The sequence below is a fragment of the Euphorbia lathyris genome, chromosome 3 (genome assembly GCF_963576675.1).
Source record: "Euphorbia lathyris chromosome 3, ddEupLath1.1, whole genome shotgun sequence".
In the NCBI taxonomy this organism is placed as follows: Eukaryota; Viridiplantae; Streptophyta; class Magnoliopsida; order Malpighiales; family Euphorbiaceae; genus Euphorbia; species Euphorbia lathyris.
The window spans coordinates 9791758-9863846 of NC_088912.1; the positions used below are offsets into that span (position 1 = coordinate 9791758).

At 34.8% G+C, this 72089-nt stretch overlaps 2 protein-coding genes across 11 annotated transcripts; both read right to left on the reverse strand.

The window, feature by feature from the left end:
- Positions 1 to 2530: 2530 nt before the first annotated feature.
- Positions 2531 to 13599, reverse strand: LOC136222291 (uncharacterized). Of its 8 annotated transcripts, none has more exons than XM_066009883.1 (16): positions 13462 to 13597; positions 12533 to 12695; positions 11562 to 11877; positions 10792 to 11032; positions 9832 to 10154; positions 9055 to 9191; positions 8442 to 8976; positions 8256 to 8350; positions 7332 to 7394; positions 7100 to 7254; positions 5971 to 6561; positions 5804 to 5875; positions 4788 to 4858; positions 4647 to 4704; positions 3477 to 3744; positions 2531 to 3357 (listed from the first exon to the last, which is right to left on the reverse strand). In XM_066009883.1, exons 3-16 carry the CDS (start codon positions 11834 to 11836, stop codon positions 2777 to 2779), a joined length of 3465 nt encoding a protein of 1154 aa, XP_065865955.1. In that variant the 5' UTR covers positions 11837 to 11877; positions 12533 to 12695; positions 13462 to 13597; the 3' UTR covers positions 2531 to 2776. The 8 variants fall into 8 exon arrangements, with proteins under 8 accessions (XP_065865955.1, XP_065865953.1, XP_065865954.1 ...); XM_066009881.1 differs by adding an exon at positions 13298 to 13366 and having other exon boundaries at positions 8442 to 9191; positions 13462 to 13582; XM_066009882.1 differs by having other exon boundaries at positions 5971 to 6525; positions 8442 to 9191.
- A 20376-nt stretch (positions 13600 to 33975) lies between these two features.
- Positions 33976 to 53972, reverse strand: LOC136221905 (ABSCISIC ACID-INSENSITIVE 5-like protein 1). Of its 3 annotated transcripts, XM_066009386.1 has the most exons (7): positions 53755 to 53972; positions 53530 to 53627; positions 49867 to 50946; positions 49638 to 49709; positions 49490 to 49519; positions 34464 to 34532; positions 33976 to 34201 (listed from the first exon to the last, which is right to left on the reverse strand). In XM_066009386.1, exons 3-6 carry the CDS (start codon positions 50935 to 50937, stop codon positions 34467 to 34469), a joined length of 1239 nt encoding a protein of 412 aa, XP_065865458.1. In that variant the 5' UTR covers positions 50938 to 50946; positions 53530 to 53627; positions 53755 to 53972; the 3' UTR covers positions 33976 to 34201; positions 34464 to 34466. The 3 variants fall into 3 exon arrangements, with proteins under 3 accessions (XP_065865458.1, XP_065865456.1, XP_065865457.1); XM_066009384.1 differs by lacking the exons at positions 33976 to 34201; positions 34464 to 34532 and adding an exon at positions 47757 to 48012; XM_066009385.1 differs by lacking the exons at positions 33976 to 34201; positions 34464 to 34532 and adding an exon at positions 47757 to 48012 and having other exon boundaries at positions 49867 to 50961.
- Between the last annotated feature and the right edge of the window lie 18117 nt (positions 53973 to 72089).

Consider the following 72089-nt stretch of genomic DNA (forward strand, 5'->3'; position numbering starts at 1 on the left):
ATAACTGTCTGATAAAATATTCAAAAATATGAATTTTTGGTATTAAAAGTGCTATAGATGAGAAAAGCCATACATAAATGATGAATTGTACAAGAGAAACCAAATATGGTTTTTTGTAATTTCTTCTAATAGTTATATGCATGTTCATCCAAAAGACTGATCAGACCTAAGTGATCTGTAATTACACGAGCCTTTTTATGACATTTTGATATCAAATGACAAAAATCATCTTGAATGGATGGATTTTTTTCTATAAAATTCTACATGCATCTTGTACTAATTCAATGATAATGGCATATTACACTTGTCATGCATAAAAATATGAGGGCATAGCAAGCATGCAAGGTTTAATGAAAGATTTGTGTCTATGACTTTATCTTTCATAATTTATTAGATTTATCATAATAACATGTAATGATATTCATAGCACTTTATAAGGGTGAGGGATCTCAATTTTCTTTAATTAAAAATGGAATAAGAAAGGGGAAGAAACTTATCTTTTTATCATAAAATTCCAGATTTAATGTAGAAAACTCTTTCCGACTAATATATGGAGAACTCTATCTTCGGAATAGATTCGTTCCATTGATTGAGCCAAGGTTTGAGGTCGGGATTCCTATTCCGTTGACTCCATTGTTTTGTTCTTTGTGAAACTCTATACAATCAAGATTTGGTGATCTTTTGTTTGTTAGATATCCACCTTCACCGCACCAATTGATAACTTGTGGAAAATCCTTGATCGGATTCCTTCCCTGTGGGGGGCGTCGTTGGGTTCGACGGGGGGAAGCTCCGATGCCAAAGTCAGTAACGAGGATCAAAGGGGTAAACTGAATTGACCAAGAGTAAGTAGAAAGTGTGTACCTCAATAGCTTGTGATGTAAGCTATTTATAGTCGTAGAGTTGTAACTCCTTGGTTACTGGAAAGTCTCCATTAATGCTCCATTAATAGTGGTTATGAATCTCATTGAAGTATCTCATTAATGAACTATTAATGAGATTTATTGGGAGTTAACCCTGCCGTTTGGAGGGCGGATCGAGATGTGATGGCGGGTCTCCATAGGTTTGACTATGGGTAGCGTATGGCGGAATCTACGGGATTCGCCACGTGGATGTCTTGCTCGATACGCCATTGCTTCTCCATTGATCGTGGTACGCTGTCGTTTTGGTGAATATCTCCTTTGGTCCTCCTTTCAAGGAATATTCTAGTTTTGGTCCTTCATACTTTATAGTGGTTGTTATCACTATTCTAATTTTTTTTTTGTTATTCTTTTGTTTTTCCGTTCCCTTTCAGTTTCTGGTTTAGAGTTTTATCTTTTAAAGACTAGTTTGCATTGTAAGGAGTAGATTTTAATTAATGAAATTGATATTTTCGAAATAGCAAAGTTTTTGAAAATTTTGAAGGTTTCTAATAAAGAATTCATATGTCGAATCAAATATTAGCTACAAAACTGTTTTTATTCGTTGCTTCATTTAAGAACCTAAGATAAATCTCATAAAAAAAAAATGAGACAAATTGCATTCATAGTTGTTTATTATTATTATTGTTGTTGTTATTACATAAAAATCCTTAAACTTAAATATTCTTATCATGTCTTTAAAAATTTCAATATATATTTTTATTTTTTACTTGAACTTCAAAGTTACACTATGTTTAAGGATTTTTTATGTTAGAAAATAAAGTTTAAAAACTATAATATTAATAGCTTTACAATTCGCAATCATAACAAGAACATGTACATAGAGTTTAACGAAGCTTTCTACCATGACATTCTACGATAATTGAAATCTAGGAGATGTTACCATTTGTAAGTTTTAACTTTTTATATATATATATATATATATATACACACACTTCTAGCAATAGCGGAAATAAAGAGCTCAAGAGTGCCAGAACACCTCAACCTTTGGAAACCATCAGTGATTTATCATTACCTCTAGCAAGAGCGGAAATAAAGAGCTCAAGAGTGCCAAAACACCTTAACATTTGGAAACCCCAAACCTATAGAAGTATATTCGTTCCGTTTTCTATTTTATTATACAGATCTGTTTATGATTCTGGATACCCCAAACCTATGTCCTAATCAACCGGACTTACATAGAAATCAAGCCTTCCTAAACTCAACTTTGTGTATGTCGGACTAGGAATTTATAAAAATCAACTATCCGTGTGCAAATTTGTACCCGACCTTCGAAGTCTATTCGTTCTGTTTTCTATCTTCTAAACCTGTTTATGATCCCGGATACCCCAAACCTATGTCCTATTCAACCGGACTTATATAGCAGTCAAGCCTATCTAAACCCATCTATGTGTATCGGGCTTGGAATTTATAAAAATCGACAACCTACATGTCAGACTTAGAATTTATAAAAAAAGGACAATAGAACCGAATCAATCTATTAATATTAGTTACTACATAAATATAACTTAAAAATAAAAATATAAACAAAGAAAGCCAGCATATTTGAACCCGATCGGAATTTGATTTTCAAACCCGAACTCAGCCAGTAAAATTGTTGAAAAACAGACAAGTTTCTACAACTAAATGGTATTTTGCTCAACCTTCCCATAACCATTGAAGAATACATCAATAGAACACAGAACTGCTACAAAAATCGGTGAATTAAGCAGCTATTTTATAATCTAATAAAAAACCCCAATTACCAACAAATTATATACACAAAAATAATCAGAGTTTTTAATCTAAACTAGCTAGTTCTGACCCGACCAATCCGATCCGAAAACTAGTTTTTGAACACTTGCTTTCCCTGGAAAACTCTACATAAGCATCAACTCTGTAAGATCATCCATTGGTACTGCAAGACCTATAGAATCATGGTCTTGGAATCCGTCATCATCATCAATGTTCAACCACATGCCAAGATCTTGTGGCCCGCCAAGGTCGTTTGGTACTTCGAGTCCGATTGAATCTAATTCAGTCAGTGGGAGACTGGTGAGATCCATGGGTTCATCTGCTTCTTTAGAAGCCTCAGGTCGAGTAATTGGCTCGACTTCTCTATCTGTTTTATTGTTAGGATTAGATGCTGCAGGAATGTATCCCCTGGGATGTCCGTTCGGTTCTGTCAATAACTGAGTACTCTTTGGCTTAGGTTTTAGTTTCATTTTCATTTTCCTCTCGCGGTCACCCAACGGTGGGTGACTCGTTCTGGAAACAGAATTGCCTCTTATGCTATCCTTGTTTTGATGATCTCTGTCGCTTCGCTGACCTTTTACTGCACCGTTGAGAGTTGATGTGACCCTTGAGGAAGCACAGCCGATAGCATCATCGATAATCACTTTCCTCCTTTTATTAACTCCATCGAAGTAATCGCCATGTGAGTAAGAGCTAGAGACAGCAACTGCAGCAAGCAAGAATTCAAATTATCTTATTTCGTGGTTTAGTGCATGTTATCGATCAATATTCCAAATAAGTCATTGGCACGAAAAGAGAAAGCGAAGGTGAAAAGTTTAACAGTACCAGATCCTCTCGCTTCAGTATGATGGTTTGAAACTTCATTGCATGTGTTACTTGCAGTTCCCGAACCAACACAATCGCCAGATTTGGTGTCGTTATTGCATGGAGTTGTAGAGAACATGACCTCCTGTAATGCAGGCTCACTAAAGCAACTCTTGCCGGTATCTTCAAACTTTTCACATCTGTCAAGAGTTCGCTTAATAAAAGAAAGTGCTGTATGCCGAGGAGGTTTGCGTACGGCACTTCTCGAAGAATTATTTCCACGACAAGCCTGCATAAGTTCACAAAGTATAAAAATTCAATGCCTATATTTGGTAAATAGATTAGGTTAGTTAATCCTATGCAAATCATCTATTTTTGTTCCGGAGTTCTCTCTGAATGAGCTCCTAACAATTCTGAGATTGTGGGGTTCTCTCTTAACGAGCTCCTAACAATTCTGAGATCGTGAGGTTCTCTCTTAACGAGCTCCTAACCATTTTAACAAGATAGGTGAGGGAAGGAAGACATTTAAGCATTCTTTCCTAGAGGATTTTAGGGTACAAGGTCCCGTAACTAGATCCTAAACCCGTGTTAATAACAACTTGGTATCAGAGCCCAGTGTTATGGATCTCCATGCTCTACAACCGCAACTCATTCATGACACAATGATGATATGTAACTAAAAAAGGATCTTTTTCACATCCCTCCTAAAGTAAGTATTTGTAACGACAAGGGGGTACCGGAAAAGAAGGCCCAAGCAAGGAGCGACCCTAAGCTGAGTAGCAATAAACTGAATCCGACGTCGAAAATAGAAAGGGAATAACTGGGGTATATCAGGTGAGTTTATAAGACATATAAACACGTTTTAAAGCCGTGAAGCTTTATGTGATTTGGACCCAAACGGACAATATGTAAATAGTATTGGACCAGACTGCTACAATATTGCAAGCTCTTCTCTCAAACGATTAAGACATACTAATCTATGTCTCTCTCTCTCCCCAAATTACATGTTCAATGCACACAAACACGTACACAAACAGAATTTACATAGGATGCAAATGCCTACCAAGCGCCGGAAAAAACAAAATTATGTCTTTCTTACTACCTATAACAAATATTGTAATTTTTTCCTAATATGTTCAGAAACAAAATCACATGAGAATTGGGTTGAGCAGAAGAGAATAAAACACGTACCAATCTTTTCCTATAGGCGATCTCGACAAGTTGGTCCATTGCATTCTGCTCAACCTTTCTGCAAGTTCAATCACATTATTTCAGTACAAATAACACTTCATAAATTTCATCGACATATTTCCACCACAACGAAAAACTAACCCTCTTTCCACTTCTTTCCCTTTCTGAACAGCTTTGTCTATTTCTGCCAACTTCCTTTTTCTCCAACCAACCTGCAGTTAATCAAAGGTGAGAAAAGATGTGATACCAAAAATTTAAAGGATTTGAACAAAAAAAACTTCAGAATAAATCCTGAGAGAGAGTATATATATATATATATATATATACATGTAAAAAAGGGGCGGCCCGGTCGCATTACGCGTCCCCGCTGAGCGAGGGTCCGGGGAGGGGTCCCACCACAAGGGTGTATTGGGGGCAAGCCTTCCCTTGCCAATTTAATTGGCAAGAGGCCGCTCCTAAGACTCGAACCCGTGACCTCTGGTCACACGGCAACAACGTTTTACCGTTGCGCCAAGGCTCATATACATGTAAAGAAAAAAAAAGGGCGGCCCGGTCGCATTACGCGTCCCCGCTGAGCGAGGGTCCGGGGAGGGGTCCCACCACAAGGGTGTATTGGGGGCAAGCCTTCCCTTGCCAATTTAATTGGCAAGAGGCCGCTCCTAAGACTCGAACCCGTGACCTCAGGTCACACGGCAACAACGTTTTTACCGTTGCGCCAAGGCTCGCCCTCTAAGGCTCATATACATGTAAATAATAAAAATATATGATATATCTATAATTTTTTAAAATATGGTACATTATTATATATATTTACGGCAAGAAGATTACATAAAAGTCACATTATACAGAGAAAAAAAAATCATTTTGAAAGCTTGTAGAAGATGATGATCTAGAAAATATTAGGGATTTTACTGAAAATTTAATTAGCATTGATCCATTTTAGCTCCTAGGAAACGAGTTTCCAGATTTGAAGGAACGAGATTCCAATTTTTTTAAAATTACAGGAAACGGTGATCCGAAACATTTCATACCAATTTCCAAATAGTTTCAGTTTTTCGAAAACATTTCAGAAATGTTAAATGCTTTAAAATCATAGTTTGCGTGCAACATATCTTGAAATTTCATAGATGAAGAAAAAAGTCTTCATGGTACACAACCTGCTTGTGAAGCTTTTCCTTGAGTTGCATTATATCGCCATTGATCATGTCCTCTCCTTCTTGCAGATCAGGCTGCAAAGGGGAAAAAAAGAAAAAGGTTCCAAATTTAGGAACACTAGCATATACATGACCTAGTGAAATTTATAACTTTCAAAATAGAAGCATACCAATGACTCTGGAAAAAGACCGATACTCTGCAACTCCAGAAGAATTTTATCATCAAGAGACATCACTTGATATTTTTCATCCGAGCAAGGTACATATAATTCCCTTGACTGAGGCTGACCAAGATCATGCGAACATGTTTCCATAGCATGCCCAATATCTGGATGTGAAAACTCATCATCCCCCGGCCACCGTTCGTTGCTATGTAAAGAACTGGACATGCTTGGGTTCCTAACTGTACTAGATGCAACACTCTTGTCACAAGAAATTCTGTCCAAGAAAGTATTCTTTTGGATCTGGAAATTCACTTCGGACTCGACTTCTGATTCCATTCGGTCCCTATCCTTGGCTTCAATGTCAATCAGATTACATGACCCGCAATGAGAATCATCACTGGCATAGTGAAGCAGCATATTCTTCCCTTCACCATGGATGTACGATTCTTCATTTTCATCTTCCTCAATTAAGGCACAAAGGACCCTCTGGTATATTGTAATACCCTTTTCCAAACTTCCCATATCAACCTTCCCGCACAAGGATGTTTTCTCGAGGGGTTCCTGATTACAAGGTGTTTCTTTATCCATGAGAACACCCTAAGAGAACAATATTCAGAATTAAACAATCTCCCATTAAAATATTAAACTTCAACGAAACAACCTTTATTTCATTTAAGTTCACATGAAAATGAAAATAGACAGAATTTTGGTAGTTAAAAGTCTGTGGACCTGAAAATACTTGTGAATGATATGTTTCCCTGACAATATGGAAAGGTTTAATACATCAGGGAGGGCCTGTACCAGATTACCAAATTGCCCCCCTGAACTTTGGAGATGTCTCATTAGCCCCTTGAACTTTGGACAGCTTTGGCATGTTAATAGATCACTTTAAACAAGTTCAGGGGGCTAATAGATCATTATAACCACTTCAGGGGGCCAATAGGTAACTTTAAGCAATTTAGGAGGTCAATAGGTCATGTAAGCAAGTTTAGGGGGCTAATAAGGCATCTCCAAAGTTCAGGGGGACACTCGGATAATCTAGAGAAGTACATCGGGCCTCTCATGTATTAAGTCATCTATGGAAATGAATAAAGTTTTGGGAAGAAAAAAGAGTGAATGAATGTTAGATATTTACCAGAAAATTAGATTCACCACCAAGCATCTGAGACAAACTCTCATCCAACTCCTCTGCAAAACTTAGCTGTTGCTTCAAGTATGACATGTCCTCTGAGCTGGTAGAACCAAAAACGGATTCCATTTTCTTCCAAAATGGACCAGAACAGGCATTGTCTACAAAAGCAAGTATTTATTCATTTTATATATAGCTGGCGAAGAAAGTTAATAATGTCAAGAATCAAGATGGTTACCAGAAGCATCCCGGGCAGAATTAGCAGCCACAAGCAGTTCCTCACGATCATCATCAGATTCTCCTGTAAAAGATATGCTTAGTTAAGTCAAGGAACATTGGTACAAATTTGCTACTATATTTCAGATGATTTACACAAGTTAAATGTCTGTAGAATTTCAAATAACAAAACCTGCACAAAATAATAATAATAATAATAAAAGTAAGAAGGCAACTCGCTATGGCACTTTCAGCTATTTATATGTACTTTACTGCTTCTCCCTAACATTTTTACAGACCTCCATCTCTTAAGCGTCTCATAAGATCAATAAAAATAGCTGTGCATGTCAAGATAAAGTTTGTCCAACCGCTGAAATTTGTTAGTACTATGTAATCCTTGCAGCATGGCATTCAGATATTTACTGCTCATCCCAGATAACTAAACTTTCTGAAAGGATGTATACAACATGAAGTTTATTATGGGTCCACGAATCGGATCTCATCACAGATCTATTCACAGGATAATCCTCTTGAATTCACTTGTTTTTCCTGTTTTTCGAAGGACCTATCTTTGAGACTCAATTGTGATTTGTGAGAGATCATGCTAACTACGTAATTCTGATTTTTACTCAAAGTTAACGATTGGTTTCTTATTGAAAAGTTGTTGCCTCTTATAGGAGAAAGGTAGACATTACAATAGGAAAGGATTCTTACTTAGGAAAACTATTATGATATCTTGTCCTAAATAATAGAAAATTAACTGTTACCATCTAAGTAAATAAATATATTATTTCCTAAAAGATAATGTGCGTAAATAAGATACTCTACCTAAATAATAACAAAACATTATTTTCCTAATTAATAGGAAAGTTATCGCCTAAATAATAGTCACTGAAAGATATGGTGTCATAACAAAGTTGAATGCTGTTTCATTGATTAATAGTACCTGGGGAATCCAAAGATCCAGTATTCGGTAATGGTGCAATACGAGCTGAAGACTTCCGATCTTTCAATTTTGTGGAAGGCGGACGACCAATTTTGCTGTTAAAAAAATCACGATTAGAAATTCTAACAAAAGAACACCACAGTCCAACTGTTCAGTTGTAAAAGAAGAAAATGAAACAAGAAACACCTTTTATTCTTATCAGAAGCAGCCTTGACATGCTGAATTGGCTTTGTTGTTGGTAGATTCTCTAGCTTCTCTCTCACAGTGTGAATCCCTGGCCTTGCAATCCACATACCCCTTCCACTCCTTCCTTGTCTCCGCACACCATCTCCAATATCATTAGCAGGTAATTTATTCTTTGTAGCAGGCAAAGGAAAAGACCCAACTTTCTGAGTTGCTGCCCGAGCGGCCTCACCGCTATCTGCTTTTTTAGCTTTTGGTTTATTCTCTCCAGCACCTGATTCTTCACTTTCAGAAAACTCAAATGGAGAACGAACACTTTCACGTTCTCTCTTAAACTTGGGAATGCCATTACCCATACTGTTGGCTACTAGAGTTTTGGTGGTTATTAGGGAAGTTTTTGGATTAAAATCATTGGCTTTAAATCCTTGACTTGAAATATGAGCATCTGCAGGACTTGAAACAGGAGCGACTATATTTGCTCTCCTTGTGCGTGAATTTTTTGGCCTCTGACCTACCCACTGAGCCATGGAAGATGAACCTGCAGATATTTGACTCTTGTGATTGTTTACCACACCAGGTACTGCAACTTTATTTGAACTTCTAGGCTTTTCCGCACCTTGAAGTGATGTAGATGAAGACTGAACTTTGAGTGATGAGTCTAGCATCTTAATGGAGCCAGTTCGTGGGGCTCGAGAAACTTTTGCTTTAATCACTGTATTAGGACCGCTGGCTAAATTATCCTCATTACTTGGCCTAATATAAAACAACAATGTCAAATCAATAAACTGGTTGTAAACATCCAAAAAAGCATACAATACACCAGTTTCATCTTCATCATATATTCCTAGAGTAGAATAAGTTAAGCAAGTATATGTGGTTTTCATGCCAATGCTTCAGCAGGAAATGTTGAAGTTGTCAACATGCTAAACTATGGCCATTAAAGTACTTGGCTAATGCATATAAAATGCATTTGAACAACCTAGCAAAATATCAAAGTTCTGTTTCTTTTTAATCCAATCAATTTTCTGTAAACATGCACAAAATGTTGAGCATTCCATGCCATAAGAAACCACTTCAAACAAGAGTCCAGTCACCAGAATATATGAAGTAAAATGATTATTGCACAAATTCCATAGTATTTGATTTAATAAATAGAAAAAAAAAGATATAACATAACATAAAATGAACAGCAATGCACTAGTATGTCAAATGAACATCAAATCCTTGGAAGGATGTGGCAAAAAATCCAAAATGTAAAGAAAGGAACACTCTTCAAAATAAACATTCTCTATGATGTCACTCATAAACAGCTTTCAGCTATATTAGAGTGTAGAACCATAACATTAAACAAAACCAGAAATCACCAATCAAGTCCATGAATACACCACATTACCTGAAACTCTGAGCATCACAAGATCGCAACTTAGGGTCAGAACTGATCTTTGGAGGCATGGCTCTTTTTATATCTCGGTCACCATTTATAACTCTTCCACTCACCACTCCTACAGAACGCTTCTTTTTATTTTTTGTATCCCATCCTTCACCGCCAGCGGGTAGTCTACGGATCTTTTCTTCAAACCGAACAGTATCTCCACTGGCATCCTGGAGCGCATCTACACCCTTTTCAATGACCATCTGCTGCCTTGGAGCATTATTGGACCGACCATCAGGCTGGTTCATCTGCTGCCTTGGAGCATTATTGGACCGACCATCAGGCTGGTTGCATCAAATGAGAAAAAATGAACAAATTAAAAAATTGAGGATAGGTGCATTCTCAATAAGGTTAACCCTAGCCACATAACAAGTAAGTCCAGACATCTGTAGGTGTTGAGCAGGATATGTAAATCCAGATCAGTGTGCATGCTTCCCCTTAAGAAATGGAAGGAGAAACAGATAACAGGAGTGGAACTAGGTAGACAACACCTCAAAACACTAATACTCCCGTGACTCCCTCACAATAAAATTGCAAGAGGTTAATACATAAAGCATCTTGAATTTAAAATTAATTATTAAATCCATTAACAAGTTTCCAGTCAAAAACAAACAAAACTATAAACTTCAATAGTTTTGTGCTTGTAGGGATCACACAAATAAGCATTAACAGAAAGTAAGAGCTCAGACGAAATAAATCGGAAATGCTTGGCTTCTGAATGTACAAAGTGAACAAAAAGGTATTATAAGAAATTTTGTTCCTTATGAATAATACCTATGAGAGGAGATATAGAAACTAGCAAAATGAAAGATTGATTTCCTTCCAAGTAACTTGAGCACAAGAACTATTTTAAAAACAGAAGGTAAAATAGAAAAATCACTAACGCAGCTCAGTTAATAATATCAATACTTAAGTACAAACCCGCGTATCAGCCACTGATGAACGAACACGCTTATTCAGCCCAACACTCTTGGCCCTGTCCTCCAATCTTTGACCCATATTGTCCTGAGTATTTCTGCGGACCTGATTCCCCATCTTTGTCATGGTTCCTCCATTTGACCTCTCATTTGATAGATGCTCACTCCTCTGCCGCTTCTTTAAGTTTAATGCTTCGTATTTCTCCAGCTTTGATAAAGAATCTTGCATGACTTTTGCCCTGTCCCTGATACAAACAGATGACATCTTCATCAGCAAGCAACCAGGCAGTTTTGACAGATCCAGCAGCCAATAGAGAAATTAAATCTTAAGTTTCAAATACTAAAGCAAACTATGGATAATATACTGGAGCAGAAACAGGGAATAATCTCATAGTTTCTGTAAGTCCTATGAAGGCTTCCTAAAAGACAAATGCAGAAATCTGGAATGATGTGTATATATAGATTAGCACAAGAAACTTTACTCGAAGTTTCATTATTATATGAAGCAAAGGCAATCATCTCAAAGTTATGATAATTAACAGTAAGTTAGATTTCCATTGTGAATAAAAGCCATTAACAGTTTCCAATCTGGACCATCCCAATTGTTATGCACAGAATTAACTTTCTTTTTGGTCCACTGCCCATGGAATTAAAACTTTTAGATCACTTGATGAATGGTATATGCACAACTTCAATCATAAAAACAAGCATGTGAAAATTAAAACAAGCAGTGGCATGTACAACCATAACATATTGACAAGGAGTGCAACATACCTGGCTCTTTTACAGCTATCCTCTACACTTTCTTTCAAGTGTTTTAGCTCCTCAGTTGCCATAGGTTGTGGAGGCTTCGGATGGGCCACTCCGAAAGAATAGCCCTCTGATGCACTTCCAACTGTAACACCTAAAACCCTCCTTAACTCTCCAGAACGAGTATATTTCTGATTTCCTAATGCAATTTGCTCCAAAGGTAAGCATTGTGTCAAGGATGGGACATCTGATGACATTGTGGAAGTTCCATGGCTTAAATTATTCCCTGAACTTAGCATTATGATCTCCTCTTACAAGAATAAGAAAGAACCTGCTCAGACTAAGCCCAAGAACAAACAACCCAGAGTTACCAATGCTCAGAAAAGAGGAAGTTCTTTTTTGACTACCAACCGGAGTCAGTTTCTGAACAAATCATTCATTAAAGGAAGTATCTTCCATTCAGTTATCTTAATTAGCAAAAATAACTAACACTCTAGAGAATACTAATATACTATCACGTATCACCCATTTTACATTAATGATAACGATCTCATCGCACTATAAAAATAGGCTTCAGAAGTTTCAGAACCATTACTCTTGATAACTTCATTGCCAAAAGAGAGTGATTAAATTATCAAGCAAAGAAATTCATGCCATCCCAAGCCTCTACAACCTATGGCAACCGAGGAGCTAAAACACTTGAAAGAAAGTGTACAGGATAGCTGTAAAAGAGCCAGGTACTTATCATTATGTATTTATGTTGCACTCTTTGTCAATATGTTATGATTGTACATGCCAATGCTTGTTTTAATTTTCACATGCTTGTTTTTTATGATTGAAGTTGTGCATGTCTACCATTCATCAAGTGATCTAAAAGTCTTAATTCCATGGGCAGTGGACCAAAAAGAAAGTTAATTCTGTGCATAACAATTAGGATGTCCATTCCAGATTGGAAACTGTTAATGACTTTTATTCACAATGGAGATGTAACTTACTGTTAATTATCATAGCTTTGAGACGATTGCATTTGCTCCAAATGTAAGCTTTGCGCCAAGGATGGGACATCTGATGGCATTGTGGAAGTTCCACAGCTTAAATTATTCCCTGAACTTAGCATTATGATCTCCTCTTACAAGAATACAAAAGAACCTGCTCAGACTAAGCCCGAGAACAAACAACCCAACGTTAGCAATGCTCGGAAAAGAGCAAGTTCTTTTTTGACTACCAACCGGAGTCGGTTTTTGAACAAATCATTCATTAAAGGAAGTATCTTCCATTCAGGTATCTTAATTAGCAAAAATAACTAAAACTCCAGAGAATACTAATATACTATCACGTATCACCCACTTTACATTAATGATAATGATCCCACTACAAAAATAGGCTTCCAAAGTTTCAGAACCATTACTCTTGACAACTTCATTGCCAAAATAGAGTGATTAAATTATCAATCAAGGAAAATTCATGCCATCCAAGTTGTTCCAAACACTCTGGAAAGATCAACAACTCAAATTTTATGTCACTACCTTATTAGAGGAATGACACGAGATTATTTTATCAGACACCAACGAAGCCTAATGAACAACCAATTGGCTTAGTTCAATTCAATTGTTTTCTATAACAGGATTAGAGTTACAGTCACTTGGACAATAAAAAAATTCAAAATTCCCAAAATTTCCCACTAAAAACAACCTCAAACTTACTCAAACAAATGTAACTTCGCATTACTCAAATTATCTCGACTTCAAAACATTTCTTACCCGTTCGCTTCAATTTCCCCCAAAAAAATCAAAATGATAACATGAGCTGAACTTGAACTAGAAAAAACCCTAGAAGGGAATCGTAAAATTAGCTACTTCAGCGACAAATAAAGTGAAATTGAAGCGAGAAAAATGCAAAATCGAAGGCCGGGAGATGAAATTACCGGAAATTCAACGCGGTCAATCGCCGATCAAACTTGCCGGCAGAATTCTTCGATGAAGAACGAAACAGAAAATGAGGTTAAAATAAAAATGAAATAAAAATGTAAAATTATGGTCTAAAAAAACGTAAAATGCGGGAGAGAAGGATTCGGTGTTGTGTCAGTTCCATGTATCCGTATATATATAATAGATTTCTAGATTCTCGACGGATATTCTCAAAACGACAACGTTTATGCGTTCCGAACCTAAACGCAAATACGTTTTTTAACCAAATTTGAATTAAATATTTATTATATCAAATACGTTTTTAACAAAGATTTACTTTCTTTTAAATTTTTTTGACCAACGATTAACAATTAAGGATATTAAGCTTAGAAGTTTGACTTTAATTTTTTTTTTTAACTTCTTCCATATTTGTTTTTTTTGACTTATTGGTCTATCTTCTTGTGTAAACTTACGTGGTAAAACTTAACTAATCTATACTATATATAATAGCGGAAGCAGAGAGAAATGAGGAGAAGTGTTTTAGAGGCATTTTTGATGAGTTGTCACCGTAGTAAAAAAATTAAAATTAAAAAAATTTAATTAATTAAAAATATAGATTTATATTTATAATATATTAAATAATTAATAGCCAATTAATTAAAATAATAAAAGAAAGTAAGAGTTATAGGAAGATGAAAAAACACAAAGTAAAGAAAATCCAAAAGTCACAAATAAACTTATATATAAAGCATGATATATAGTACTCCACCATTATATTCATTGGTCATGATAGATAGTATTATATTGTTGAAGGTAATTATTCGATTTTTTTCATATGTTGTAGTTATTTTGTTTCCAATTGTGTTGTTGTTTTATTTTTATTAAACAATAACTGTTATAGTTTCATCTTCCAGATCCATTTCTATCGTTACCCAAGTTCTATACCTCTCGATACCTTATCCATGTTTTCTTTTTTATTTGTCTTTTTTTTCAAACAGATATCTCTAATTGAAAAAATCTGATAGAAATAGAAGATGCATGGACAACTAAAATCGGAAAACACAAAGGTGTCAAAAATTATAAGAAATTCTTATGTTTCTTAATGTAATTATTCGATTTTTTTCATATGTTGTAGTTATTTTTGTTCTCAATTGTGTTGTTTTATTTTTATTAAACAATAGTTGTTATAGTTTCATCTTTTAGAGATGAAATTGCATTTCTGTCGTTACCCAAGTTCCATGTCTCCTAAAAATGTACATTAATTATGAGATATTGAGATAATTGTTTTTGCAACATTGGCTTATATAGTTTTTAACTATTATATTGTGGTTTGTACAAAATTATTAGTATTTCAAGAGTTCTTAATAGATGAAAATGAAATACGGTCATAGGACAAGTTGTTGGAAAATATTAATTAAAAAATATTATTATTTGAATCTATTCAAATTCTCAAATGTTGAGCATAATGATTCTAATTAATAGAATTAATTTCACATATTAATTATAAAACGTTTTTTTCGTACTGAATGGTTACAATTGCGATTTAATTCTATTTAACTAAAATTAATTTATGGACTTAATACTTCATTAAGAAAAAATAAAATTTTTAATTAATGGACAAAAAATATTTCCACTCTCCTCTTTATATGTTTATATCTTGACATTCTCTCTTATTTTCGAAAAAAAACGAGAGGAAGATAGTTCTCTACTAATTATCTTTTTTGTCCCTTCACTTTTGTTTTCTATTGTTTTGTTTGTTTGTTTGTTTTTTTTTTTTTTTTGCTTACGAAATTCAAGAATATATAATTATTAGAAAATATTAATGAAGTCAAATAAGGGTTCTTTTGTTTTACCTACTGTTTACTGTTTGTTGTTACGGTTTTCTATTTGTTGTTGCTGTTTGCTGTTACGGTTTGTTGTTTCCTGTTAGAAAAAGCTGCTTTTCCAAAAAGCAGAGATTCTCTGCTTTTGTAAAATGCTGTTTTTCAGGTGTTAAAGGCAAACATGAAGTCATTAACCAAACACCTAATATTGCTTTTCAGAGGTAAAAGGCAAACAGGAAGTCATTTACCAAACACCTGAAACTATCCCTTTTATAGTAAAAAAGGCAAACAGGAGCATGAAAAGGAGCAGCCAAACACCCCCTAAGTGATATCTGCGAGCGTGGCTGATATTTTATACAGTGAAAGAATAAAGAACAAATTGATTGAATGTATTGATGAGATATTACGAGATAAAAATATGAGAAATCATCATCTTAAGCTGATTGAATTGGATATATTGGGTTATTGTAGCATAATAAATAATTGAATTCGAATACTTGGTGATCATGAAATTCTATCAAGTAAAATGATTATCATCAAAATGAATTTTGTAACTAATTCTTATGAATTTTTTTTATATATCTAACATATTGAATTGATAAAGTTTCTTTATGTGCAATATTAGAAAATTATTGATTGTAAAGTTTATAGGATAATATATTGATGTTGGTTCCATTTTAACATAGATTGTAATTCTTTTGTATCGTAGATATAATATTTAATTTTAATTGTAGTTTAATTCAATTTTTGTTTAACATATAATATTTAACTTTAATTGTAGTTTAATTAAATTTTTTAACGGTAGTTTAATTCAATTTTTGGTTTTTCATTATATTCTAATATATTTCTTAATTAATCTCTCATTTTATTATTATTGTTTCACAGAATTCCAGTTATAAAAAAATATGAAAATGTATTAAAATTACTAAAAAGTACAAATCATTGAATTTTGTAAAAATAAATAAATCATTCACCTTTAATTAAAATTCTAAAAAATTAATCAATTATTTTCAAAATTAATTTAATTTAATTTGAATTATCAATAAAAAATATATATTAATTTTAAATATACATAATATAAAAAAATTTCATAATATGATATAAAATTACTTAAAAGTAAATATTTCAATTTATTTATTTATCTAAATTATATAAAAGTTTTATATCACGTGCATCGCACAAGTTTTCAACTAGTTGCTAATAGTTATTTATCTGAAATGACAAATAAAAATATGATAAAGTCTTTATTTGGGATTAAAGGATAGTAACTAGGAGTAAAAATGTCTTTAAAAAGAGATTGAGTAATAAGCTAATTAAAAAAGCTCCTAAAACCAGCTTTTTCGAAATTAGTTTTTTTTGACGCAATAACCGCTTTCAAACCTTTTTCATCAAGCATCACTATTAGAGGTTTGACTAGTCAAAACATCTAAAATGACTTAAACCTCTAATTTTACCCAAAGCAAAATTATTTACCAAAATATCGCCATTAAATAAAAGATTTGACTGGAATTTTGAAATCAAATATATAATTATTATTAAATATTAATTTGAAACGTTCTTCTTGAAAAAAATTAATTTGTAACGTTTTTCTTGAAAAAAAAATTAATTTGTAACTTTTCTAACTTGTTATAATCTTTATGCATTTCATTAATAAGTTAAAAAAGTATTAGAAAAATATTGGGTAAATTTCAAATAAAACCCATGTGGTTTCACTAATTTTTAGATAAAGGACCGTGGTTTACTTTTTGTCAAAACGAGAATTGAGGTTTCGCACTTTTAATAAAACAATCACTTTTTGGATTAATGCTATTAAAACCATCTTTAACGACCTGAAAATGAAAATTTTCAAGAATTAAAGTTGTTTAATGTCATATTTTCTATGGAACTACATTTTCGATTTTCGAAAATCATCTTTTGTAGAATTTTCTCTCTCTAAACATTAACTTTCTCTCTTTTTACCAAACATCATCTAGATATCTCAAAATAAAAAAGTTGAAGAATTAAAGTTGCTTAGAATATTAGTAATTCTTAAAATATATCATTTTTGAAGTCGTTAAGGGTGATTTTAATAGTATCAATCGAAAAAGTCATTATTTTGCTAAAGTTGAAAACCTCAGTCCTTACTTTGAAAAAAAATAAATCACAGTCCTTTATCTGAAAATTAGTGAAACCACATAGGTTTTATTTAAAATTTACCCAAAAATACATCTCACGTTGACTCATCTTGATATTGCATTTTCTGTAAATAAACTGTGTCAATTTCTTCACTCCCCGACTGATGAACACTAGAAATGTCCTTCAGGGTACATTTGATCATGGATTGTTTCTATCTTGTACTAAAATTCAACACATTCACAGTTATTCTGATAGTGACTGGAGCGGTTTCCCTGATGACCGATGTTCCATAAGATCCTTTTGTGTTTACCTTGGCAATAGCTTAGTCTTATGAAACACATAGGAACAATCGACCTTACCGCGCTCATCCATGACTATAAAGTAGTTGCAAATGCCATTGCGGAACTGCTTTGGCTTCACTCTCTACTTGGTGATCTGGTTACCCAGAACCCCTCCAGTGCAACTTTAGTGTGACAATATTGGTGCCATTTATCTCATTAGAAATCATGTGCTTCATGCTTCGACAAAGCATATTGAGTTCGATTATCATTTTGTTTGGGAACAGGTGAGCTCCCGATTCCTGATTGTCTGTTTCATTCCCATTGATGATCAAATTGCAAATGCAGTTACCAAACCTATGGTTATTGCTTGATTCCAGCTTCTTCGATCTTATCTTACAGTTCATTCCCGCCATCGGTTTGAGGGGGAGGGGTGTTAGAAATAACATCAGCATTTATCTTTGAATATTTTCTTAGTATATTTTGTTAATATCTTATAGATTAGTTTTGTTATTATTTGTATTTATCTCTTAGAGTTTTATTCTTAGCTTGCAACTTAGCTAACTCGGTTATTTATACCTAATTCAATATATTTCCTATCAAGGAAATTACATTACTCAAATATTAGTCTATCATAATCTCAGCACTTCGTCCTGCACTTCAAAGAAGAGTTGACTGAGAGGCCTACTCTCCATACGGATTTCCAGTTTCCTAACATCCCGAACGTGAGCGATGTTCAATGGAATTTCATGACCAGTGAGGTCCATGCGCAGTGCTGTTTGAAATATGCCCGTTCAAGGCCCCGGGGCCGGACAGTTTTCAGGCTGGTTTCTTCCAATGTATGTGGCCTTCTATTAACCAACAACTCTCCTCTTCTGTTCTTGAAGTTCTAAATTCAGGGGTTATGCCTACGGATTGGAATGAAATGTTCCTTACAATCATTCCGAAAGTGCCTCATTCGAAATCTTTAAATCAGTTTCGACCGATTAGTCTTTGCACAGTGCTGTATAAACTGGTTGCAAAGTGTATTGTTAACCGTCTAAAGCCTTGTCTACGTGCAATTATGAGTCCCACCCAGAGCAGTTTCGTGCCAGGCAGACAGATTTCTGACAATATCATCCTTCTCCAGGAAACCATCCATTCTTTCAAAAGAAGGAAAGGTCGTATTGGGCACATGGTTCTGAAATTAGATTTGGAAAAAACTTATGATAGAATCTCCTGGGATTTTTTGAGGCAGACTCTTATTGAGGTTGGACTTTCAGACAATCTTATCACACTCATTATGGCTTGTGTTTCTGGCTCTAGCATGAGAGTGCTATGGAATGGCGAATCGTTGACCAGGTTCTCGCCTTCTAGAGGTCTTCAGCAAGGGGATCCCTTATCCCCGTACCTTTTTGTACTTTGCTTGGAACGACTGAATCATATGATCATGGATGCTATACATAGGGGTGACTGGAAGCCTGTCAAGCTATCCAGAGGAGGGCCTGCTTTTTCCCATATTTTCTTTGCAGATGACATTGTGCTATTAGCAGAGGCCTCTGTGCAGCAGGCCATCACTATCCAGCAAATCCTAGATGAATTTCCCAATTGTTCTAGGCAACGGGTAAGCCTTGCAAAATCGAGAGTGTTCTTCTCAGGAAATGTGTCAGTTCAAACCAGTCAGGCCATTTGCTCTGCGCTAGGGGTTGCCAGAATGGAAAATTTGGGGAAATATTTAGGTATGACAGTTATTCACAAAAGGATTCGAAAAGACCTCTACGGTCCTATTCTGGATAGGGTGCATGCCAAACTTGCAGGATGGAAATCAAAGTGTCTAAAGATGGCAGGAATGATAACCCTGGTTAAATCAGTCATGTCTGTTGTACCAAGTTATGCAATGCAAACAATGTTGATGCCCCGAGGCATATGTGATAGGCTCGACAAGTGCAATAGAGGATTCCTATAGGGGAAAGTAGGAAATGAGAGGAAGATCCATCTGTTAAATTGGGAAATTATCTGTAAAAAGAAACAGGATGGTGGGCTTGGCATTAGACGAATGAGGGATTTCAACCTGGCCATGATCACACGGCTAAGCTGGACAGTGATAACTGATAATGATTCAGTTTGGGTTTGAGCTCTCCGGGAAAAGTACGGAGGTCGACGGCTCGGGCTGGACATTGGAAGAGCATCGTTGCAGGTAAAAAGATCCTTGAGCAGGGAATGGCTAAACTAGTTCTGAATGGTAAAAATACTCGTTTTTGGAAAGACGTTTGGTGCGGTCCTTCCCTGTTAACCGCAAAAAACCCCACAGACTTAAATGAAGAGGAAACTAATAGCTCTGTGAACAGATACTGGGATCGTATGTGAGACTGCTGGGATTGGGAAAAACTAAATGATTTGTTAGACAACGAATCACTGATGAAGGTTACAGCTTACGCCATCTTCCCGGATAGTTCATCCCTAGATAGATGGTTTTGGCCTTGTAGTGCTTCAGGCACGTACTCGGTAAAAACTGGATATGACATTGTAAACCGTCATGGAAGGGTTGATCAACAAATAAGCTGGGATTTAATATGGAAGTTGGAGGTGCCAGAGAAAATTAAAACGTTTCTGTGGCTGGTTTCCTATGGAGGAATTTTATGTAATGCTAACAGGTACAGAAGACACCTAACACAGTCTCCGGAGTGTGCGAGGTGTAGGCAGAATGAAATGGAAATTCATGTCCTTAGAGATTGTTATGCGGCTCGGGAGGTATGGACAAGATTTATCCCGTGGAATCTGTAAGTTCCATTCTTCGGAGGGGAGATATCGGACTGGATCAGCAGAAATCTGAGCTACAACAAACGACTCCGCCATGTCCCTTGGCCAACCGTTTTCGCCTTTGCGGTTTGGGACCTATGGAAGAGTCGAAATGACTTCGTTTTCCAAGGAAGTGAAAGTCGAAGGGGAGATGTTGACCTGATCCTGAGATCATATGAAGAATATAGCAAAGCGCAGAAGACACTAGCATCTACGGGAATTGTTGTCACAAGAAGAATTCAGGTTAGATGGCAGCCTCCGGAAGAAGATTGGGTGAAAATAAACACGGATGGGGCGTGTAAAGGAAACTCGGGCATGGTTTCTGCAGGGGGGCTAATCCACGATGCTGAGGGAAGCTGGCTAGCTGGCTTCGGGATAAAGATCGGCTGGTGCTTAGTGACTCTGGCGGAACTTTGGGGGGCTTATCTGGGCCTGAAATTAGCTTGGGATAATGGTCTCCGAAAGATCCACCTGGAAGTGGATTCAAGCATTGTTCTGAGCTTAATAACGAAAGAGGTTGGGGACCATCATCCGTATCCGTGGATCATAGCATGGTGCAGGGAGTTAAGAAACAGAGATTGGAGTATTGTGATTACACACACCTACCGTGAATGTAATCATGCTGCTGACTGACTGACGAATTTCGCAGGTTCTTGTTCAATGGAGTTTCATAAATTTGATACACCTCATGTAGGCCTCTAGGGAACTCTCAATGAAGATTGTCAGGGTTCGACATATAGCAGAATCATTCGTATCTAAGTTTTTTTATTTTTCTTCTTTCTTTCTCCCCCTTTCTTCTGGGCCTTGAGCCTTCCATGTAAACCAAAAAAAAAGTCTATCATAATCTCATAGTCTACTAGTTAATAGATAGATAGGTAGATATTTTTTATTTTAAAATGAAAAAGTTTTTTCTATTGAATTTTCAGTTTCAAAATTTATTACATTGTAATTGATTAATATTCAATTTCGTCAAATTAAATTATCAAATTTAAACTAATATTATTTTATAACTATCAAGAGACAACTTTATAAAATGTAAGTCGTCCACACTATTTTGAGGAAAAAAAATATAATACTACTTATTTTGATTAACAAATATAAAAAGGGAAGACATGACACTATTTGTCAAAACAATATAATACTATTCGTTCTGATTACAATTTAAATTTTTGTCAAAATTTTCATTTATAATTTTTTAAGAGTTCTTTCCTTTTTTATTTGTCAAAATTATACATATAATGAAATTTGGTTTTAGGATTTGGAATTTTTTTATGATAATTAATTTCTCAAATCTTTCCATTTTTATTTGAGGTGTCACAAATGATGCAATTTGCAAATGAGAATCAAACTAACCATGTGTCCAATGAGAAAGTTTTCAGATTTGTCATGAGAAATGGGTAAGAAAACAATTGGAAATTTAACGTTAAATGTTACTAACAATATCTTGAGCTGAAAAAGTTTTGGCTAATGCAGTTTCTTGAATATAATAATCAACTTATGTTTCATACGTGTGATATCTGACAAATTATTAGAAGCATCCGGTTTTTCATGTCAAATGGAGGACCTTCCATACATATTTTGACACATGTAACATGGATCCACGTATATTATAAGAGGTCCCACTATTTTAATTATTACGTGGGGTCATAATACATGTGTCCAAATATGAATTGGGGGGTCATCCGAGTGGCATAGAAGACCTGATGCTTAATATAAGAACTCGTGCTATCCACAACTATTATCTTCTTTGACTTAGAAATGAACAAAGGATAGCAAAAAGCAATTATAAATCTAATATACATCTAAAAAAAATGAAAAATTAAAATTAAAAGTTTGCTATATTAGTAAATATTGATGTGTATAAAAAACTAAATAAAACATTCTCTTTGCAATTAGAGAAAATGTTCAATAATTAATCATTAGAAAAATTTAAGCCTACAAGTGGATAGTCATATTTATATAACCCAAACAAGACATGAAAAGAGAAACTAAAATTAGTCATTCCAACCCTAGTCGCCCCTCCCCCCTCTCTATCTATCTACCTATCTATCTCACAAGCGTAACTAACTTCGTGGAATAATCACATCTCCCCCGAATCACTTTGGTGTAGGGGTTGTGACTGGTGATACGAGATCATGATTTGGTTCTTTTGTTGCAATCCAAACGGTAATCTGTCGTACAAGACGTAACCTGATAACCGTGTTTTATATTTGAATATATTCTTGGATAATTCCTTCACTTAAAATTTTGCCACAATCATATGAAAAAAATAGAAAAGTACAAATAAAACATGTGGTTTCTGCCATATTCAAACATAAACTATGTGGTTTAAAAGTTTGAAAAGAGGTACCATGTGATATGTTTCATTAGCAAAGGCGGCCTGAATGAGCAACGATGTGAATTTTTGATGACGTGGAAAAAAAAGGCACATGGCATGGAGGGGTATTTTGTTCCGAAATTGTTTTACATATAAAAACACAAACCCCTAAATCACAACTCACAAAAATTGAAATCCCTAATTTAAGCTCTATACCTAAAAATTGAAATCCCTAAAGCCTCAACCTGCAAATGTTATGGCTTCCAGTTGAAATCCTTAAAGCCCTAACCTACAAAAATTAAAATCGGAAACCTGCAAATCACTATGGCTTCGAGTGTTGACTCGAAGCAACAGATGGCAGAACAAAAGCTCGGAGTTGGAGGACTTGCTTATGTGGGTTGATATTGGAGGACTTGCTCGTGTGGGTTGATATCTATTGTTCAAAAAACTTCCATAGATGCAAATATTGGGCAAAGATTTTATGGTTGTGCGAAATACAGAGACCATGGTAAATGCAATTTTTCTATTGATGGATCCTCCAATATGTAATAGAGGGAGGGATGTTCTTCGTGACATGAAATATAAAATGAAAGAGTATGAGGAACATATAAGAGAAGCACATGCAATGCAAGAGTGTTAAAGATGGAGGTCGAACTGAAGAATTTAAGAATTGGTTATGAGAAAATGGAAAAAAAAGTTGCACAATAAGAATGAAGAAATTTAAGTTTTGAAGGAGATGAAGAAATGCTTTGGATTTAATGGTAGAGTAAAATTGGTTAAGTATATTGGGATTGTTGCTTGCATTGGTATTGTATTAGCAATTATGTTAGGAGTCCATGTTAAGAGGCAGAGGTTAGGGAGAAATTGTCAGAAGCTTAGCAATTGTCAGTTAATTTGATATGGTTCCTATTGGAATTATAATATTAGTATTGCACTAATTTTGGTATTGTAATTGATCTATAATATTGGTATTCTCTATTTTAATTTTGGTATTATGATTGAGGTGGTGTGATTAACCCGTAATCTGGAACTGTAATTTAGAACAATAATTTGGACCCACAATTATGACCTGTAATTTGGACATGTAATTTGGACTTGTAATTTGTGATATGTGTATATTATACTTATTTTTACCCATTAATTCTCATGATTTAATTGGATAATTAAGCTATTAATGGGAATCTTAAGTGATTTTTCTATAGATTGGAGAAAGAGGACCTTGGTAGATCACTTATGCTTAATTGGAGTGAAATTGGTATTTTGGAGGAGAAAAAAAGACCAAAACGGAGAACCAAGGATCAAAGAGGAATTTGGAGAAAAACATATTCTGCTTGTTCAAGGGTCACTTCCTATTCAATGGAAGAGCTCACGCTGTGCGCAAGAGGAAATGAGCGCTTAAAGTAGAAGAACAACCAGGATGAGTGAGAACAACTGGTTGGGTGAAGCATGAACCCCAAAATATGAACTATTAATCTTTCCTGAATTCCCAAGATACATTTCCTGAAGAAGAATTAAATATGCTGCAGAACAACCTTGATTTTGGAAGAAAATAATACAACATGGGCTGTCTAACTCTACAGTAGACGGTTTTCTGTCTGTCAGAACAGTCTGCCAGACCATATCTTGAATATTTTAATTTATCTAGAACAATGAATTCTTCTGGATTTTTAGGCTATTTAAAGAGTCTTCTTTTATGTTTTGATTCATTCAGATTTTACATCTGAATCTTTAGTGTGTAACTTTGTTTTTAGTATTTTGAATGAATTGTTCTCTTCTTCCTTATTATTTTTGTCTTACCTCATTCAATTATGAGTGAGTAATTTAATTAACAGGTATGTAACTATGGAGGAACAGGTAAAGGAGCAGGTTTACTTCCCTCTAAATTCATTAAGTATATTTAGCTTGGCTATTCAGTGAGTAATTAACGTTAAATAGGAGTAGCTAACCTATTTCTTAGTGGAACAATTACAAAACGACTCTCTTTCTGAAACTGAACTGTCACTTAACACATATAATTATGAAACGGAGACGTAATTGATTATATGTTAAAGGTTTTAATTGTTTAATTAAATGCTTTCATGTTCTTAATGCTTAGAGATATATTAATCTCAAGGAGACTTATTTTGATTGTTTTTAAAGAATGTTGGGAACAAGGGACACCTGACTCAACCGATTTTCGTGAGAGATACCTTAAGCCAAAGCTGTTTCTACTTAATGAACAAGGAGCGGAGTGTCTGTTCACTATCAATTCTTTTCATGTTATATGTCTGTTCTTCCTAAATCTGAAATCAAACTTCTTTTCAACTTGCTTTACCTTTTTATTTTATCAAATCAACACCAACTCAATATAAGTGATTAGTTACATTTAAATCTGTCTGTGCTCATCTTTTTAAGTAATCATATTCAACTGTTCTATCCCTGTGGAGACGACAATTTACTTACACTTTATTACTTGTACCTAGTGCACTTGCTAGTATTCACATTTTAGGACAATAATTTGGACTTGTAATTTGGAACCGTAATTTGGACCCTAATTGTGACCTGTAATTTGGACATGTAGTTTGGAAAAATTACATTTGATAAATACAAGTAGACAACAATGTTGTAAAAAAACAAGGTTACCTAAAACAATACACTTGATAACTTTCAGAATACATTACCTTAATATTATATTTGACAATTTTAACAGAATTGCAGCACATGTACCAAAAGATCATTACAACAAATGTACCAAAAGATCATTACAAAAAGATGTACCAAAAAGAACATTACAAGTACTAAAATAGCATTACAAAATAATACTATAATCTCATTCGTAAAATATTCATTCCAAAATGCATTCATTTTATTTCCTTTATTTTATTTTCCATTCTTTGACTCCCTTTGCTACTTTTCATTGGTCTTGGCTAGGCCAATCGATTGAGATGCCCTTCTAAAGTTCCTAAACACATTCTGTAAAAAAAAATACAAACTTGGTTATAACATCAACTGTAATTGAAACTTCAAATGTAATTGAATCAAATTGAAACCAAACTGGATATAATATATTGATTACTTACTAGAGGTGGTTGTGATGTTGATTTTGGATTTTCTAACGCGATTTAACAACAGAAAACATAAATTAAAACACATGGATTAACATGCAGAGTAGAGTAAAGAATTAATTCTCTTTTCACCGTGGAATGAGAGATGTTCCCATTGTTGAGATTTATTTAATCTGAGATTAGGATTTAAAGTATGACCTCCCTTTATGATCATACCCGCGTAACGAGGACTAGAGACAATTTGCAATCACCAGAATAAATTTTCTCAAACTCAAACCCGTGTTGGCCGAATCACAAAAGGAGGGGGTGTCAACTCCTTTTCTTCTCACTTTCTTAGTGTTATGTCTTTTAATAATATGTAGACACACACTTCTTTTAGGTTTAGTCTAACTTAATCTTATATATTTACTAGAAGAATTAATTAATTAGAAAATAAAATAAATCTAGTTTTTTCCTAATTAATCACTTTATTAAATTGAATAAACTTTATATACATATATTATCTGATATATATTTATTTATTTGAATTTACATTTTCAATTTAATCTAATTAAAATAAAATTACCATTCATACAATTTTCCCCTCTTGTTTATTTACTTGGGCCAGACTGAACTTGATTTCAATCCAATTGAATTCCATTTGTTCATCTAAGCCCATATAACATTGATTAATGTTCTTATATTTATGTAATTGTTTACATACATCCTAAAGCATTATGAGGAACCTTTTATTCCATCTAGTCTCTTCCTCGAGCGATCCTGATAGGCATATATAGAGATGGTGGCTAAATCGAACCTCTCGTTCCTCTTACCAGTCATAAATAGGCTTTAGTTGGCCTTTATGATTATCCAGCTCAAATATTAATCTCGTGTGTAACTTTTGAGAACCTAATGTTAACTTCTCAAGTAATCCATTGCTATGCAATATCAAGTCCAACACGAGGCATGGGTAAGTCATCCTCATTCATTGCTTGAACATTTCTTGATCTCTAATGAACTCATTCGAGTGTGGTCAAACGCTTCTCAATCTCACTAGTCAAGTGGATGACAATATCTTATCTCGATATGAGATTCAAAAATCCCTTGCTTCACTAGTAGTTTCTAAGCATGACACATAACACACTTGACTAAACCCATACTTGGCACCTTATTATAGGCCCGTTAAGTGTTAATCAAAGTGAACTGCAAGCCATCTAGGCCCTACAATAAACATTAGTCTAAGGATTCAACTCAAAGTGTTACATGAGAATAACCTATAACTTTTCTAACCATGTGGTGATCTCATAGTGGATCATCTAGAGTTTACTATTTTATAAACCCTAATGTCCTTGATTTTGCAATCGGTGAAACTCCATCACAATCAAGGGCACATGCTAGTCTTTAGTTAGTTATCATTACCATGATAATAACAAACTATGGATATTTTAGATTAGTATCTTTTGCCTCACGACTTCACTTGATCGGGTTCTCAACCTGACAAGCATGAGCAGATCACTAACCTTGGATACTCTATTAATCATTTTGCATAAGTAAGATGAATTAACATATTATTGCCTTAAAGTTAATAGTTCCGTCAAATATAATGTCTCGGGAATAAGACATACTCCAACAGTTGAATTTTTTGACCGACTTGCATTTTCAGCTTAACTTTGCTGTGGTTGAGAATATGATGTTGTTGCAGGAGGAGGCTGAGAATATAATGTTGTTGCAGGAGGAGGCCGAGTAGTTGATGTTGTTGAAGGAGAAGGTTGAGTAGTTGATGCTAGAGTCTGGTTTTTCTTAGGTATGTCCCTCTTTCTTGGTGGAGAAATCTAGTGAGAAATATAGAACCAAGTCAAGCACAAAAATAACAAATTGCAATATCGTAAATACCAATTCAACATGACTAGCGAATTTGCAGTACCACTAACCTCATAGGTGTTACCTAATCTATGTTTTTCTCCTTTCTCATTTTGTCATGCAGTCTCACCAATAATGGCAGCCTTGCAACCTCTTGAAAAGTGACCTTCCATTTTGCATCTTCTATATGTAATTTTTCCACTAGCTCTTGTAACTTTAAATGGGTTCTTTGGCTCATCAGATTGCATGTCCCTTTTCTTTTAGGGTCGACCATATGGTTTCTCCACAACTCATGGGTGTATATCCAGTAATCCAATCCTATCCCACTCTCCATGACTTGGAATAGGATTAACAATATGTATGTATATTGATAAAAACACAGATTTGGAAAATACTTTATCCATATAGTCCTTTGGTTTTTCTTTTTTTGTATAAATGGCAAATATTGCATTATTGCATGGAATGTTAGTAATTTTCCAAAGTCTACAAGTACAAGTCCTAGCTACCAAATATACAAGAGTTGTTTTATCATAACAATCTAAAGAGTATTTAGACCTGCCAGATGCAGTGCAAAAATAGTTCATACATCAACTTTCAATAACTCTAGTTGATCTTGATAAGCAGGGCAAATCTCCCTTTTATACTTTTTCATCCCCTCAAACTTAATATGAAATCTTTTCATCAATCTTTTCCCAATCCACTCATACATACCAAGTACAGGCAAATTTCTAGTAGTTTTAATGTAAGCATTAAATGACTCATATATGTTGTTTTGAAGGGCATCTGACTTTGTGTGAGTTGAGAAGAAACACATGGCCTAAGTTTTTGGATCATGCTTCATTGTCTAGTTGTATGTTGTCTCATCAAGCTCTTTCATTGCATTCATATGGAATTTCCATAACATTTCTATCCCAGCTTTTACTGCAATCCGTAACACATTTTTGTATTTAGACTCTTTAAACAACAACTTCATGTTATCATACATATGTCTCAAACAAAACATGTGCTCCACACCTGACATAATTACATTCATTGCCTTAACCAACCCCTATCAATCCTGAACATATTAACATGAAGTATTAATATGAACAAGAATAAAAATACCAAATTAAATATAAGTAATTGTTACATTTTGTTGGTCAGAAATAAACACCCATCTGGTTTCAATTGGAATACCAAAATCTACCAGTAACTCCAAGAAGCTGTACATTCAATGTCAATACAAACTATTGTTAGAGGGAACATATTCTCATTCTCATCTCTAGCTATAATACATAAGAATTGCCTCTGATTAGAGATTTTAAAAAAATTCGTCTAAAGAGAAAAAAAAACTCAATGATCAGTTTATTAAAGGAGAAAATTAATGCCTGTATACTTGAATCTAACATATGCGCGCGCATTAGAGTAACTCTAATAATTTGGGTGACTAGAAATGTCACCTCGGCTTTTCTAGCCACAATGCTTTGTAGTGGTTAGCAACAAACATCCCTATTTTAGATGAGTCCCATGTGTCATATAACATCGTATATTCTTTATATTTACTCAACTAAAGTTTTGCATTAATAAAATAATTGATTAAATAATAATTATTAATTGAATAAACATTATCAATTAATATTTATTATTAATTGAATAAATATTAATAATTTGATCCATAATTTTTGAGAGAATTTGATAAATATTTTTACTTGGTAAAAATTAATGAAAACAAGATTTCTTTACATATTTAGAACTTAAAAAAATATGATAAATTAATATATCCAAGGTAAGAAAAAAATTCACAAGTATACATTTTTGTCCAAATTTTCATCGAGAATATATATAAGAAAACATACATATTGCAAAAAGAACGATAAAACATAATGTCATAAATTTAAAGCCTAACATGCATAATTAAAAGAACGAGATTAAATATGAAAAATAAACATGATATTTGATGATGATCAATCAGTAAGGTCAATGACTCCGCAACTTGTTCAAATGTGCTCCACCAGATCTGATTTGAGTTTATTATGCTTTTCTCTATCACGGATGCTCATATCCCTTGTGAGAAAATCCACAAATTCTGGAACATGTCCATGTTGAAGGTCTTTAATAACTCTTGGTTCAAATACTTCGTCAGGAAAATTTCTCGTGTATGTGTGTTGCTCATCTTCAATAATAACGTTATGTAATATCACGCAAGCTTCCATAATATCATGGAGTACACTTTTATGCCAAATTCATGGTGGTCCATGAACTATCCTAAAAACAGGCTTGAACCTAAAAACTCATTCAACGTCTTTTCTTGCACTGCCATGCCTTTATTTAAAATAGATTCATTGAGGGCATTGGGCATATGGAAATATTTTGACAAATATAGCTCATTCATATACATCATTTGTTAGGTAGTATCCCAAGTTGTATATAGTGTGGGTTGATAGTGAATTCAACTTCTAGAGTTGTTCCTTGTAAATTTTCTTGGAACGAATTTGATTTGCTCAACACATAAAGGTCGTCAGCAACATAAAAAAAATAATCCACGTGATATCCAAAGATCCACTAAAGAGAGTGGTTAAAGCATGATTGTCGAATGCTCATAATCTCCTCGAATGTATTTTCCTTTCCATTCAAATGAACAATTCTTCCAAAGCCAATGCATACAATCAAGGCGTCCAAGCATCCCAAGAAACCCATGGCTTTCCTCGTGCATTTAAAGCAATTGTTGGACATTAGCATCAGTAAGCTCCTTATATAAATTTCTCTATACACCTCGATAATAGCACATAATTTTTTTTCACACATTCTAAAGTCGTGCACTCACCAATTTTGATGTATTCATTAACAACAATAGTGGGAGATCCATACACAAGTATGCGAATATCTGCATTGCATTTTTGAAGTGGAGACAATTCCTTCCTTTTTAGAGCATCAACCTTTTGTTGGAAATATCCTGTGTGATTCCCCAAGTCATCAAATGTATATTGGAATGAATATCTCCTCATCCGTAACCTTCTGCAAAACACGTGCTCTAGATATACTAATTTGGACAAAAAGTAGTTTTTGCACCATCTTCACGATCACGATTTAAATAATTTTTTCGATGAGGTGCTAATGGTTATGTTGCTTGTTGGAGGAAATAGAGCTCCATTTGTTCATCCTTTTCATCCCACATACCTTTAACCTTCTCCTTCATCCGATCATCAAAGTTCGAAGTACTACTAAATAACACTTTGATTTGAGAATGTGAATAGAGTAAGATATTACATCAAGCTCAAATACATAAAACCTAATCTAATACAAAGAAGGTTCCAAAATGTTAAATTATCAAAACTAATCAAACTTAAAGGAAATTTGGTGATTAAAGTAAAGAAAATAAAAGAGAAAAATACAAAAATAAACCATGTGGTTTAACCCATTTTCAAACATAAATTATGTGGTTTAAAAGTTGACAAACATATACCTTGTGGTTGATTCTATTAGCAAACACAGTTGTAGGTGCCACGGCCTCGCCCGGGCGGACCGGGGGATGGACACCGTTGACGACAGATGCTGTGATTGGCGCCGAAAGCAACCAATCGCGGAATCAAGCTGCTCGATAGGATCGGAGCCTGGAGTATGGAAGAGTCGCCACCCACGAATGGGAAAATGAACACCGATCCCTTGCGGGATACCGGTGAGGGTTCGGGAAACTTATGTACGAGCCGAGAAGGCTAGCTCCTTTCTGGAGAAAGGCTACTAGGCACCCCGACATCGCCCGGTTATGAACCACCGGCCTCCTACTTAGCATGTTAGGCGATAACAGACTAATCGTATATTTCTTTAAGTTTAAAATTCATTTGAAACCTTTTCTTTCTCGCTTTGAAAACCATTTTGAGCATGTTATTGAAAGCTATTTTATTAAAGAATCACCCATTTTGCATGAATTTAAAGCGTATAGGAGAGAGAGGGGGATAGAAGAAAGAATTGATTTATTTACAGTGTGAGTTATGCTTTATATCATATATTACATCTACGCTAATCTCACTCCAAAAAACGAATTTATTTACATGATTCGTACCTTAATCGCCGTTGGAACGACTTAGGTACGTTTCAAAACCCCGTTAGTTTATATGATGTTCACTTGAATCGCCGTTGGAACGACTCGAGTGTTTGAAAACGTTGAAAAATGAGAAGTTTTAACAAGAAAACGTGATTAAGCATACAAGTCCATTAATTTTGTACAAAACTGTTTAGTTAGGAAAACGATTTAAAACTCTATTATTTACAATGAAAACGGTTTTAATTACAAGGTTCGCTTAATCCGTCGTTGGAACGAATTAAGGTTTCAAAACGTGACATTTTAGAAAACCACTTGGAACCAAAAAGAAATAAAAAAAACTCTTATTTACATTTTGAAAGTCTCCAAATGCCTTTAATTTACACAATTGAATTGAAATCCTTTTGTGGCTCATTTTTCCCATTTTCACTCTCTTTAACCTTCATAATCACAACAATTAACAAATCAAGGCCAAATTCATCCAACCAAACACATTTGAAATATACACATATATACAAAAATAAAGTGAAAATACATATATATATATATATTTTTATCTAAAAATAAGGATATATCTATAGATGAAAACGAGTAAAAGATACTATATGATATAATAAAGAAAATGAAAAATACTAAATATAATGCATTCTTATTCTAATTCAAAACATGTAAAACAATGAACAAAGTTCATAAATGTGAAGAATAACATTTGGTTCAAACTAGTTTTAAGTAATAAATATATAGAAAATAACTTCCATCCTAAATAATGACTAATATAGCTTGAATGAGCCAAAAACTATATATATATATACAAATATAGTACTTTACAAAACCAAATCAAAATGAATTAAGTTCCAAATATGAAATATATAGATACATAATACGTAATTAATAGTTATAGGACTCAAAAATAATTTTTATAAATATATTACATAATTAAATACATATGTATACAAGTATAAATATCAAAAAGTTGAGAAAAGGGGGTTAAAAGGGGAATTTTCGGATTCCAGCAGATTACCGACGGAAAATCCGTCGCTAATCTGCTGTTAGTGACAGAAATGGCAGAATATCAACAGCAATCCTTATACTTTCTAGATTCATTAGAAGGCTTTAAATCTACTCTATTCTATCATTTTGGGCCTCCGAACTACCCCAAATCGGGTCATAGTCTACAACGGAACCTCCCTAAACGATGTTTTATTTTAAAACGTTAATTAAAAAGGATTTTTCTAAAATTTATATATATACAACGTTTTAATCCTGAACTACCCTCAAACGGGATCACGGTTCGTATTGGGACTTAAGACGAGGTTTTTTATTTTAAAACAAAACCAAACGTTTATTTAATGCGTGACGGAATTTTAAATAAATACGGGAAAATAAATAAATGTGATAAATAAATAACTAAATAAATAAAACTACATCCTAAAAATAAATAAATGAAGAAAATAAATAAAATAAAACGATTCTAGTCCTCGGATAATACCTCAAGATCGGTATTGACAGCTGAAGTCGGTTGATTCCACGAATTATGATTTTTCGGTGTTTTTGGTGTTTTGGTAAAATATTTAACTTTTAGGAAATTTGGATTTTTTTAGAAAAAAAAGTGTTTTCTCCCAAAAAAATTAACTTTCTCTCTCTAAAAATGTCTAGAGTGAGAAGCTCCCAAAAATCATCTCCTTTTCAATGCATGGGGATCCGTGCCTTTTATAGGCACGGATCCCCAAAATTTTTGGGCGTCGCCCGACGAGAGTTGGGCGACGCCCAAAACAGGTTGGGCGAACGCCCAACTTCTGTTGGGCGCGCGCCCAACGGACGTTGGGCGTTCGCCCAACAGACGTTGGGCGTTCGCCCAACGTTGTTGGGCGTCCGCGTCCAGCTGCCGCTGGGCGCTCGTCCAATGCCGCTGAGCACTCGCGAGCCGTGCACTTGACGACACGCAACCCTTACGGACCCTTTCGTGATTTTTACTGTTTAAATTATCGGAATCAACCGCTTCAACCGTCTTGTTATGGGTTTTCGTCACAGGTCCTCCGACTCGGTGTCTACAACAGTCTAAACTAACTAACAGTGTTAAGAAAAAATCAAATGACAGTCAAAGTCAAAGGGCAAAGAGTTATTTTGGTTCTTATATTTATTTATTTTATAACTAACCGCTTATTATCTTAATTATCATTAACAACCCTCAAAATAAGAACCAAAATCCAAACACACCATCTCTTCCTCTCATATCTCTCTTCTTTCCGTCTCCTTCATTCTCACTCTGAAGTAGAAAACTTAGGAAGGGATCAATGGTGAGTCTGAAAGCTATTTGGATGAGTTCTATGCATGGTCAAAATTTATTTACTGTAAACATACCAATTGAAACGATACCACGTTCCAATCTAACTGAAAACATGCCAATTGTAACACTTACAAAACTAGGTTCAAACAAATGCCAAAACCACTATAAACTATGAAAAAAACATTGGCTATTGCTTCCCCTTTTGAAAGTCCACAGAATGCACAACCTCCTTCCCTAGATACACCTTATCTTCTTCACCTAACAAATTAAGATAATTCAGACTTCATCAAATCATATTATGTCGAGCAGCGAAATGATATAACTTACAAAGTTCTCTGGCCATTATGAGAATTATGTCTACTTTTTTAGCTTAGCTATGTGACTTATAACATCACTGAGGGGTTCGCTTAGAAAGCTTCTTTTCGACTGGAACAGAAAGGTAAAAATAGCAACAATTGTTTTACAATAACTTTCAATACAATTTTGCACCTTAAATTACTAAGTTAGAGTGATATGATACCTTCTAGGATGGGACAAGAGCAAAAGCTTCATCAACGCTGTCAGGACAAACTTTTGCAATCACAGATATCTGCAGACATAATTTTGAAATTTAACGATCGCTTAACTTTTTATTTATTTATTTGAAACATGAAGCAAGGTTAAAAAATGATACCTCCCCCATCAAACACACCATGTTTTATTTTATATTTGTTTTGGATTCAATTCCTTTTGGGTTTTTACATTATCATTAATGGAAATATTTTGTTTCAAATCCTAAATTTGATTTAACAGATTTCTACTAACTTTACCTTTTTTTATGAATTCATTCCATGTAGATTAGAAAGAGGAGAGACGTGAGCGTAGGAGAAGATGGTGTGTTTGAATTTTAGTTTTTGTTCTGGGGTTTGTTGGTGATAACTATTCCTTTAATGGAACGCTAGAGATGCTCTTATAGATTGAAAAGAGAAAAGGATACTCATCAAGTTTTGATTAGCGATGTCAAAATGAGTCATAACTCATTTAATGACATGTTTAACCAGTCATTAAACAGATTATGATTGACATTTATGAGTTGAGTCATAAATGGGTTGACACACTTAACTCATTTAATAAACAGGTTGGACATGTTTTTATTTGTGTAAACCCATTAACCCATTAGTTTCTCCCAAACCTTCACTCTCATCTCTTTATCTATTTTGATTTTTGAACCTTATACAACTCCACCTCCCAAATCAACGATCGGTGACACCAAATCAACTTCTTTATATCACCTCCAATATCTCCACCCTTCGCCAAGTTAATATCCACTTCCAGGACCGTCTTAAACATTTTTGGAGCTTTGTGCTAAATGAAAAAATGGGCCTTATTCATTAAAAAAATATTATTTTCATATAACAATAATATTTCTACAAAATGAAACACCAATATACGCTAACCTGATTTTTTATATAATAAATATAATTTAATTAGGTATTATATAATAATAAAAAATTAGACTTTTTAAGATTCTTAATCCGTTAGACTCTAGATATTTAACATTCACTCAATTTTTGACATATGGAAAATAAAAATAATTTAGTTAAATATTATGTAAAAATAAAATTAGACCCCCTTAAATTTGGGGCCCTATACGGAGGAACTTCTTATACTCCCTCTTCCTACTCCCCTGTCCACTTCCCTCCATTGCCAATAAGATAATTTCGGAAACTTTCCTAAATGATTTCTCTTTTACTTTTTCTTATTTTATTTTTTTTACTGTAATTACCAAAACTAATCAAAACTAAAGGAAATTTGGTAAATAAAGTAAATAAAATAAAATAAGAAAAAGTAAAAATAAAAAATTAAGAAATAAGAAAACTTAGAAACCTAACTATAACTAAAGTGAGAGAAAAAGTAATATGGTTGGACATTACATGCCCAACAATCAGAAACATTTTAGGTCTCCAATCCAAATATTGGGTCGACGATCCAAATATTTATTGCTAACTACTAGTACTCCTTCAATGGAACACTAAAGATGCTCTTACAGATTGAAAAGATAAAAAGATACTCGTCAAGTTTTAATTATAGAGGTTAAAATAAGTCATAACCCATTTAACCCATCATTAAACAGGTTAGGATAGACCCATTTATGAGCTGGATTATAAATAGATTGACAAACTTAACCCATTTAGTAAAGATGTTGGGCAACTTTTTATTCATGTAAATCCATTAACTCATTACTTTCTCCCAAACCTTCACTCTCATCTCTCTATTTATTTTCATTTTTTAATTCTAGACAACCGTCACCTCCCAAATCAGCGAAGTGACACCAAATCAACTTCTCTACACCACCTCCGGCATCTCTGCTCTTTGACGAGTTAATATCCAATTCTCTCCACTACCGATAAGATGATTTTGGAAATTTTCCTAGATGATTTCTCTTTTTGAAATCAAATCTCGGCTTTTAATTTCTATTCTTCATGCCTCTCCTTGAAATCAAATCGTTGTTCTCAAAATTGCATTAAGGTTAGGTAATCTATGCTCTCCTTGTTGATGTCCTTTTATACATTCTATTGAAGCTACTGCTATTTGTTGCATTACAATTGCATTTTGTTTATTTTCAAAATTAATGTAAGTTAGAATTCATTGTTACAACACAACTATATGTTGAAGAAAGAAAAAGTAAAAGAGGTGAAGACAACCTTTCGCGATAGAATTATTATTATATTTTGTTATTATTGTGATTTAGGATAATAATTTTTATCATATATATATAATGCTAAAGTTTATTATGTAATTTACTAAATACAAGCAAATCTTTAATGGAGACGCTAATTTTTTTTTTCTACTTAGCTGAATTTAAATTGGTGAATTTGAATTTTAATTATATTAAGAAATTATAGTGATGCGGGGCATCTTTTCCTAGGATCGGGTCCGGACGAGGGAAGTCAGAGGAAGAACCAAGTGCGAACAACAAGCGAGTAAAGAGACCAAAACAATACAACACGGGCGCTCAGACACGCCCCACGTGTACTTGGACATGCTCCGCGTGTATTTGAGATTGAGCCGGAGAAGGTCTGGAAGGTCACATATGCAGAGCTTGGTTTGGGCACGCTCCGCGTGGAAGAAAACACGCCCTGCGTACTTAAGGGTTGATCCGGAGAAGAGTTCAGCAGCCAAAGTACGCAGGGCGTACTTCTAGGCACGTCCCGCGTATAATGGATACTGATCCAAAGAAGGGCTCATCAGCCAAAGTACGCAGGGCGTACTTCTGGGCACGTCCCGTGTACTTTCACTTTTCAGGAACTTGTGCCTTACTCCAGCTTCCTGGTTATTTACACATTTGGTCCCTCAGCTCCTCTCCCACCTTCAAATCAACCCCCTCCACTTACCTTTACCCCATTTACCCTTATCTTTATGCTTTAATTAATTATGTAATCTACCTTTTATGTAATTAAGCAATTAGGGTTTGTGAGATGATATAAATTCATCTCTTTCTTGTAATTGTTTGGAACTTTTTATCAATCAAAATATAATTCTTCTTCAAGAAGCTTTGTTAAGGTTTATCCTTCAACAATGGGGATTTTATTATTCCTATGGATTTAGTCCATGAATTTGGGATCCACTCCTTCTAGTTAGCTAGAGAAGTTGTTAATCTTTGTTAGTTTACGATTAAAACTAACACATCACTATTTCAGATAAATCCGATCTGTATCAGTTGGTATCAGAGCCGATCGTTTTCCTTGAACGGAGACTTCTTTCGACAATGATTCAACCGAGTTATCCACAAGCCTTAAAGGAACGTCTTGAAGCCGAGACAATGGAGATGAGGCTCCAATATGCCGAAATGTTGAGAAAGACAAGAGAGAACTTGGAGCAAGAACATATGGAGAGACTCCAAAGGGGAACCCGAAATAGTAGAAGATGACAACGTCGAGCCCAACGAAAAAAGGATGAAGCAACTTCCATTTTGCCTCCTAAGGATTCATCCCAAATCTGTCCTCTATTGCACAAGGAAAAGGTAAATCTAAAGCTTTCAATTCTTGATGTGGAAGTTGTGGGTATGCCTACTCTTATTGAGGATTTGGTTGTTTGTGGTGTTGTTGGCAATTTAAATTCTCATTGTGGAGTTGTTGATAATAAATTTGTGAATGAGAATTTAAATGTATGTGTGGATGAGGAGGAAGGGATGCTTGTATGTGAGAACATGGGGAAGGTTGAATTTGTGTGTGGTAATATTGAGAACACCCATGTTGAGAAAGGTACTCCCCAAGTGTTTGATGAAATGCCCCTTAGGCATAGCCACATATGTATGCTTAAGGACATTAAGGATATTTGTCTTGAAGAGGGGGGGGGGGGGGGGGAGGGAAGGAGTTTGGGCTTATTAATCTCTTTAAGGGGAAAGATGAAATTAGTTTATGTGTGGAGATTGATGGCTATGGTGATGGGAGAGATGTTGGTGGTTCTACCATGTTGGGTTGTAGCATGTTTGTTGAGTCGGACGACTTGGCACGTAAATTAGTCGGTTCGAGTTATGGAGAGGAGTGGAAGGAAACGAAAGGTCATGGGAAAAGACGGATCGTGGATGAAGATGGAAATGAATTTGAATACAACCATGAGGAAGAGGAGTTAGTAGAGGAGATTGATGAAGAGGAGAACCAATCCGAGAACGAGCTAAAAAGAAATGTTGAACATGACTATTGTGAAGGCGAATTCGAGGATGAGGTTGAAAGGAGAGATCACGCTTCCGTAGATGAGATATGTGAGGATGGTGAACTTTGTCATGGTGTATATGAGTTTGATTATAATGAAGAGGGTAGAGTTTACCATGGGGAGGATGAACGTTGGCACATTGAGTGGAACCAATATGGGGCCGCTTATGAGAAAGACGAAGATAGGGTCTACTATGATGAAAGTGGGCGTTGGTGTGTTGAGTGGGATCGACACGGGGCTCTATATGAAGATGATGAGTGTAGATTCTATTATGATGATGCGTTGGAGGATGTTGACCGGTCCTATAACGAAGATATTTATGAGCATGATGGAGGTAGGGTCTATTATGGCGATGAGTTGGGAAATGAAGAGTGGAACCGAAATGAAGACACTTGTGAGTATGATGAAGGTCGGTTCCGAGATGACTATGAGTCGGGAAATGTTGGGTGGAACCGAAATGAAGATGCTTATGATGGTGAAGAAAATCGGTTCCAAGATGAGGATGAGTCGGGAAGTGTTGAGTATGAAGACACCTATGAAGTTGATGATGGTGGCAATGAGCACAATGTGTATTTGGTGACTAGGGTGCCAATGCCTAGTGAAGAGGAGCCTAGCCAACGTCATCGATTATTTAGAACTCGATGCTTAGTTCGTGGGAAGAAGTGTGAGATGGTGATCGACGGAGGAAGCCAAGTGAATATCATTAGTCGGTCCGCCATGATCAAGTTTGGGTTGGTTCCCGAGCCACATCCTAGACCTTACCGCCTTGGTTGGGTCAACGAGGTGGAGAAGCTTCAAGTTACTCATTGGTGTAAAGTTCCTTTCACTATTGGAGCTTATGGGGATGAAGCTATGTGTGATGTTGTAGAGATGGATGCTTGTGATGTGCTACTTGGTAGGCCATGGCAATTTGATTGTGATGCCTCACATGCGGGAAGAAACAACACTTACACCATACGCAAAGGCGGAATCCGATATGTCCTTACACCTTTGAAGAGTTCTCCTAGTAAGAAAACGGAGACCACTTTGGAAGAATGTCTAACTCGGGAGTTGAATGTGAATGGGAGCATTGGTGGAACGGATGAGACATTGAGTCACCTTGATTTGGGTTCCATGGGTGAGATAGCTAGCCACTCTCCTAATAAAGTCAAATCCCAAGAGGGGAATGAAGTTGAGAAGGGGAGTAGCAAAGTTGGAAGTGAGGAAGTTGATCCGATGTCCGAGGGTGACAAGCACATGTTTTTCAACGAGCCACCTAAGGGGTTTCCTAAAGGGCTTCCACTTTTGAGAAAGCTACCACAAGACATAGCATAGGATCCGGGAGATAGTGCACCTAGCTCTAAAAATGGTGAGTTGAGCTCTAGAGAGGAGGAGGGAGGTTGCTCTATGAAGCCTATTGATAGCACCGAGATGCCTAGCACATGCCACATGCAAAAGAATCGAGTCACTCATTGGGTAAAATCTGAACTTACTCTTTTTTGTTTTGTTGAAGTATTTATGTTGGAAGCTTGGTTGTGTATGTTGAGTGAGAACCTTTCCTATGAGGAGCCCATGAGGGGTGATCTTGTCATGAGGAATGAGAGTTTATTATTGAGGGAGGATCTTTCCTATGATGAGCCTATGAGAAATGATCTTGTTGTGGGAAGTGTGAGCTTCATGTTGAGGGAGCCCATGAGAAGTGATCTTGTTGTGAGGAATGTGGACTCTATGTTGAGTGAGAACCTTCACTATGATCAGCCTATGAGAGGCAAGCTTGTTGTGAAGAATGTGAGCTTTATATTGAGGGAGAACACTTCCTATGATGGGACCGTGAGGGTTGATCTTGTTGTGGACTTTGGCGATTGTTCATTGAAGGGGAATGGCTTCCCGGGGAACATAGAAAAGATGGAAGGAGGTCAAGGCTTGGTAAACTCGGAACTCATTATTTTGCGCTTTATTGCTATGTATATGTGGGGGTATATGTGGTGCTTGTTGGAAAAGAAAACCCTATAAGGAGTCAATGAGAAGCGATATTGTGATGACGAGAGTGGGATTTGTGAAGTCTTTGATGAATGGGGATAGCCGCCCGAGAGATGTTGAGAAGGTAGAAGAAATTCAAGACTTGGGGATTGAGGGCCAAGTTAATAAGGTGGAAAGTCTTGAAGTTCCGGGATTGTTCACCCAAGGTGAGGATGGAGCTACTATATGTGTACTTGGGTTCACTATGATGTGGGTTGACGAGTGTCGCCGAGATATTTCGTTTGATGTGGGCCATGGGCAAGGAGAGATTGAGCATGATAGCTGAGTTGGTGGAATGAGTGATAACAAAGTCCGGGCATATTCAATTCAAAGTCATGTTTGGCTTGTGAAGAGTACTCAAGGGATCGCTCCAATTTGGGTTGATATATGGCACCGGGACATGTCATTTGAGGTAGTCCATGAGCGGAAGAAGGTTGTGTTGATTCCTCAAGTTCGTGATGGGGAGATCAAGAGGGTCCATGGGTGGTCCGTTCAGCGAAACAAGGGGCGCGGGCGGACCATCCAAGTAATTATTGGGAAGTGGTTTAACCAGCTTCGCCAAGACATACCATTCGATGTTGGTAGAGCATCCGACATTGGTGGAGATTGGGAGATGAGTACCACAGAGGATGAAGTCCGGGGTGGGCCCCTTGTGGAAATATGGGGGAAAGCTCATGAGGAAAATGTGAGTCCGACAATATATGGAGTGGACTTCTTGAATTCATCTCGAACAACACTTTGGTTCGATTTGAGGGCTTGGGTTCATTCACAACGAACACATCTCTTCAATGCGTGGCAAGCAACTTGGGGTCAAGTTCTTTTTAAGAGAGAGTGTATGATGCAGGGCATCTTTCCCTAGGATCGGGTCCGGACGAGGGAAGTCGGAGGAAGAACCAAGTGCGAACAACAAGCGAGTAAAGAGACCAAAACAATACAACACGGGCGCTCAGACACGCCCCGTGTGTACTTGGACACGCTCCGCGTGTATTTGAGATTGAGCCGGAGAAGGTCTGGAAGGTCACATATGCAGAGCTTGGTTTGGGCACGCTCCGCATGGAAGAAAACACGCCCTGCGTACTTGAGGGTTGATCCGGAGAAGAGTTCAGCAGCCAAAGTACGCAGGGCGTACTTCTGGGCACGTCCCGCGTATAATGGATACTGATCCAGAGAAGGGCTCATCAGCCAAAGTACGCAGGGCGTACTTCTAGGCACGTCCCGTGTACTTTCACTTTTCAGGAACTTGTGCCTTACTCCAGCTTCCTGGTTATTTACATATTTGGTCCCTCAGCTCCTCTCCCACCTTCAAATCAACCCCCTCCACTTACCTTTACCCCATTTACCCTTATCTTTATGCTTTAATTAATTATGTAATCTACCCTTTATGTAATTAAGCAATTAGGGTTTGTGAGATGATATAAATTCATCTCTTTCTTATAATTGTTTGGAACTTTTTATCAATCAAAATATAATTCTTCTTCAAGAAGCTTTGTTAAGGTTTATCCTTCAACAATGTGGATTTTATTATTCCTATGGATTTAGTCCATGAATTTGGGATCCACTCCTTCTAGTTAGCTAGAGAAGTTGTTAATCTTTGTTAGTTTACGATTAAAACTAACACGTCACTATTTCAGATAAATCTGATCTGTATCATATAGCATATAAAAATAAAAATAAGATATTATATTAGATTTTAGTTAATTGGATTAAATGAGTCAACTCAGGTAACTTGTTTCACATTTTCCAATATTTTTAAAACCAGATCGAACCAACTGGTTCAACTGTGAATCAGTCCTCTATTCGGTCCGATTATATATATTTAAGGATAATATTATTGACCCCTTAAAAATCAAAATAAACTAGTGACCTGGAATTAAACCGATGAATCAGACTAAAATGTGAAATAGAAAGGTGAAAGATCTCACATTCAATACACACTAGCTGTTATCTGCAATCTGAAACCACCCTCCACATTCTTCGGGACTCCTCGGAAGCTAAACAGGTTTGGAACTCTTATTCCCTATAATCTTATTGCCCACTAGTTCTCTTTGAACTTGCAGCAGTGGATTATGTTTAACATTAATAAGTTAAAACACCCTGAGTTTCAAATGAACTGGAAAATCTTCTTCCCTATTGCCATCTAGTCTATTTGGCGCTAGAGATGCAACTTGACCTTCACGAGAGAAGATATGTGGCTTGATGACAAAATTGTCTCCCTTTGGATCTCGCTTCAGCAAGTTACGGATAGGGGTGTCAATATGGGTTCGCGGGTCGTAAACGGGTCGTGTCAACCTACTTAGGTGACCTGTTTAGGTCAACCCTAACCCGACCTGTTTAATAAACGGGTTGACACGATACGACCCGATTATTAAACGGGTTGAAACGGGTTGACTTAGATAACTCGTTTATTAGAACTTTATTAATTTTTGGGATATAATCATATGATTTAATCATGATTTATGAACCAAAGACTATTAGAAGAATCTGGTTTCTATTTTTCCACTTAAAAAATATGGATGGTCCGCTCAAAAAAATTACAAGTATCAAATTCCTGGACATTCGATCCAAAAAAAAAAAGTTAGGCATTATATATAAAAAAAAGCAAATTATTATTCAAATTGATGAAACAAATAGAAGGTTATATTATATATACAAGTTCTGTACCAATTTATCATAACGAAAGAAGAAAGGGAAAAAAAAAACATATTATTCGAAACCAAGGAATTATTCAAATTAAGAAAAACTACAGTATAATAGAATATAGAAACCTGATAGATTTGAGAAGAGAGGTGTGTAGGTAGATTGCAAATCACAATCGAATGAGTTTTGAAGAATCACGACAGAAGGAGTTTGAGAAGAATCATGATCCGATTGAAGGAGTTTTTGGGAAGAAAAAGCAGTCGGCGGTCACAGAGATGAGGAGATTGATGAATTAGGTTTTAGTAAAAAATATATACATATAAGTGATAAATTACTATCTTGCCCTAATAATATATAATATTTACAAACATATACGGGTTAAACGGGTTATACAGGTCAACCCGCAACCCAACCCGTTTCATAAACGAGTTAAGTGAGTCAACCCATTCGACCCGTTTATCACTCTAACCCATTAAGGCTCAACCCTAATTCGTTTAAATTGCGGGTTACGCGAGTCGTGTTAGCGGATCATGACCCATATTGACACCCCTAGTTACGGATGCCTACTAGAGTGGCACGAAAAACACGGAGAGAAACATGGACAAGATTGAGACTTTAATCAATTGGCTTCCTCCTCCAGCAATTTGGGTCAAGCTCAACGATGACGGTTTTTGTAAAGGAAACCTAGGGCATGCCGGAACTGGTGGAGTTATCAGAGACTTTAATCTCAGGTGGCAATGTGGGTTTTCTCTTAATATCAATGTCTGCTCGGCTATTCAAGCTGAAATGTGGGGTGTTCTTAAAGGGTAGCTCGATTGGAACCACAACTTTAAACACCTTATTGTGGAGAGTGACTCGAAATTGGTTATCCGTTGAATGGATAAAAAAGATACAAATCATAGGTTATGCACCAATCTGATTCATGCTTGTGTTGATTTTATCAACCGGGATTAGTAGATCCGTTTCATCCATGCTTTCAAGAAAAGCAACAAGGTGGCTGAAAAACTTGCAAATGTCGCCCTAAAGATGCAACGGGGATTTCACGTACACCAAACTTGTCTGTCGTGGTCGCACCTAGAGTTAGAGCAAGGTGCTAAAGGGGTCTCTTGGCCAAGAATAGTGAACTTTGGCTAAGTTCTGTTTGTTTTCCTGTTATTTCTTTTTGTGGGCGTCAGACTCCCATGTGTATCGAAAAAACTAAAGCTTTGCTATAGTATTTTATTAGTAATAACACAATCGAGTCAACTTAAAAGTTTTTATCAGATTTTTTTCCTTTTATAAAAGTTGGAATCGTGAAAAATATATATATATATTTCTATTCCATAAATTTAAAATCTTATAAATCTTTTTTTTTGGTTGATAACTGAAAGAAATTACAACGCAAAGACAAATGAGAAAAGGAAAAAAGAAAACAAAAGTACCTAGACAAACAGCAAACACAGAAAAAAAAAACAAAAGTGCAGCAAACACTAAAAAAACTAAAAAAAAAGTGCAGAAGGAAAAAAGAACAATAAGGCTTCAAGAGGGTAACTCTAAGTTAGCAATCAATCTAGCCAGAGAGCATCCACTCTTGTACATATGTAGAACGTTTCTGATGTCGGGTGGAGCTCGTTCTAGAGTCGTGATTCCCACAGGATAGTTGTGCGCCTGTGAGGCCATAAAATCTGCAGCTCTGTTCCTTTCTCTGTGTACATGGCATACACTAACCTTATCAAAAAGCTTTAGCATTTTCTGGATGACCCAACTGATGGTTCTAACTGGGTGGTGCATGGGACACTTGTGGTTTATGATGTTAACGGCTTCTAAGCAATCCGTTTCAATCTCTAGGACCTTCAATTCCATCTGAATGGCTAGAGAAATTCCAGTAAAAACTCCCCAGAGTTCTGATTCGAAAGCTGAGCCTAGACCTGCATTATGACAGAAACCAATTACCCATTTTCCCTCACTATCTCGGATGAGCCCTCCTGCTGCTATTTTCTCAGAATCTCTACACTTCGAGCCATCGACATTCAGCTTCAATGTCCCAACCGGAGGACTGATCCAACATAAATTGACTACCTACTTATCATTGGTATTCATCAGCATATCCAGTTTGTTCCAGCTACTGCATATTTCATGGATTTTCTGATTTATGAACTGTCCCTTATTTTGGGGGATTTGATCATTTTCTTTGAAAATAGGGAAGTTCCTCCATCTCCACATGTAATGAGTAGTTATTGCAAAAGTGGGGTGCCAATTAGAGGAATTAAATAAATTTCCCTCTTTTAACAAGCAGTCCTTAAACCCATTGTTGTGATGGGATTGAAAAAAACTTTCTCCACTCTGTTTGGGGAATCAGCTCCTTCCAAGTTTCTACACTAACTGGGCAGTCCCGAAGAGCATGAGTCAGCGATTCCACTCCTTCACTACACCTTTGGCAGTTTGCATATTCAATTAAGTGTCTCCTTTGTCTTTCTTGGTTAGTCAGAAGCCTATCATGGTAGCATAGCCAAGTGAAGGATTTAATCCTTTGAGGGATTTTAAGTTTCCAAATCTTCTTGCATATGGTATCAGAGTTTTGTGGATCTCTATTTTCCATTAAGAGTTCATAAGCCGCTTTACAAGAAAATTCTCCATTCTTTGAGTTTTTCCACCGAGGCATATCTCCAATTTCTGCCTTTTTTTTGCTAGGATGCATCTCAGTCTTAGAAGGATCGACAAATCAAAATATGGCTCCAGTAAATTCCAATCCCATTCACCGGATTCCGTCATCACCTCTGCTACTTTCCAAGTTTTGTGGTTGTTGTCGATAGGGATGATAACAACATTACTAAGTCTGATATTGTCCAGCCAGATGTTGTCCCAAATGAGACTCTTTCCCCATTCCCAATGCTCCAAGCAAGCCCATTCATAAACTCCTCAAACACAACATGAACGCTCCTCTAGAGGTGGGATCTGTTGGAAACCAGTTTCTTATTTCCTCCAAAAATCACATCCTTTTTGTATTTTGAAGAAAGGATCCGAACCCATAATGCATCTGGCTCCTTCCATAACCGCCAGAGGAGTTTCATCAAAAAGATTTTGTTAGTATCACATGCTTTTTGAATCCCAGCTCCTCCCATATCCTTTGGACAACACACTGAGTCCCAAGGCAGCAAATGAATCTCCTTAACGTCCTCGTTCCCTCCCCAAATAAATCTTCTGTTAGCTTTATCCATTTGTTTTAGGATCGATGACGGTAACATATTTGTTTGCATGATATGGTTGACAGTAGTTGAGGAGACTGATTGAACCAGGGTCATTCTGCCGGCTAAAAATAAGGAGTTGGCTTTCCAGGGGCTTAGTTTAGCATTCAACTTATCCAGTGTTTCTACAAATGGAGCAGAGGAACTCCCAGATATTTTCCTAGATAGTCTGTCAATGGTATCTTGCAGGCATAGCTAAGGTCCTGTGCCAAGCTAGAAGAAATGTTTTTGGAGACTGCCATTTTAGACTTATGAAGGTTGATTTTCTGGCCTGAAATTTTGCAGAATTCCAACATAACATCTATAACCGCTTCAACTTGCTAACTTCAGCCTCTATAAAAATTAGGATGTCATCCGCAAAGAATAAATGGCTCACATCTAGACCCTGGTGAGATAGACGAATATGATTAAACAATTTGCTAGCAGTTGCTTCTTTCAACATATGGTCTAATCTAGCCATGCATAGAACGAAAAGATAAGGCGAAATGGGATCGCCTTGTCTAATTCCTCTTGTTGGGTTAAAAGAGTCTGACATTTCACCATTTATCAGGACTTTTGCATTGAGCTTGTTCTAATACACTAGTCAATAATCCTATTCCAGTTTGTCGGTATTCTTGCCTTCACTAGAGTATCTGAGATAAAATCTTATAAATCTTATAATGGTATATACTAATAATAAGTTTATTGTATAAATTATTTTGAGCTATTAATTAAATTTAATAATTACATTTTTTAAATATATTTATTTTTACCATAAATAAAATAAATTTTTTTTATTAATAATATATAATATCAAATAAAAATAAATAAATTGAAAATTTAAATAATATATTATATATATTAATAATGTCATCTGATTCAACCAAATTGAGTAAACCGATTGAACCTATTGACCATTAATCCAACCGATTGAACCTATTGACCATTAATCCAATTGTCAATCCGATTCGACTTTTGATCCGATTTTTATAACATTACGCTTTTTCCATTTTTTATTTTAGAAATTTTTAAGTTTTTATACTTTTACATTTTTTTTCAATTTTTAATAAGATTTAGTTAATTGATTAAACTACTCAACCCCATATAACTTATTTAATAAATGGATTATCTCAATGTGTTTATTAAATGGATTAAATTAGATTGATCCATTTATTAAATATTTTAGGTCAATCCATTTACCTATTTTGATAGTTTTGGTACCATTTTATTATGCAATTCATACACAAAATAATAAGAACAATAAAAGAACAATTAAAACATATATAGGAAAGTTTACAAATTTAAATTTCTTATTGTATATATAATATAAATAAAAAGTTGTGATAGACAATATCACCATTTATATAGGTAAATAATATGATAAATATATATTCACATAATGTGAATAAATAAAACTCATGACTTATTAATTTTATTATTCTCTCATTGAATTCACCAAGCAAGGCTAACTGTCCTCCTTATCCCTTTCTTCATTTTCTCAGCCTTTTGTGTCTTTTTTGACTTCATTTTCCACACCTAATTATAATTACAATAAAAAAAATCAATTAATTAAATCCGTGTCGAAGCGAGTGGCGGCACGTACTATAATCTTAAATATGAAGATGCAATCACAATACTTGCGGACCATATTCGTTGGGTAAACTTATTCACGGATCCAGATACTTCAATGGATCGGGATAGGACGTTACAAAATTACAATAGACTACCTAATTAAGTGTTTTTTTTATCCGAGTTTTGAAAATTTTAAATATAAAACAACCCAGTTCGGTCCGAGCTGTTGATATAATAGGTATATATGTTTATTTTTTTTATCCCAAATATAAAACAACTAATCCGCCCGTCCTATTAATATTATATATATATATATATATATATATATATATAATATTAGAATTTAAAAAGAAAACTTATATAAGAATATACGTCTATTTAGTTTTGAAGGAGAGCCCCTGGTTCACCCCTCCCCGGTTAAAGAGGTCCAGTTAGTTGGTTGGAGGAAGCCCAGGGAAGAAGTTGTCAAGTTGAATACGGATGGCTCCTGCCTTAGTAATGGCAGAATTGCTGCTGGTGGAGTTCTTCGGGATGCTGGTGGCGCCTGGCTGGCTGGGTTTACCCATAACTTAGGTACGGGCTCCTCCTTTACTGCGGAGCTCTGGGGGATCTTGTCTGGCATTAAACTCGCCATTCGCATGGGTGTTAAAAGACTTTCGGTGGAGTCTGACAATTTGGAGGCTATCAACAGGATTTCGGATAGACAGGTTGTTTGTCTTAAGAGTCAGAATCTCATTAAAGCCATCTTGAGGCTTCGTCCTGCCTTCGATTCTCTTACCTTCTCCCATATTTATAGGGAGCAAAACCGCGTGGCGGATCGCTTGGCAGCTGCTGGGCATGGGGGGATGTTAGGTGTTTCTACCCTTTCCGTTCCTCCTTCTTTTCTGTTACCTTCTCTTCTTGAGGATAGGATTGGGGTCAGTCTTCCTAGACTGATCCCGGGTTAGGTTTTTGTTTGTTTGTTTTTTTCTTCCCTTCTTACCAAAAAAAAAAAAAAGAATATACGTCTATTTGGGCTGAGCTTAAGGTTTGATTTTCAAGCCCAAACCAAGTCTAACCCCTCCAGTTTTCGCGTCTAGACTCAGCCCAACTCGATCCAATATTCACTAACAAATGGTGCTCCAATGTGTAATGGAAATTTTTTTAGTGTCTTTCCTCTAAAAAAAATTAAAGCTTTATACACAAATTCAATGAAGATTTTCAACAACCAGTGAGTGCTCAAACTCCCTCCCGACCTCCTAAATCAACCCATGCACCCGTTCTTTTGAGGATTATATCCGTTGCACCCTTAATGGTACCCAAATGAATTTTTTTGAGCTTTTTTTTTGTTTGAAAAGGAATTTCATTAATGAGCTTTAAGGGGGCAAAAATTCAACAATGCAAAATTTCAACAATACATGCGAAATAAAATTCGAAATAATAAGTTGAGTTTATTAATTACCTCTTCTTTTCGGGTTTGCTCGATTTCTTCCTGTTTTATATTATAAAAAATTGGAAAAAATAATTATAATTAATAAAAATAAATAAATAAATATATATATATATATATATATATATATATAAGGAAAAAAACATTTGACAATATTTACCACAAGTTGTTTTAGCTTAGCATTTTCCTCTTTTAGCTGAGTTAGCTCCAATTCCAACTCCACAGTATATGCCTGTTCCAAAAAAATTAATAAAATAAAATTTACTAAAATCATAATCAATAATTAATTAAATTATTATTTTCATCTTTTAAAATTTTAAAAAAAATCAAATGAAATCAAAATTTAATGTATGTTTCAATTCATTTAATTATGAATAAGAGCACAATACCTGTTTCCTTGCTCGAGACCGTGCGGCCGATTCCCTATTCTTGATCATCCTTCGTTGCCTCCGCTCCACCACCACCTCAGGCGGACCATCTATTATCCTCTTCTTGCTTTGATGTGTGCCTGATTCGGTATGACCTTGATCACTTGCACCATCATTACTTCGCGCTTCACCTACATACCCTTTGTTTTGAGGGAACAAAGGGTAGGGCACGAAGCCAGCGTTCGCAGGTGGGCCGGGAAAGCTACTTCCAATGGTTTGATGTGGGGCCGGAGGAAATGTCATTCCCATCATTGACCCCATTCCGAAAGTCGCATCCAAACAAGCATTCATGTTTTGCATTGGTGTCATTGGTGTCGCCATTTTTAGCGACGAAGCCCCAGGTGTGGTGGTCGGGGGAGCACCCTGAGCAAGCCTTCTTGCTTCTCGAACAATGCCAGCTTTTACTAAGAAATCTTCTAGTGTCATCTCTCCTAGGGTTAGGTGGCGTTGGGGAGGAGGCGGAGGCGGAGTCTCGACCGGAGCATCGAGATTGAGGTTAGGTTTTCCATTTTCAGTGTTTTCATTGTCATCATCCGGTTGATCTTTCTGAATCTCAAACCAAACTTCGTCCACAGTTTTCTTACAAAGTGGGGACGGGATTGAAAATGAGCCCTGCCTAGCCAATGCAGCCGGTTTCCCATCCGCAACTGCATTATCCGCATCAACAACCCCACCATTAGCATTATGATTACCATTCCCATTGTTATTACAAGCATCATCATCAACGTCGCATTTGATCTCCTCTTGTTCTTGGTTCGAGTACGAGTGGAGTTGAATTTCTTGATTTTCATCTACTTCGACGCTCCATAAATTCGCGAGGAATTCGTCCATGTTCATAGAACCAACACTTTTGCCACTTTTATTTTGAATTTCATTGAGAGTAAGTGAGAAAAGATTGGAATTTTGCATACTCAAAGAAGCACCAAATGAAGGATCATCCTTGAATAATAATGTTTCCTCTTGTAATGGTGAATTTGGTTTTGTAATGTTTCCATAGGCAATTCCATTATTTTCTGAATCAGAAATTTCCATTTTCAATACCTGAAAAATATTTAACTGCAATAAGTCAAAATTAATTATGTAAGATAAATTAATTTATTGAAACACACAAAAAAATAAATATTAAAAAAAAACCATTAATTTTTTATATTTATAACACGACAACACGATTGCACAATTACAAATTACCATTTGATAGCACGATTACCAATTACCATTTGACTTCACGATTACGACATCACAATTGCTGATTACCATTTGATAGCACGATTGCATGATTACCGATTACCATTTGACGTGATTACCATATATAATCATAATTATGCAAGACAAATTAACTTATTGAGACACAAAAAAGAATTATTAAGAAAAGATACCATTAATTTTTTTATTGGGTTATTAATTTGTAGCATGACAACACGATTACGACAACACTATTGCACGATTATCGATTACCATTTGACACCATTATCAAATATAATTATAATCATGTAGAATATAAAAAATATGTAACACGATAATGTGGTGGAGCTCTTAGCCTGTTGGTTGTGAGCTTACCTATGACTCTAGAGGTCATGAGTTTGAATCACATGGAGTGAGGTGAGTTAAGGGGTTTCCTTTATTTTTAATGTAATCTTTTGTTGTTTAATGTAAGTGCATTGCGCATAATTTTTTTTTTTTTTAAATATAACACGACAATCTTTTTTTTACACTCCTAATTTTTATCGGGCTATTAAATCTAAAAATGCCTAACTAGCCCATCTAGAATTCTTCAAACTTTTGCCCAATTTGGAAGATTTTATCATTGTAGATGATTTAAGACTGATTTTTAATAATTTAATTTATTAAGTATATTCAATTAATTAAGTAATTCTATATCAGATAAATAATATAAAAAAAATCTAAAATATGCAGAATTCTCCCTATATTATATAAAATTAATTTAAAAAAATTCAGTAAATTTTCTGCAAATTAAATCTGCAACCAATCAGAAATTTCTGAAAAATTAACCATATTCTTATAATAAGACAAAAATGATGAACACATGCAACACTAAACAACAAAAAATATTTAATAATTTAATTTATTATGACATATACCTATAGCTAGAGAGAATCAAAACAAGAGGCATTTCTCTCTCTAAATAGAAAATTCAGAATTCCAGTTTTTATATGAGAAAATGGGAATAAACACAAATTATAATTACATTTTTTTTATTGGAATTCATATATAGTTATTGAAATATAATAGGTTTATGAACAGTCTATATCGAAATGAGTTATCGAAATAAATATTTATATTATTTGTGTGATTATATATAATATAAATGACAGAAATATAATATTAGTATTAAATGAGTTATCTACCGGTAGATCGTATTGTTGTATCAAAAATTCAAAGGGATAAAAATATCCTTAATATAGGTAAATAATTTAATAGTCCTCATTATTTTCTGTAAAAATACTGTTTAGTTATCTATTTTGAAAAACAAATTTTAAAATTACTATATTTTATATATACTTAACTCTTTGGTCCTTTAACTTATAAAAATATATAATATTAGTATTAAATGAGTTATCTACCGGTAGATCGTATTGTTGTATCAAAAATTCAAAGGGATAAAAATATCCTTAATATAGGTAAATAATTTAATAGTCCTCATTATTTTCTGTAAAAATACTGTTTAGTTATCTATTTTGAAAAACAAATTTTAAAATTACTATATTTTATATATACTTAACTCTTTGGTCCTTTAACTTATAAAAATGTTATGTTATTCTGTTATTTTTTGTATTTATATCAAATATAATCATTAAAAATCTAAAAAAACAAACGGATCAAATAGTTAATAATAAAAATAGAAAAATCAAATAGTTAATAATAATAAAAGATAAAAAATTTATAATATATTTTTCAAAATATGACCACTAAAACAATGTTTTAAAAATAAAAGAACCAATAAATTATTTAGTCCCTTAACAATGATGAAAAACATCAATTTTATATCTAAAAGATACAATTTTTACCTCTATGTCAAAAAGCTCTCTTAGATAAACATCAATTTAGTCCCTTAACAATGATGAAAAACATCAATTTTATCCTTAATATCTAAAATATACAATTTTTACCCCTATATCAAAAAGCTCTCTTAACAATGATGATAAACATCAATTTCGTCCTTAACAATGATGAAAAACATCAATTTTATCCTTAATATCTAAATTATACAATTTTTACCCCTACATCAAAAAGCTCCCTTAACAATGATGATAAACACCAATTTCATCCTTAATATCTAAACTGATGCAATTTTTACCCTATATCAGAAAGCAAATTCACCCGTAATATTAGCAAATTAAGTCAATTTAAATAATCATTCATCAAATATTTTATTAAATTTTAAAATATTAATTACTATTTTTATTGTTAAATCATAAAAAAAAATGTGAAATTTTCATCTAAACTAACTGATGAAAAAAATTTCCATTCAAACTAACTGATGAAGGAAGGAATAAAATAGATGTGTTTTACAAACATGTCTGAAATTGATTCAATTTAGCAAATCGTGTGAAATTGATCCAATTTAGCAAATCTTCAATACTAACTACATGGATAAAATTGTACCGTTTTAGAGCGCGAAGGTAAAATTGATTCTGACAGTCACCGTTGGGGAATATTTCTGCAACTTTTCCCTCGAAATAATAATAATAATAATGAAGAATCTGAAATTGGAAGGAAAAGAGCTGTTTGAGTCCAAGAACTTCATTGCATGCATCAAATTAGACCAAATGCAATTAATTTCTTACATTTGATCATCAAAAAAAATTTTGGAAAAATAAAATTAGGTACCTGATCGAAGCTTCTGCTGCTGATGATGATGACGATCAAGCTTGAAATTAGAAGATGAATATATGGAGAAAAATTAATAAAAAATGAGAAGTTCAGAATATATATATATATATATATATATATATATATAAATATAGAGAAGAAAATTAAAAAGTAGAAAAAGAAAAAGAAAATGAAAACTGTGGGCAGAGAGAGAGAGGGAAGAAGAAGAGAGGAGTGAAGAGTGTAGCCATGGAAACAGAGCTTAAGAGATGGCATTTATGGGACCCATTTTCAGTTTCTTTTCTGTTTACTTGACACGTATTTGACACTTGGCTCTTTTCTTTTTCAAAAATATAATATAATAAAATCTCAATATATATATATATTTGCTTTTATTGAATCATTTAATTTGAGGATTTATAATATTAATGCTGGGATATGTGAATATCTAGTTCGGATTGGGTGACGTTGGGATAAAAAATTTAAATAAAAAATAATTATTAGGTTCGGTTTTGTGTTAATTTCGTATTATGGTCAAAATGAATTAATCGTATAATTCAATCCGAATTTTTTTTATACCATAATCAGATTAATTTCAATTTCATGTTTGTAATTTTAGTATGTACATATTAGAGATGAACAAAATAACCGGTTACCGATAATCGGTTACAGATAATCAAATCGAAAATTTAATTTACTTCGGTTATTTTTACTCTCGGTTCAGGTTTTATTTAAGTTTAGTTTAGTAATCGGTTGTTAGTTCGGTTGTTCCAGAAAAATCGGTTTAAATGAAACCGAACCGAACCGACATTTACAAAAAAACTAAAAAATTGTAATATTATTTTATATTAAGTAAACCAAGTATATATATATATATAGTTTTAAAAATGTCAAATTAATATTTAATTTCAATGAAATTCAAAATTTATATGAAATAATATAATATTTTTTCATAAATAAATATATTTCTTGTATACTTTTTTCCTCAAAAAGCATTTAAATTAGAAATTTATGTATTTCGGCTAGTAACCAAATCGAATTGAACCGTAATTTTTCGATTTTATAATATTCGATTACCAATTTTATTCGGTTCGGTTCAGTTTCTAAAATATGGCATATTTCGATTTAAGTAACTGAAAGTTTGGTTCGGTTAGTAACCGAACCGATGCTCATCCCTAGTACGTATATTAATTTTGGCTTTTAAAAATATACGAGGATATATTATATATTTAAATATTTTATGTTATTTTTGTATTAATATATTAATATTAATCATTCCAAAATCCACTAATATCATATTGACGAGTCATTGATAGGGACGTTTTGTCCCTATCTTTCTAGTGTGATTTACAGTGTATTTTGAGCTAATAATTGAGTTTAATTATAAAAATAAGCGTGTTTTGAATAAATAGCGAAATAATAATAAAAATCGTACTTTTAATAATTTTCGTTACTTTTTTTTTTATCAATTTTTAGAAAAATAAAGCAGCAAGTAATCTTGGTGTTCGTAGTCGTATTTTGCAGGTTCGGGATAAACACATAAGGAATGCAAAACAGAGGAAGAAATAACCAAATTTCAGCCCAGTCCACGCGGAGCGTGCCACGTCACTACATAGTGCCCACTGAATTACGATAGTCAACCCTATCTTGTGCCCAGGTCAATGCAGTCCATGCGGAGCGTACCACAGTCTACGCAGAACATGGAGTGGTGTGAATCAATTGACAAACTTCAGAACAGCAGTTACGCGGAGCGTGGCCTGGAGTACACGGAGTGTGAAAGGGTGATAAATCAATGATAAGTTCTAGTACCTCAACTACGCGGAGCTTGCCTGGTCTACGCAGAGTGTGGCCTGGTCAACACCTTGGGGATTTAGTCTATGGAAGTGTGAAATCTGCAACAAAGTAGGAAAACCCATTTTAAGCGGAGGGTGGCCTGAAACACGCGAAGCGTGGCCTGAAAATCAACTGAAGAGTGTGAATTGTCCCAAAGACTTATGTAATTACGATTGTGCTCCCAAGTTTGATGTGTATAAATAGGAGTGTTTAGCACTCATTTAGGCATTCAATTTTCCATGTACTAAAGTTCCTTACTCCTTGAGAGCTTGTATAATCCTCCCGTTACTCCGCTGAGGTTACGTTCCATCCGCATCCACCAAGCTCGAGAGTTCCACCTCCAAGTCCTAAGAGACGACTTTGAGTCCGGTTAGCTAGTTCTAAGGGTCGATTCTTCTTCCCTTTCCACTTGTTAATTAGTTTGTACTCTTTCTATGTACTAGGCTTGGTTGTATCCCGTATTTACGCGTTCCACATTTATAATATATGATTTACCATTTCAGTTTCACTATACGTGTTATTCTTTATTACTTGCTTTGATACTTATAGTTGATTATTGTGTAGGTTGCTTACGAGCTCCAAAGTCTATTAGGATTCACATAGGTGTTGTCTTACCGGAGTTGACAATCCGGAAACCGTAGGAATTGACGAGTCACGGAACTTACGGGTCCTAGTTTCTGATCCTAAGAATTAGAGTTGCCTTAAGGGGAAATCACGACCTAAGAACCTCACGGAGTTGTTCGGTCTATAGATAGTCGTCTTTGCAAGAGTAAATTATTAATCGTATATGTTTCGAATTGTTTGTCATATGTTATAACTTATCATCATTCGTATCACTCCACAAGGACTTGAAATACATGAAAATTGTCTCACCCGTAGTTTATGAGTAGTTTATAGTTGTCAACCAACTCAAGTCTAAAGTATTCACCGCTTAGATAACGTATAGAACCAAGTAGTTTAATACTTGTAGGTATAAATCCCGTGGATTCGATACCCGATCTTAATCGGATTTATTACTTGATAACGACATGGTACATTTGCCCCTACGTAGTGTCTAGTGGAGTTAAAACACGTAGAGAGATCATAACTGTAACACACACATAATTTACCACTCTACTAGAGGCGCTCATCAAGTTTTTGGCGCCGTTGCCGGGGATTTATATTTTCTTGCAATATTAGACCAAAACATTTATTGTTAGTCTAAGCATTCTTTTTGTATAAAATGTTTATATATACTCTTTTACTAACAACATTCTTTTTGTTCATATCTTCTTATTTATTTATATTTTCTTTAGTTTATGCTCACCCGATCTCGGAGTGGTACTCTTATTCCTATTGATCTTGAAATTGAGTGTATCCTTTGTAGGATCCGGAGAGAAAAGATGGCCAATTTTTAACAACGAAACCAACCAACCCGAGAACAACCAAAGGTAACCCAACCAACCCGAGAACAACATCCGAAATGGAGGAGGCAACGACACAATGACGATGATGGAGATTCTAGCTCCACATAGACCACAAAATCACAATGGAATTGTCGCCCCCACCATTCCGACCAACACATACGAGATCAAGACAAGCATGATCCAATTGATCCAACAACTATGACAATTCGGAGGAGACTTCATGAGAACCCTAATGAACATCTTGATAAATTTCTTAGGTGTATCGATACTTTTCGGCAAAATGGTGTTCCGATTGAGGCCGTACGTCTAACGCTTTTCCATTTTTCTTTGACAGACCAAGCTTTGGAATGGTTGCGATCATTGAAAGGGGGATCAATCACATCATGGGACGAGCTCGAGAAGGAGTTCCTTTTCTATTACTTCCCACCATCCAAAACGGTTAAGTTGAGGAATGACATCATATCTTTTTGGCAACTCGAATACGAGGCCCTTCACTCAGGTTGGGCTAGGTTCCGAAAGTTGCTCTGAAATTTCCCCCACCATGACATCTCCAAGCACGATCTCGTAAGTACATTCTATCATGGATTAACTCCTACTAATCGTGCAACTATGGATCCTACCGTAGGAGGGGGTTTGTTTAGGAAATCGGCAAGCGAGGCTTATGAGCTTATCAACGAGTTAGCTAGAAAAAACATCCAATGGCAAGAGGATCGACTTGCCGGACCCTCGCGACATTAAACATTTGCCATGGAGGACGAGGCTCCCAAATTTTCCATGGTCGAGATGAACAAAAAGTTAGATGCCTTGATGGTGCAAATGAGCCTCAAAAATTCACCATAGGTCCTAATGTGCTCTCATTGCGGCGGCGACTATCATGGTCAAGATTGCCAAGGAGAAAGTCCTTTTGCCGGCGACGCCGAAAGTATAAGTTATATAGGAGGGCAGCCAAGGTATAATTCTAACTTTAACTCCTACCATAATTCAAATGCTTATCACCACCGCAATAATAATAACAACGGATGGAGGCCTCAACCAACACCCAAATTTGTCATATGGCAATAACCAAAACATGTTGAAGCCCCCATCTAGATTTAACAATGAATATATGGAGCACGGGTTGGGTAATCCCCAAATGCCCAAGAAGGCCAAAACTCTCAACCTCCTAGCAATGCGCAAGACCCTACAGTAATCAATCTTCTTAAAGAAATATCTTTCCGTCTTGCTGATAATGAAGCATTTTGCAGGGATTTGGGGCACCAAGTGGCCCAATTAAATCGCCAACAACAAGAGAGACAACAAGGGTCTCTCCCGACCAACACCGAACAAAACCCGCGACCAAAGAATCGAGAGTCCGCGCAAGCGATCACGCTCCGAAGTGGTAAGGGTTTGGAACCACCGGTTCCAAAGGCGATACCAACCGCTCCAAAGGTAAGTAACGAACCGTAAGAAGTAAGCAACCCCGGTTCGGACCCAAAAATTTTAACTTCCTCGGATAATAATAAAAGTGCAAGTGATCCAATTGGAGCTTATGCACTGAAGCTCTCATTCCCACAAAGATTAAAGAAATAAAAATTAGATCACCAATACGGTAAGTTTTTAGAAATTTTTAAGAAACTTCATATTAACATTCCATTCGCGGAGGCATTAAAACAAATGTCTACTTATGCGAAGTTTCTTAAAGAAATTCTTGTCAAAAAGATGAAGTTAGAACAAAATGAAACGGTAGCGCTCACGGATGAATGTTCCGCGATAATAATGAACAAACTATATATATATATTTGTTCCATTTATTGAATCATTTAATTTAAGGATTTTTAATATTAATGATGGGATATGTAAATATCTGGTCTGAAGTGGGTGACGCTGGGAAAAAAAATCTTAAATAATAAATAATTATTGGGTTCGTTTTGTGTTAATTTCGTGTTATTGTCAAAATGAGTTAATTGTATAATTCAACCGAAACTTTTTTTTCATGCCATAATCAGATTAATTTCAATTTCATGTTGTGTTTTTGGATCACTTATAATTTTAGTATATACTTATTAGAGGTGAGCAAAATAACTGGTTACCGATAACCAAACCGAAATTTTAATTTACTTCGGTTATTTTTACTCTCGGTTCGGTTTTCATTTAAGATTAGTTTGGTAATCGGTTATTAGTTTGGTTATTTCGAAAAAAAAACCGATTTTAACTGAAACCGAACCGAAGTTTATAAAAAACTAAAAAATTATAATATTATTTTATATTAACTAAACCAAATATATATATATAGATGTATTTAGTTTTAAAAATGTCAAATTAATATTTAACTTCAATGAAATTCAAAATTTATAAGAAATAATATAATATTTTTTCATAAATAAATATATTTATTGTATAATTTTTTATCATTAAACATTTAAATTAGAAATTTACATATTTCGGCTGGTAACCGAATCGAATTGAACCGTAATTTTTTGGTTTTATAATATTCTATTGCCAATTTTATTCGGTTCGGTTCAGTTTCTAAAATATGAAAGTTCGGTTCGGTTAGTAACCGAACCGATGCTCACGCCTAGTACGTATATTAATTTTGGCTTTTAAAAATATACGAGGATATATTATATATTTAAATATTTTATGTCATTTTTGTATTAATATGTTAATATTAATCATTCCAAAATCCGCTAATATCATATTGAAGAGTCATGTAATATGTTTATTACAACGTAGGAGATTTGAGTCGTATTTGGAAGCAGTAATTATAATTTTATTAATAAATGAAAACATCAATCCCCGTTCGGATAATTTTTTTTGTTAAGGTACCATTTCATAAAAAATAAAAGCATCGTGAACTTTTTTTGGATTTTATTCTAACAATAATTTTAAATATTTGTGTTATTTTTGGGTGAGTATGTAAATCCTAACCCAACCAAAAAATTTCAGTGTACATGAGTTAATCCAAAAATGACATATTATCTACTAAGCTGAATCCAAACACTAAATTTACGTGTTGATTTCATGTCGCGTAATCGGGTCGTGTATATTTTTGCCACCTCTAGACAAGAATGAACTGAATCTCACATCGAAAATAGAGACACATTGTCTTGACATAGACGCATTTTAAAGCCGTTCGACTGAAACTATTGGATTTGGGTTAAAGCGAACAATATCTACGTGGTATTGATACATAATGTTACACAATATACTCGACCAATTTAAAAAAGGATATGCACACCACTTCATGAGATATATTTAGTGTTAAGAAACAAATATGTATAAGTAATATGTATTACACTGGAAGTATTGTAGCGGCCTAATGCATTTGTTGCCCCGTGTACTTGACCTTAGGGTGGTAATTTCTGACACGAAAACACGACTACAGAATCAACCTGACTGACACAATACGATTGACACGAAAATCATTTTTCTAGCATTTATAACATATAAAACCATATGGAACATATAAATGAGATAACACGATTTTGACATGAAATTGCCACATCTACTTGACCCAAAACTCCAATTCCCCTTTAACTTTTAAAAAGTTCCATATGACCCCATATTATTATCCCATTGCATTCAATAATCCTCTATTTTTTTTAATAGAATTTGTGGGATGCATGGAAAAAAGACACATTTCGTCACGTGTAGAAAAGGAAATGTTATCCTTTTCTACCAAAAAAAAAAAAAAAAAGAAAAGGAAATGTTAAATAGATTTTTTTTAGTGTTGTACTTATCCTTTACTAATGAATATGTGTTTCTCCCCATATATATATATATATATATATATATATATATATATATATATATATATATAATTTGAGGGAAAAGTATAAAAATAAAGTCGTGGTTTGCCTAATTTATAAATAGGGGCTTGTGGTTTAAAAGTTTTTTCAAATAAAGATATGTGAAATGATTTTATTTACAAAATAAAGTATTTCAAATTACATTGTTAAGTTCTGATTACAACCAATATTATTTTTATCTTGAAAAAAAAATTATTCTTAAATATTGATAAAACACGGCTTCTCCAAAATGCAGCTTCCTAAATAAAAACCATAAATCATATGGTGAAAAATTTACGTTTTTACCATTTTCACAGTTTATGAACTAAATTGATATTTTTACCAATATTAATATATAGTTTTGTTCCTTTTAGGGAATCATTAGGATTTATAATATTTATTCATGATGGACGTGTAAATACTCAGGTCCGAAGTGGATGACGCTGTAATAAAAATAACAATAAATAATACTAATAGAACAAGAATAAACCGAATCTTATATAAACTGTGAGATTTAAAATAATACTAATTGATATACATAGGTACGTTTTAAAATCTTGAGATTTAAACTGTTGGATTTGGGATTTATAATATTTTGAGTGCAATATGTAATTATCCAGTCCAAACGCTAGAGTAAAAATAATAAATAATTTTAGGAAATGATGATAGATGTGGACAATTATTGGAGTGATTTCGTGTTAATTTCGAGTTAGTATAGAAATGAGTCAGCTTTAATCTAATCGGAAATTTTTTTTGTCAACATCGTGTTAATCTATTCGGGTTAATATCGATTTGTGTCGTGTTTTGGGATCACATGTAATTTTATTATATACGTATATTAATAGTGACTTTTAAAAATGTAGCAGGATATGATGTTATATTTAAATATTTTAGGTTATTTTTAGATTATTAATTATGTTACAGTAATTATCCAAAAAGTCTACTAATATCATATTGGACGGTTATGTAACGTGTTTATAATAATATAAGAGGTTTGAGTCGTTTTCGCAAGTAATAATTATAATTTTATTATTTTTATTAAAATTGATATGTAAAAATATGAGAGAATAAAAAAATATTTTAAATATTCGTGTTATTTCGTGTCATTTTTGGGTTAGCATGTCAACTATAATCTATCTAAATTTTGCATGTCAATTTTCTGTCAATCCAAAAATAACACATTGCCTACTAAGCTAAATACAACACCAAAATTTTATGTCGACTTCATGTCGTGTAACCGAGTCGTGTGTATTACCTCTACTTCTAGTGCAATATGTAACAATTCATTCTGAATTGAATGACACTGAGTTAAAAATACTCGGTCCGAAGTGGATGATGCTGGGATAAAAAAAACCCGAACAATAAATAGTAATTGGGTTCGTGTTATTGTCAAAATGAGTCAATCATAACTTAACTGAAAAGCTTTCATGTTATAATCGGGTTAATTTTAATTTCATGTCATGTTTTTTTTGCTCATTTGTAATTTTAATATGTACGTATATTAATATTAATTTTGCTTTTAAAAATATAGAAGGATGTATTATTATATTTAAATATTTTATATCATTTTGGATTAATATTTAATATTAATCATTCAAAAAGGGCTATTGGTGAATTCAAAGGCTATGGTTCAATTAATTCCACTTTTGGGGAATTTGATTGGCCGCATAAGATTTTCCTCGCACGATCAACCGATCAACCACGCTCGCTAAATCGTCTTGCTCCTCCAGCGAAAATCGTCTTGCTCCTCCGACGAAAATCATCTTTTGGCGTCATCTTCTTTTTTTCGCGGTGGCTATGGTCTGATGCGGTGGTTCTGTTTGGCTATCAGAGAGGGGCTCTCTCGATCAGATTTTCCCCATTCAGATCTGAACAACTTAAACAACATATCTTATTTTAGATTTGTTTAAATCTGAGATTAAGATCGAAGTCTTTCCTCGCCGTCTCGGCCACCATGGCTGGGCCGGTTTCACCTGTTCTTCGACCTGTAGTTGATCATCGAATTGAAAAAATGTTTGCTGATTATAAAAAATGTTCTAGTTCTGTTATGAATCATAAATCATTTGCTTCTGTGGTTGCTTCATCTTCACTTGTCCCTCCGGTCTTGGAAGCTGTGATTTCCGATGATGGGGAATACAAGTCTGTGAAGATTAATCAGAAGGCTTTTGAAAAACGGATACAGTTATGTAATCACTCTTTAATTGGACGATTAAATTTGAATAAAGGAGAAACACCATGGAGACTTGATGATCTTCGTTCAAATCTAACGAAAGCATGGGGAATTTCTATCCCATGGCGTTTGATCTCTTTAGGAAAGGGTTTTTTTCATGTTTTGCTTCCCTCTGAAGAAGCTAAACAGTTGGTTCGCAGTCGTGGAATCATTGGACTCAAACCAGGAGTTTTCCGTATTCAACCATGGACCCCAGATTTTGATCCGTTATCTCAAAAAACAACTAATGCTCAGATATGGGTAAGACTTTACAATCTTCCTTGGGTTTACTGGGATCCTGTGATCCTCTCGGACATTGCTCGTTGTCTTGGTGGTCTTATTAAAATTGATCGAGCTACTTTAGAAGGAGATTATGGACATTTTGCTAGGATATTGTTGGATATTGATATGGCGAGTAAATTACAGACACAGGTTGGGATTGAAAGAGATGGCAAAAAACTGTGGATTCAGGTTGTATACGAAGATTTGCCAAAATTTTGTAAACAATGTTCGACTATAGGGCATGTGGCGTATCAATGCAAACAAATCTCGGATAATAACGTTTCAAATCAGAATGATACTGCCGTAATCTCTATTACATCAAAATTTAAACGCTTAATTACGTCCCGTAAACGTTCCACGGCTCAATCTAAATCGGAATCAGATACTTTTGATGGACAAAAATCTAATACTCCAAGGAATAATTCAGGAGAACCAGACAACATTAAAATTTGGAAAAAAGTTCGTGATCAAAGTAATGATGATATTCTTGTCTCTGGTATTCTTAAAAATATTACTGATGCCCTTAAACAGTCGGTACCTGTCCGTGACCAGGTTTCAGGAGAATACGTTATTGTTGAAGAAATTAATAGCTCTTCATCATCTGATTTAGAGGATGAAGCTGGGACGGGAAATGGTATTAAAACGATAACCAATTGGTTACCACCAATCAGTAAACGTTATAATGTTAATGTCTCTCGTCCGGTGAGTATTATTTTTCCGGACTCGCCACAGAAAGCTGACATTTTATCCCCTAATAGATTTGATCTTTTATCCAACATGGATGGGAGCGCAAACAATGAACTTATTATTTCAGAGTTATCACCTTCCAACTCAAACTTTCAGAATTCAAAGCGTGTTTCATGGGCAGATGAAGATGAGGTTGTTTCTTCGGATTTAAATCATCGGTCAATTGAGATTAATGCCTCTAAATCAATGCGCCCTAAAAGAGAGTGCAAGAAACTGGGAAGATATTATCCATGATTGTCCTTTATTGGAATTGTCGGGGTTTGAATAACCCTAGTACACAGCGGGCTCTTAGCCTTTATTGTTCACAAAATAAACCTGATTTCGTTTGTATTGCTGAGCCAATGGTTCAGTTCGATAGTATTCCGAATACACTTTGGAGTAGTCTGGGGTTGAAGCTGATTGCCAGGAATGTTAGAAACTTTCCCTGTTTGTGGCTATTTGCAAGAATCTCTCATCAGGTCACCATTATTCGTGAGCATGAGCAACATATCACAGTGGATTATAGTATATCGGGTTTTGTGCAGCGTCTGACCTTCGTCTATGCCAGCAATTTAATTTCTCGTCGTTTATCTCTTTGGTCAAATGTTATTGGCCTATGTGATTCATCTCCAGAGAGTTGGTTAATTATAGGAGATTTTAATGCAATCGTCGGAGCACATGAGAAGACGGGTGCCTTACCGGTTAGTTCGTCTTGTGTTGATTTTCAGTCATTCATTGACATGTGCGGTTTTTTTAATGTCGATACAGTTGGTGCAAAGTACACTTGGTGTAATGGTAGATTAGGTTCTGCAAGGGTTGAGTGCCGTTTGGATCGATCAATGGTCTCGTCAGGTTTTATGGATTTTTGGGATTCAATTTCTTGTGTTGCGCTTCCGCGACATTTATCGGATCATAATCCTCTTCTATTTTCCTGTTCTCGTGGTGATCCTCATGTTTCTCGCTTCCGATTCCTTTCTATGTGGGTTACTCATCCTCTTCTACATGGGGTAATTGCTCAGCATTGGGCTGATGCACAAATCTCGTTACCTCCTGCGCAACTTCTATGCCATAAATTGCGTACTTTACGTCCCATTCTTAGAAATTGGAATCGTAATGTTTTCGGGCTGCTTGATGAAAAATATTCATGTTGCAAGTGAGAAATTAGCTGCGGTTCAACATCAGCTTGAAGAAGTGGGATTCCAGACTGATCTTCATGAGCAAGAGCTTTTAGCTCACGCTAGCCTTGAATTAGAGTTTCAGAGGAAAGAATCTTTTTATAAAGAGCGGAGCAGGGTTAAATGGTTAAAAGATGGGGATCGAAACACGTCTTTCTTCCACCGTGTTGCTGCTATTAAAAAATTGCGGGTTGGAATTGATGTTATGGAAATTAATGGAGAAATTACAAACTCAATGGAAGCTATTTCTTCACATGTGGTGAATTATTTCTCCCAACTTTTTACTAGTCGTAGCACTTCAGTGGATTTAGGAGTAGTTGCAGATGTTATGCCCCAATCTGTCACAACAGAAGACAATATTGATTTGGTGAGATGTCCTTCAAATGAGGAAATTCGGATTTCAGTTTTTAGTATGGATAAAGACAGTGCACCTGGGCCTGATGGTTTCACATGGTTTTTTTTCCAAACTTTTTGGGACATTGTTGGTTCTGATGTCTGTAATATGGTTAAAAGTTTTTTTAACAACGGTCATATTCTTCCTGGTATGAATTCTAATCTCATGGTTTTAATCCCTAAAGTCGAGGGTGCCAGCCGAGTAGATCAGTATCGACCAATTGTTATGAGTAATTTTAGTTTTAAAATTATTTCTAAAATTCTCGCAGACAGACTTGCAATTATTGCTTCTCGCATTGTTTCTGAAAACCAATTCGGGTTCATAAAAAATCGAAGTATCCACCACTGTATTTCTGCAGCTTCAGAAGGGATTAATTCCTTGGACAAACGTTGTTTTGGTGGTAATATGGCTTTGAAAATTGACGTCCGGAAGGCGTTTGATACACTGGATTGGAGTTTTTTGCTTGCAGTCTTAGAGGCTTTCGGTTTTTCATTGCAGTTTAGAGACTGGATCCTTAATATCCTTTCTTCTTCTCGAGTCTCGATTCTTGTTGGGGGCCATTCTCGGGGCTATTTTACTTGCTCATGTGGGATTCGTCAAGGAGATCCTCTATCTCCTATTTTATTTGGTCTTGCTGGGGATTTCTTTAGTCGTTGGATCACTAAATTAGAAGCAAGTGGTGAGTTTGAAAATATGTTGTTTGCCCGTGGGGTTTGTTTTCCTTCACATCTGTTATATGCTGATGATATATTGCTTTTTGGCAAAGCTACTGTCCGAAATATGCGCACTATTAAAAATCTTTTTGATATTTACGGTCTTCTTTCAGGGTAAATTGTTAATTGGGGAAAGTCGGCTGTGTATTTTGGGAAGCATACTTCAGCCCAACGTGCTGCTTTTTTGGCGAATTTAATTGGCATACGGCTGCAGGGGTTGCCTTTCTCTTATCTTGGCGTCCCACTTTTTATCGGAGCTCCTAGGCGTTGTCATTTACAGCCTCTTGCAGATAGGTTCCTGGCTAATTTTAGTAAATGGAAAGGAACTTCTCTTTCATTTGCGGGTCGGTTAACTTTGATCAAGTCAGTGTTGACAGGGGCTTTTGTTCATTCCTTCATTATTTATAAGTGGCCAATGACGCTTTTGAAAAGGATGAATAATTGTATTAGGAATTTTCTGTGGACTGGCTGTATTGACACAAGAAAACTTGTTACTGTTCTGTGGAAAGTCTGTTGTAGTCCAATTGAGAATGGAGGTCTAGGCATAAAAGATTTGCGTCGATTTAATAAGGCTCTTCTTGGCAAGATGGCATGGGAACTACTTACTGGGAGCTCTTTAGTTTCAATTCTTTTAAAACGACGTTTTCTTACGCGTTCTGGGCTCCCGAAAGCTGTAATTTCTAATTCTTCGATTTGGCCTTCAATCCGAGAGGTCTACTATATTCTTAGGGATCAATCTCATTGGTGGATAGGCAATAATTCAAAGCTGAATTTTTGGAGTGATTTGTGGATTAAGCCCTCGGTGGGTGAACAATTAAATCTGCCCTGTAATATCCAACGTACTCGATTTAATAGCGTTGAGGAATTTCTTGATGGAGATTCATGGATAAATCTGCAGCAACTTCCACAGGTTTTGCAACAACATATTATAGAGATTAGGCGTGGCGGTGATGATGAGGATTTCTGCGTCTGGACATATTCTTCTTCAGGTATTTTTACTGTCAAGGATTTCTATTTTTCATTAGGTAATAATGCAGCAAAGGTTCCATGGTGCAAGTTTATCTTGTCTGAAGTCATTCCTCCTTCCCGTTCGATCATTTGCTGGAGGGCTTTATTAGGTTACATGCCCACGCATGACCAATTGCAAAAGCGTGGCATACCTACTGTTTCCCGTTGTATTTTATGCAAAGCGGCCTCAGAATCAATTGAACATATTCTGGTTCATTGTCCTTTTTCTCAGATTACTTGGAGAGCGTTGGGTTCTCTTTTTGGTAAACCTGTCATATTGACGGATTCTCTAGTTACTCTGATCTTGAATTGTTTAAATCATAGCTTCAGATCTCAAGTGGGTTTGTTATGGTCAGTTGGAGTTGTTAGTTTGATTTGGATTTTGTGGTACACTAGAAATAATGCGATATTTGAGAATGAAACACCATCAATTCATCTTGTACTTCGTAGGCTTTGGATTATGATTCGTGAAGGCGGTATTGGTAATAAAGGTCATATGAAAAACAATGTTGATGAGCTTCGTGTTCTTAGGCAGTTACACATTCCCCTTAGACCCCCTCGAGCTCCTAATATTGTTAGTGTTACTTGGGTTCGTCCTCCACCGGGATGGCTCAAAGTTAACACAGATGGTTCTGCAAACATTAATACAGGAATGGGGGGCGCAGGGGGGGTGTTTCGTACTACTCGAGGATTTGCTCGGGGTTGTTTTGCGTTTCGAGTGGATACCCCTTCTGCGCATGTTTCCGAATTGAAAGCCGTTATTTTTGCTATTCAGATTGCTTGGGAAAAAGGATGGCACAAATTATGGGTGGAATGTGATTCTATTTATGTGGTAAATTTGCTTAGGAAGCGCTCTCTTGTTGTTCCATGGGCGTTGCGGCAGGATTGGATTGCTTGTCTTCGGCATTGTTCTTCTATGGATCTAAATGTTACTCATATTTTTCGCGAAGGAAATAGAACAGCTGATGCATTGACTAAATTTGGCGTCACAACAGATCATATTGTTTGGTGGAATTCTGCACCAGCTTTTTGCAATAGATTTATTTCTGATGATATGTATTGTTTAGAACAATTTCGTTTCTCTTAATCTTTCTCATGTATTTTTTCCTCATTTTAATAAAATCCGGGTCTGGGTTTTTGATTGGTTTTGTGAAGTTGCCAACCTAGTTGGGATCTTTGCATTCCGATCTTAGCCTGTAACCCAACTTTTACTTAAAAAATCATTCAAAAATCTGATAATATCATATTGGGGAATTATGTAACATGTTTATTACCATGTAGGAAATTCTGAGTCGTTTTCTAAAGTAGTAATCGTAATTTTATTATCTATTAAACTTTTGTATCTGATACATTTTTATCAATTATAATCACATATATTAAATTTTTATTTACTAGATAGTTTAGTTGTGAAATTTAATTCAGTTAAAATTATATGTGCATATTAAAATTATATATTTTTAGGTTTGAAATAAGATTTTTTCCTTTTTTTTTATTATGACATATTACAAAAACTTTAGATATAATTGGATTTCCACACATTATACACAAAATCTATTTGAATGAAGTCCATTTATGAAAGTAGATTTTTTCTGATTTTCATAATTAATCATATTATGATATTTTATAGGCTTAATATATCAAAAGCCCCTCAACTTCAAAAAGTTTGATTGTCCTCTAAACTTACGTAATATCTCGTTAGTCCCCTAAACTTACTTAAAATAATTTATTGGTTATCTGAATTTGTTTAAAAGAACTTGTTAGCCCACTAATTAACACGATAGATGTGACAATTATTAGAGTCGTTTCGAGTTAGTGTCAAAATGAATCAATTCTAATTTAATCGAAAAAATTTCGTGTTAATCTATTTAGATTAATATTGATTTCGTGTCGCTTTTTCAGGTCACATGTGATTTTACTATCTATGTATAGTATTGTGACTTTTAAAAATGTAGCAAGATATGATGTTATTTAAATATTTTATATTATTTTTAGATTATTAATTATGTTAACAGTAATCATCCAAAAGTCTGCTAATATTATCTTGGAGGGTTATATAATGTGTTTGTAATAATATAAGAGGTTTGAATTGTGTTTGTAAGTAATAATTATAATTTTATTATATTTATTAATAAATGTGTTAGTAAAAATATGAGAGAATATAAAAATATTTTAAATATTCGTATTATTTCGTGTCATTTTCGGATTAGCATGTCAACTCTAATCTACCTAAAAATTTGCATATCAATTTCCTGTTAATCGAAAAATAACATATTACCTATTAAGCAAAATGAAAAACTCAAATTTCATGTCGATTTCGTATCGTGTAACCGAGTCGTGTGTATTTTTACTACCTCTACTTCTAGTGCAATATGTAACAATTCATTCTAAATTGGATGACACTAAGTTAAAAAATACTTGATCCAAAGTGGATGACGTTAGAATAAAAAATCCTGAATAATAAACAATTATTGGATTCATTTCGTGTTATTGTCAAAATTAGTCAACCATAGTTCAATCGAAAAACTTCCATGTCATAATCGGATTAGTTTCAATTTCATATCGTGTGTTTTGGTTCACTTGTAATTTTATTATATACATATATTAATTTTGGCTTTTGAAAATATTGGAGATATATTACTATATTTAAATATTTTAAATCATTTTGGATTGATATGTTAACATTAATCATCCAAAAATATGATAATATCGTATTGGCAATCATGTAATATGTATATTACAATGTAGGAGATTCGAGTAGTGGTTGGAAGTATTAATTGTAATTTTATTATCTTTATTAATAAACGAAAACACCAGTCTCCGTCTGGATAAAAAAATTTTTAGGTACTAATTTGACAAAAAGTAAAAGCACATTTTTATTGTACTTTATCCTAACAATAATTTTAAATATTCGTATCATTTTTGGGTGAGCATATAAACTCTAACCCAACCAAAAAATTTCAGTGTTTACATGGGTAACAAAAAAATGATACATTATCTACTAAGCTAAATCCAAACACTACAATTAGGTGTTGATTTCGTGTGTCGTGTGTACTTTTGCCATGTCTAGGCAAGAGTGAATTGAATCTCACGCCGAAAATGGAGATACAGTGTCTCGATATATACATGCGTTTTAAAGCCATTAGACTGAAACTGTTGGATTTGGATCAAAGCGGACAATATCTACATTGAATCTCCACATGAGATATAATTAGTGTTAAGAAATAAATATGTATAAGTGATATCAATAGACTATTCAGATGTATTGCACTGAAAGTATTGTAGCGGTCTAATGCATTTGTTGCTCCATGTATTTGGCCTAAAACTCCAACCGCCCCTTGAACTTTTAAAAGTTCCATATGACCCCATATTATTATTTAGTTGCATTCAATATTTCCATATTTCTTAGTCGAGTCTACCTTAGTGTGGCTAGGGAAAGTGATGTTATAATCGAAACAACTAGTGCAACTTTAGGAAGTACGGTACCTATCAGATCTTCAACGTAACTTACCCTTTTCTTTTGCTCCTGTTGAATGAATTCATGACCTCACCCTAAAAGCAACTCTCCCCCCTCTACCTTGTTAGCTAACTTAGCAGGAGGGCCATCACCCGGTATGAAAAAAGTGACACATTCCTCGCGTAGCAAAAGACTAGCTGGACCGTAGACCATAGGGCTAAAGAGCCAGTTCGGGTACACCTATGGGTTCTTACACACGGGTAAGCAAAACCTTATCAAATAGGCAAAGAATTGAGGTTCGAAGATGCTCGATCCGGAGAGATTCAGATCGGATTAGTTCCCATAAGTTGAAAGATGCTCGACCAAAGGGAGAGACATACTTCTTACCCTGGGATGGTAAGGATAGAAAGAAAGGGAGATGTGCAGACTGACTTACTTCGACCAGACTAGCTTTATTCGACGTAAACAGACTAATGGCTAGAAACCTTCTTCTTCTCTTATGATATTTCGAAAATAGAACTATTAAGGAATATGGCAATATCTTAGGTAAGAAGTGTAGAGTAAACATTCTTTCTTTTCATCTTAGCGGGCTAGCTTGGTTCTAGTCCTAGGGTAAGGTTTACACTTACTTGCTTGACAGGTAAAGAAGGTGTCAGCGAGTCAGGCTAAGCCTGCCAGCAAGTAAGTCAGAGATAAGCTAGCTACTAGTACTGTTCTTGATTTACAAAAAAAGCATAGTATCCGAAGCAAGCTCAAAAGTTTTCTTATTCAAGAAGTTTGCGTTTTACCTTTAATAAGTTTGGGCCGTAAAAGGCGAGAAAGAGATTTTCAATCTTCTAAATTACGTTTTCTCGGGAAAAATGCTTGTTTTAGGATATCCAAAGGATGAAAGTCAGTTGCTGCAGAAGAAATCTGAGTTTCTGAAGAAAGTAACTCCAAATCACCTTTATTAGGTACTAAAGTGAAACAGAAATAGCTGGTCTTCCCAAGGGAAAAGCAAGCCTCACAAAGGAGAGGTTTTACCTTAAGTAACTTGCGGAACACTAACTAACTAAATCCTAGGTAACCATAAAAGGAGAAAAGAATTTGTTGGACGCATAAATGGAAACACACTTTGTCACGTGTCAAAAAAAAATGTCAAATAAATTTTAATAGATTTTTTAGTGTTGTACAAACTTACCCTTTACTAATGAATATTGGCAAAATTAGTCGAACCACGTAAATATATTGTTCTTGCAATTAAATGTCTAATATTTCATTTCACATATTATAAACTGATCCAAATTTTAACAACTTTATATCTATTATTATTTAGAGTAAAAACCATAAAAAATGAACTTTATATCTATTATTATTTAGATATAATTTCAATTTTTATTAATTGAT

Coding starts and splice junctions, on each gene's coding strand:
- LOC136221905 (XM_066009384.1), bottom strand. CDS start 50,937: ATGGAAATTTCTGATTCAGAAAATAATGGAATTGCCTATGGAAACATT. Junction 49,710..49,866: donor GGTCTCGAGCAAGGAAACAG/GTATTGTGCTCT, acceptor TTTTTGGAACAG/GCATATACTGTGGAGTTGGA. Junction 49,520..49,637: donor CTAAGCTAAAACAACTTGTG/GTAAATATTGTC, acceptor AATATAAAACAG/GAAGAAATCGAGCAAACCCG.
- LOC136222291 (XM_066009880.1), bottom strand. CDS start 11,836: ATGCTAAGTTCAGGGAATAATTTAAGCCATGGAACTTCCACAATGTCA. Junction 10,155..10,791: donor CATCAGTGGCTGATACGCGG/GTTTGTACTTAA, acceptor TGATGCAACCAG/CCTGATGGTCGGTCCAATAA. Junction 7,255..7,331: donor TTCTGCCCGGGATGCTTCTG/GTAACCATCTTG, acceptor TTGCTTTTGTAG/ACAATGCCTGTTCTGGTCCA.